This window comes from Neoarius graeffei, chromosome 2, assembly GCF_027579695.1.
Source record: "Neoarius graeffei isolate fNeoGra1 chromosome 2, fNeoGra1.pri, whole genome shotgun sequence".
NCBI lineage: Eukaryota > Metazoa > Chordata > Actinopteri > Siluriformes > Ariidae > Neoarius > Neoarius graeffei.
The window spans coordinates 23947159-24017975 of record NC_083570.1 but is presented as its reverse complement, the minus strand read 5'-3'; the positions used below and the strand labels follow the sequence as shown (position 1 = coordinate 24017975).

At 43.6% G+C, this 70817-nt stretch overlaps 1 protein-coding gene across 1 annotated transcript; it reads left to right on the top strand.

Moving 5' to 3' along the window:
* Nucleotides 1-23281: 23281 nt before the first annotated feature.
* Nucleotides 23282-67651, top strand: LOC132872411 (junctional adhesion molecule-like). Its single transcript, XM_060907211.1, has 7 exons — nt 23282-23357; nt 52051-52350; nt 65889-66203; nt 66309-66461; nt 66555-66626; nt 66793-66860; nt 67483-67651. Exons 1-7 carry the CDS (start codon nt 23309-23311, stop codon nt 67567-67569), a joined length of 1044 nt encoding a protein of 347 aa, XP_060763194.1. The 5' UTR covers nt 23282-23308; the 3' UTR covers nt 67570-67651.
* The last annotated feature ends 3166 nt before the right edge of the window (nt 67652-70817 follow it).

Genomic DNA, 70817 nt, shown 5'->3' with positions numbered 1-70817 from the left:
GAAGCGAGGAGAGAGGAAGGTAAAATAAATGAAATTAAAGTTATCCTTAGATTCCAATCCCCGTGTACTTTAAATCCTTTAAAAGTTAGTGAGGCAGTATACAAGTTAGTAGGTGAAGTACAAACAGTCAAAACTTTAAGAGATGGCAATTTGATGATTGTGTGTAGAGATAGAGACCAGCAGCAGGGGTTAATGAAGTGTAAAACACTATTGGGGAAAGCGATAAAGCCGCAAGTGTGGGAGGAAAAGGGGAAGTGTATGGGTGTGATATCTGGAGTATCTACTGAGTTGACAGAGGAACAGATCCGAGTTAACATGAAAGGGGTTAAAGTAACCAAGGTGAAACGTTGGCCTATTACAAGAGATGGAGTTACAAGTCCTAGTTTGTCAGTTATGATAGCTCTGGACGAAGAGCGATTACCGGAAAGAGTTAAGATTGGGTATGTCAGTTATGCAGTACGAGCATACATTCCTCCACCAACAAGGTGCTTTAAATGCCAAAGGTTTGGGCATATTGCTGCAGCCTGTAGGGCTAAAGCCAGGTGTGCCAAGTGTGGGGGGGAACATGAATATGGCAAGTGTGCTGTAGGAACTAAAATAAAGTGTTGTAACTGTGGAGGGGAGCACAGCGCTGCTTATAAAGGATGTGAGGCCCATAAAAGAGCAGTACGGATTCAAAACATAAGGGTGAAGGAGAAGCTTACCTATGCTGATGCAATCAAAAAGATAGATAGCAAAGTACAATCTGATGCTAAAGCAGTGTCTGTGTCTCAACCTGTGTCTCAACCTGTGTCTCAACCTCCTACTCAAAGAGCTGCACAATCTTTGAATTATAAAGTTTCTGAAGACACCTTGATTGTGGAGAAGAAAAAGTTTGTTGCCTTCATAGTGGAAGTTATCAATTGCTCAGCTCAGACAGATAGCAGAACAGAGAGAATAAAGATTATCACAAGAGCAGCAGAAAAGTACCTGGATATAGGGGAATTATCCGTTGAGTCTGTAAATGCAGTATTAGCAACCAGAGTGTCTGAAAGTCAGCAGTCATGTGGTGGTGTTTTATAATGGTACTGTCCATATTACAGTGGAATGCCAGGAGTTTAATTGCGAATGGGCAAGAATTTAAACATTTTATTGAAGAACAGCAGGTTAAACCTAATATCATTTGTATCCAAGAAACATGGTTAAAGCCATCACTTGACTTTATAATCTATGGATATGTAGCAGTACGCAAAGATAGAAGCCTAGGAACAGGTGGGGGAGTAGCCACATTTATTCAACAGGGACTTAATTACAAAGCACAAAATATAAATGAAGAAATTGAAGTAATATCAGTGGAAGTATGGGTGGGTAGAACTAAGTTTAAAATAATTAACTTCTATAACCCTTGTCAAAAGATTAGAAGAGATTTTTTAGATAGTTTTTGTGTGGAGGGAAATTGTAGAAATATTTTATGTGGAGACTTCAATGCTTATAACACATTATGGGGAAGCAAAAGAACAGATGATACTGGGAGTACTGTTGAGGAGTTTATGGATGACCACAATCTAGTCTGTTTAAATGATGGAACAGGCACTAGGTTTGATCTAGTACATGGAACAGAATCAGCACTTGACCTTACCTTACTTTCAGAATGATTAGCAGGAGTAAGTCAGTGGGAAGTTCTTAACAATAACCCATTAGGAAGTGATCATTACCCAATTTGGACCAAGACACAAGAGCAGAATGTTAATTTGGAAGAAAACTGGTACCCAAGATGGAAAATGAGAGAGGCTAATTGGGGGCTATAGATAGTTTTTACTGACATCACGGCATTCCGGGGAACGCCCCCCAGCCGCCATCTTGGAGGGCAAACAAAACGGACCATCACCACTACTGGCTACATTATCTCGGACGAATTTATGAAGTTATATAGTCAGTTTTCTAAAATAAAGATCAATGTCAGCAAAATCAAGCAAACAGAAGTATATAGATACATATCTATATACGTTGGTATGCAACCAAACTGGCCTTGATTGGGGGAATTGACCCCTACGAAGTGGACAAAGGTGCATTTTCAAGTGACTATGCAGGGCTGCCAAAGCGTGAAACTGCCAAAGCCTGCTCCAAAGCCTGAAACTCACTTCATCAAACTTTAAAGGCTGTCTGATATATACAACTTTATATATTCACAGTGCGCCTTTTGGCGGATGCCGCCTGAATCGCGCAGATCCGATTTTTTTTTTTTAGGGGGGTCGTTGGAGTGTCTGATTATAATTTCAAAGTAAATTCTGCATTAAATTTACTAAATAAGTAAATCCGTTACAGTCCATGAAACAGGAAGTATAAGGATGAGAAAAAAACAGTTTAAATCGGGAAGCTGCGCACATTTGCGCAGTCCTGCACACCGCTCAGGACTACAGAATAGACCTAAAATGTTTTTCAAAAATGACCCTTGCGTGAGTGAAGTGACAAGTTTCAAATAGAAACGTGACAAACGAGCGATATTACGTGTACATTACAATGTAAATTATTATTATTAATTATTATTATTCACATGATGTTTTGGTTTCCAAAAACAAACTTAAACACAATTGATTGTTTATTTAAACAACTTACCACTTATAAAATGATCGGAGCAGACTTTGCTGTGTTTGGAAGGCTGATAATCCTTGCGGTTGATTCTCGCAAGCCATAGATTTCTCCTTTGTATGCTGAGTTTGTTTGTTTGCTCGCCTTCGTGCTCCCGTACAGTGGGAATTCCATAAAAGCTCCGCTTGACTTCATCATCTGACCTATTACGACAGCCGTGAATACAACAAGTTTGCACCATTGCTAGCTTTAAATAAATGTAAATAATATATAAATGAATGTAACTCGCGCGCTACAATGTGTGCTCAGTGACCCGTACAGTAAGCTTGCCCTCCAAGATGGCTGCCACCAGGGAATCCCCGACTCTGTGACGTCATGTGAAAACTATCTATATAGCATGAAGGCAAGTGGCAAACTTATGGAGAATATGTCAAACTTAAGTGATGATGTTGAATTAGTAAATTCCATAATCACAAATATATTATATGAGTCAGCAAAGGAGGTTCTGGGTGAGTCTTCTGGGATAAGGGAAAAAAAATGGTGCCATGGTGGTCAGATGAATGTAAAAAAGCGGTCAAAGCCAGAAATAAAGCATTTAGAATGGTGAAATCTAATCATTCCTTCAACAATTTAATACTATATAAAAAGGCACAGTCTCAAGTTAAAAGAGTAATAAGGGAAACTAAGAGGAATTACTGGAGGAGTTTCTGTAATAATATTGGATCAGAAGTCAAGGTCTCCGAGATATGGGGAATGATCAGAAAGATGGGAGGAATAAGAAGGGATTTCTCTTTACCAGTAATTAAAGATAGTGATGGTGAAGCAGTAAATAATGATGAAAAAGCAGAGATGCTTGCTAGGGCCTTTGTTAAAGTGCATAGCTCTAAAAACTTAACAAATGAAGAGTTATTATGGAGAACAAAAATGATTGAAGATAATGGAAACGTATTAGGAAAGAAAGATATAAGTGAGGGCGCACTTGATGATAATTTTACATTATTTGAACTGAAAAGAGCATTAGTGGGTGTTAAAAATACGTCTCCAGGTAAAGATAGAATTTGTTACAAAATGATTGAACAATTATCTGATGTGGCTAAAAGTGTAATTTTAAAGTTATATAATAAAATTTGGGAGCAAGGTAAGCTGCCCTCTAGCTGGAAACATTCAGTAGTGGTACCTATAGCTAAACCAGGTAAGAATAAAGCAGAGGTCAAAAGCTATAGGCCTATAGCACTAACATCTAATCGTTGTAAGTTAATGGAAAGGATGATAACTAAGAGGTTAGTATATGAGATTGAAAAAAGAAGTCTTTTCTCTCCACATCAAAGTGGGTTAAGAAATGGCCGTACTACTATGGATCCAATAATATGCCTAGAAAATGAAATTAGGAAAGCTCAAGCAAATAAGGAGTCAGTCTTGGCAACATTCTTTGATATTGAAAAAGCATATGATATGCTCTGGAAAGAGGGTCTTTTACTTAAATTGAATAAAATGGGAATAGAAGGCAAAATGTTCAATTGGATTAGAGATTTTTTAAGGAATAGAATCATGGAGGTAAGAGTTGGAGCGAGCCATTCAAAAATCTACGCTATAGAAAATGGTACTGCACAGGGTAGGGTCTGCAGCCCAATTCTATTTAATATAATGATTAATGATGTTTTTAACAATATTGATTCCAGAATCAGTAGAGCACTTTATGCAGATGATGGAGCACTGTGGGTGAGAGGCCGAAATTCTGATAGTCTAAGGAACAGAATGCAAATAGCTATAAACGAGGTTGAATGATGGTCACATGGGTGGGGTTTTCATTTATCTGTTGAAAAGACACAAGTTATATGTTTCTCAAAAAAAAAGGGTTAACCCTACAGTGGACCTCAGGTTGTATGGGCAGCCACTCAAGCAAACGGATAATTTAAGATACCTTGGTGTATGGTTCGATAACAAACTTTCTTTTAAAAATCATATTCAAAAGTGTTAGGACTAGGACTGTTTTGGCCTCTAGAGGCCGCTGTTATTTCCTTTTCATGTCGTGTTTATTTTGGCCTCTAGAGGCCGCCACTGTTCCTGTGTTTTGTGTTTGTGTTAATTGCCTAATTATCTTCACCTGTGTCCTTAATTAGTTTGTCTATTTATACCCCTGAGTTCAGTCCTCTTGTCACGGAGTCTTTGTGCTGTTATGTTTATCTCCAGTTTCCTTTGTACTGTGTTTTTTGATCTTCTTAGCTTTTGTATTTTTGCACTTTGCTTTTCTTTTGGATTTTACTCTTTGGTTTTTTTTTGTCTTTTGTTTTGCCCTGTATATAGTGTATATAGTTTAAATAAACCTTTTGATTCTTTTTCTACTTCCGCCTCACGCCTCTGCATTTGAGTCATCCCCCTGGTGGCCTAGTGGGGGTTTGCTGGATTATCACACCAACGAACCAGGTTCGAATCCCAGCAAAACCCTAACAGAAAGACTCCGTCATGACCGACTCAGCAGAGGCTGCTTCAACTGTCTACCCGGCCAACCTTCAGGGAATTATGGCAGCTTTGACACGCTTCGGAGCGACCATGGACGCTCATGGACGTACGCTCACCAGCCAACGTGAGGCCCTCGCTCGCCACGAGGAACTGCTTCAGCAAATTGGGAAAACCCTGGCACAGCTGACATCTCTGCCTGCATCTCCTGCTCCTGATCCAGCTCCCACTCCTGCTCCAGTGCCTCCTGCAATGCTGCCTTCTTCACCTCGCGAACCCAGCCTTCCTGCACCACAGAGGTATGACGGCAAGCACAGTGAGTGCCGAGAGTTCCTTACTCAGTGTCAACTCACCTTTGAGCTTCAGCCTACCACCTACACTACGGATCGCCGCAAGATTGCCTTTGTGATCACCTTATTAGCTGGTAAGGCGCGAGCCTGGGCTACTGCTATCTGGCAAAGACAGGGACCTGAGTGCTTTGATTTCCAGCTGTTTTCTGAAGAGATGCTTCGGGTCTTCGATCAGGCAGACATCAGTACCGACGCAGCCCGAAAGCTCATGTCCATCCGGCAAGGAGGAAGCGTCGCAGATTACGCCATCTCGTTCCGAACACTCGCAGCAGTAAGTGGATGGAACGAGACTGCCCTGGTGTCAGCCTTCCACCATGGTCTGTCTGACCCCATCAAGGACGGTCTGGCCTCTATTGGATGCCCAAGTGACCTCGAAACCCTCATCTCACATGCTATTCGTCTGGATAACAGGATGAGAGAACGCCACCAAGCCTTGAGCCCCCCCAGCCTCCCTACCTCTACCTGGAGACCGTCTACCTCCTTCAGTGACTGTCCAGAACCCATGCAAGTGGGTCGTACTCGCCTCTCCGCATCTGAGAGGGAGCGCAGAAGGAGGGACAAGTGCTGCATCTACTGTGGCAAGCCTGGTCACTTCCGAGCATCATGTCCCGAACTCTTGGGAAAAGGACCGCCCCGTCCAGCCGAGGGAGGGTTGTGACGGGGCCTACCCTCTCTCCCGGACTCCCTGGCCAAGGAATCTACATCCCGGTCTCCATCTCCTGGGGTGAGTCTGTCCACTCTTGTCAAGCTTTGATAGACTCAGGGGCGGCTGGGAACTTTATGGATATTCACTTCGCCCAAAGCATCAATATTCCGACTGCACCTCTTGAAGTCCCACTGTCTGTGTCTGCCCTCGATGGCCAAGCGTTAGGTGATGGAAGAGTCACCCAAGTTACTTCTCCAGTTTTCCTCCAGTCTCAAGGTCACAAGGAAGAAATATCCCTGCACCTGATTCCTTCACCTGAGTTCCCAGTTATTCTAGGCCTTCCTTGGCTTACTCGCCACAACCCTCGCATAGACTGGGTAACAAGCCAGGTTGTGGAATGGGGCCCTGCATGCCATGCCTCTTGTCTGCTCTCTAGCTCTCCTGTGTCTCCTGCCGAGCCCCCTGATCTCACCGAGTTATCTCAAGTTCCCACAGAGTACTGGGATCTCAAGGAGGTATTCAGCAAGAGCAGGGCCGCCGTTCTTCCTCCGCACCGGGCCTACGACTGTGCCATCGACTTGCTCCCTGGGACTACCCCTCCTCGTGGCAGACTGTTTTCACTCTCTCAGCCAGAACGCAAGGCCATGGAGGAATACCTCAAAGATGCCCTGGTCTCTGGGTTTATTCGACCCTCCACTTCACCTGCTGGAGCCGGCTTCTTCTTTGTCGGCAAGAAGGATGGGGGGCTCCGACCATGTATTGATTACAGGGGCCTGAATAAGATCACTGTGCGCAACCGATATCCCCTTCCGCTGATGTCCACAGCTTTCGACCTGCTCCAAGGCGCCACCGTCTTCACCAAGTTGGACCTACGGAACGCATACCACCTCATCCGTATCCGACAGGGAGACGAGTGGAAGACTGCCTTTAACACCCCGTCTGGGCACTACGAATACCAGGTGATGCCCTTCGGACTCACCAACGCACCAGCTGTTTTTCAGGCCCTAATCAACGACGTCTTAAGGGACATGATTAACCTATACGTTTTTGTCTACCTCGACGACATCCTTATCTTTTCCAAGACCGTGCAGGAGCACCGCCACCATGTCCGCCAGGTTCTCCAGAGGCTGCTACAGAACAATCTGTTCGCCAAGGCCCAGAAATGCGAATTTCATGTTCCCGAGGTCTCCTTTCTGGGATTTATTGTACGGACAGGCCAACTCCAAATGGACCCTGCCAAGACCCTGGCCGTCCGGGATTGGCCTACTCCCAAGTCCGTTAAGGAGGTTCAGCGGTTCTTAGGATTCGCTAACTTCTACCGCAAGTTCATCAGGAACTTCAGTTCTGTGGCAGCACCCATGTCAGACCTCACCAAAGGGACAGGTGGATCTTATGGCTGGTCTCCTCAGGCAGAAAAGGCGTTCAAAGACCTCAAGGACCGCTTCTGCACGGCACCCATTCTGGTTCTCCCGGACACCTCCCAACCATTCATCGTGGAGGTGGACGCCTCGGACAGTGGTGTCGGCGCGGTGCTCTCTCAACGTTCGGAAGGAAAGCTGCACCCCTGCGCTTACTTCTCCCACCGCCTGAGTCCTGCTGAGTCCCGGTACGATGTGGGGGATCGAGAACTGCTAGCGGTCAAACTGGCCCTTGAGGAGTGGAGGCACTGGCTGGAGGGAGCACAACATCCATTCCTGGTTTGGACTGACCACAAGAACCTGGAGTACCTCCAGCAAGCCAAGAGACTGAACCCTCGACAGGCTAGGTGGGCCCTGTTTTTCAGTCGGTTTGACTTCACCCTCTCATACCGCCCCGGCTCCAAGAACACCAAACCTGACGCACTGTCCAGACTGTTCTCTGCCACTAACAGGGAGAATGAAGTCGGGCCTATTATCCCTGTGTCCCGGATTGTGGCCCCTGTCCGCTGGGGTATTGAGGAGGCTGTCCGACGAGCCCAACGCCAGGACCCCGGTCCTGGGACGGGGCCACCAGGCCTCTTGTACGTCCCACATCAAGCCCGGGCCAAGGTTCTCCAGTGGGGTCACTCTTCCCCTCTCACCGCCCACCCGGGAGCTCGGAGGACCCTGGACTTCCTGAAAAGACGCTTCTGGTGGCCTAACATGGAGAAGGAAGTAAGGTCATTTGTCCTGTCCTGTGAGGTTTGCACCAGAACCAAGAACCCACGACAGCGTCCCCAGGGTCTCCTGCATCCTCTGACCATTCCCCGGCGTCCCTGGTCCCACGTGGCAGTCGACTTTATCACGGGTCTCCCTGAGTCACAAGGTAACACGGTCATTTTGGTCTTAGTTGACAGATTCTCCAAGGCCTGCCGCTTCATACCACTGTGCAAACTCCCCTCTGCTCTTGAAACTGCGAAACTTTTGTTTAATCATGTCTTCCGAGTCTTTGGTCTTCCACAGGACATCGTCTCAGACCGAGGGCCCCAGTTCTCCTCCCGAGTGTGGCACGGGTTCTGCAAGGTCATCGGAGCCACTGCCAGCCTCTCCTCTGGGTTTCACCCACAGTCCAATGGTCAGACGGAGAGGCTCAACCAGGACCTGGAAACCACCCTGCGAGGCCTGGCTATGGATAACCCGACATCGTGGAGCACCTGGCTGCCATGGGCGGAGTACGCCCACAACACCCTGCAGTCATCGGCCACCAAGCTGTCGCCATTCCAGTGCCAATTCGGGTTCCAGCCACCTCTGTTCCCGGACCAGGAGGAGGACGCGGGGGTGCCCTCGGTCAACCAATATGTGAGACGGTGTCGCAAGACCTGGAGCAAGGTCAGGAAGACCCTCATACAGACCTCCAGAACCAACCAGACTCAGGCCAACCGCCATAGAAGACCTGCACACGCTTTCCGCCCTGGGCAGCGTGTTTGGCTGTCCACTAAGGACCTTCCACTGCGGGTGGAGAACCGCAAGCTTGCTCCTCGCTACATTGGCCCCTTCAAGGTGGTGCGCAGGGTGAACCCTGTCTCCTACCGGCTCCAGTTGCCCCGGACTCTGAGGATCAACCCCACTTTCCATGTTTCCCTGTTACGGCCCGTACTGACGTCTACGTATGCCCCTGCCCCTAGGAACCCCCCACCCCCCCGCATCTTCCAGGGGCAGACTGTGTTCACTGTGAATCGCCTGCTTGACTCCCGCCGGGTCCGCGGCGGGTTGCAATATCTGGTGGACTGGGAGGGCTATGGTCCTGAGGAGCGCTGCTGGGTTCCTGCTCGGGATGTCCTTGATAAAGAACTATGTCGGGACTTCCATTCGGCCCATCCGGATCGCCCTGGGAACGTCAGGAGACGCTCCTAGAGGGGGGGGTCCTGTTAGGACTAGGACTGTTTTGGCCTCTAGAGGCCGCTGTTATTTCCTTTTCATGTCGTGTTTATTTTGGCCTCTAGAGGCCGCCACTGTTCCTGTGTTTTGTGTTTGTGTTAATTGCCTAATTATCTTCACCTGTGTCCTTAATTAGTTTGTCTATTTATACCCCTGAGTTCAGTCCTCTTGTCACGGAGTCTTTGTGCTGTTATGTTTATCTCCAGTTTCCTTTGTACTGTGTTTTTTGATCTTCTTAGCTTTTGTATTTTTGCACTTTGCTTTTCTTTTGGATTTTACTCTTTGGTTTTTTTTTGTCTTTTGTTTTGCCCTGTATATAGTGTATATAGTTTAAATAAACCTTTTGATTCTTTTTCTACTTCCGCCTCACGCCTCTGCATTTGAGTCATCCCCCTGGTGGCCTAGTGGGGGTTTGCTGGATTATCACACCAACGAACCAGGTTCGAATCCCAGCAAAACCCTAACAAAAAGGTTATAGACAAATGTAAAAAGGGAATTAATATTCTGAAATGCTTAGCAGGGAATGACTGGGGGGCATCAAGCACATCCTTGAAAAGAATTTATAGTGCCCTAATACGACCAATGTTGGATTATGGATGTATAGCATATAGTTCAGCAGCCAAGACTTCCTTGTTAGAGCTAAACAAGATACAAGCCAAAGCCCTCCGTATATGCTGTGGTGCCTTGGACCTCTCCAGTCCCAGCACTTCAGGTGGAAGTAGGGGAGATGCCACTGGACCTCAGGCGATTGAAATTATCAGTATCATATTGGCTAAACCTACAGGGTCATGAAGACAATCACCCAACCAAACAGGTACTAAGGGAATGCTGGGAGTATGGTCGACCCGTACGCAGTTTTGGGTGGGATGGTAATCAGCAGGCAGATCAATTGGGGATCAGTGACATTCCTCTTTGCAAAACAATTACAAGGTCAATCATTCCCCCTTGGTTATTTTATTTCCCTATTGTAAATTTGAAAACTAAGGAGATTGCAAACCAGAATGTACAGCAGTATTTAGAAGTAATGTATGATGACACGACACAGATATATACAGATGCTTCTAAAGACGAAACTGGTAAGACAGGAGCAGCAGTATTCATCCCCAGCTACAATATAAGTATTGGGAAAAGGACGTCAGATCACTTGTCAATTTTTTCAGCAGAAATGATGGCTATTATACTGGCCCTGCAGTGGGTGGGGGAGGTGAAGCCTAGTAAAGCAGTTATTTGCTCAGATTCTATGTCTTCCTTAAATAGTATCCAGAGTGGAAAATCTACATGCCGACAAAATCTCTTAGATGAAATTAACCATCTCGTATTTAAGATAAATCAACATAAAACTTTTATTCAGTTCACATGGGTTCCAGCTCATAAGGGGGATGAGGGTAATGAGAAAGTGGATAAAATGGCCAAAGAGGCCATCAAGGCAAATGAGGTTGAGTTAGAAGTCCCATTAAGCAAGGCAGAAATTAAAGTAATAATTAAAGACAACATCAACAAAATGTGGCAGGAGAGATGGAATACAGAGGAGAAAGGAAGGCATCTATATAATTTACAAAAGACCGCGTCTTTTCGAGTTACTGCTTTTGTGTATGGAAGGCCATTGTGGCCAAAACCAATTATAGTGTTATGTTAACAAGATTACGTGTTACCACGCAATTTAAATGATGAGTTAACATGTCAGTTTGTGCTGGCACACTGTGGAAAACAAACAAACTGGGGCTCCATGAACCTGTGTATTTGCATTCTGTCCTTGTGAGGAAACCTGATTGGACCATGGAGCTTTAGCACCACCTACTGGTGTGGCATTCTTGCTCAAACACACACAGCCAGCAGACTTGGCTTGTAAATTATGCCGCTTTTCCACTACCAACGCGGCTGAGTTGGGCTGAGCTGTGCCGTGCTGAGTTGGGCTGAGTCGAGCTGAGTGGGGCTGTTGGAGTTGCATTTCGACTACAACCGCGCTGAACCGTGCTGGCTGGAAGTGGGTGGACACATTGGGTGGAGTTAGCGAAAGTGGGTGGATGTCACGTGATGTCGTTAGGCGGCGCAAACAGTGACATCAGTGACCTTTTAAGCGGTAGTCTCACGACCCGGATAGTAAACAATAAACATGGAGGACATGGAGTCGTTAGTGTTGCTGGTCTTGGTGCTGTGGCTTGTTGTCACCGATAACGCCAACAGATACTGGCAAGAGCGTATAGATGAGGCGAGGCGCATAAGGCTTCAGAAATTCTCGTAATTCGTAATTCTTCTTCTTCCGGGTTTACGGTCTTTACAGATCCCAGTGTGCTCACGGGGCGTGTGTGGGCATGTGAGGACACTCCTCCTCACCAATCAGTGCACAGGGGAGTGTCTCCTCACGCCCCTAGCCCCAGTCGGCTCGGTTTGGCTCACTTCAGCCCTACTCCAAAACCGTGCGAGTTTTGGGTACTGAGTAAGGCTGAAGCGAGCCCAGTCGCGCCGCTCTGAGGTAGTCGAAACGCGAGCCGTGTCGGGCTGAAGTGAGCTGAAAAAGGGTAGTGGAAAAGGGCCATTACAGGATTTAATCTAAAATATATTCTAAACCATGTTTTTTCTTTAACTTAAAGGCTACGACTAGACCTACATATAATAATTCTAGCATAATTTAAAGTCAAGTATTTTTTGAACATTTAGAAAACCACTCCAGTGCTGCTTTAGCCTTGTGCCTCAGGTTATGGTCCTGGTTTGAATCAACCTTGTGTCTTTAGTCTTATTGTATTCTGTCGTTATTTCACCAGCTGCCTAATGACCCTTATATCCTGTGTGGCATTCTTGTTCATACGCACAGAACCAACAGACCAGGCTTGTAAATTGCAGTTTTGAATGTAGCATAAAATACATTCAGAACAATGTCTTTTCAGAGCATAAATAGGCGACAACTATGTATAATAATTATAGCAGAACTACAAGTCAAGTATAACTGTTCACCCCCTGAAAGTCATGACCATTTTTACAATCACAATAGAAATTCTCATCCCATCTCATTATCTCTAGCTGCTTTATCCTGTTCTACAGGGTCGCAGGCAAGCTGGAGCCTATCCCAGCTGACTACGGGCGAAAGGCGGGGTACACCCTGGACAAGTCACCAGGTCATCACAGGGCTGACACATAGACACAGACAACCATTCACACTCACATTCACACCTACGGTCAATTTAGAGTCACCAATTAGCCTAACCTGCATGTCTTTGGACTGTGGGGGAAACCGGAGCACCCGGAGGAAACCCACGCGGACACGGGGAGAACATGCAAACTCCGCACAGAAAGGCCCTCGCCGGCCACGGGGATTGAACTCAGACCCTCTTGCTGTGAGGCGACAGTGCTAACCACTACACCACCGTGCCGCCCCACAAAAGAAATTGTGTATGGTTAATTACATATTTTCCCTGATGGTATTTTCATGTACATGTATGCTGGAGTATATTTCTAAAGCCTCGTATTTTCTATTGACATTAAAAAAAGGAAAAATAATTTAAAAAAATCAATATACTCTTATGTAACCCCTATGTATTAATATTTGTTAGAGAGCCCATTTGATAACACCCTTACGCCTTATATGAAGCGAAGGCAGCTTTGTGTATCATTCTGCAGGGTTTTTCAAAGTTCAGTGTTCTGCAGCCAAGTTGATTCTATGTTTAAGATCTTCCACACCAAATAAATAAATAAATAAATAAATACACAGTGAATACAGCTTGATTACAGCCACGTCACTGGTTTGGCCTGAACACTCAGAGGTGTGGTTATAACATACAATACGAATGAATGTGAGTGTAGAATACCACATGCTAATGAATCGGGCTGCATAGAGCTTGACACAGACAATGAAATAACCTACACTTTGCACACACTTGACCCAACATCAGAATCCTGAGTGAGCAGGGGCTGCTTCCCTTAAGTTTCGTCCATAAAGCCTTCCACTGCCGAAAATGTAATAGGTTACTGCTGCATTATTTCTAACTTAAAACAAATTCTGCTTGTGTTACGACAGGCATTTCTGTGCTTTGTGAACATGCTAAAATATCAAACTGTGGTAATTATTAGTCATGTAAAACTGTCAACAATGCCTTATAATGGTCAGACACACAAGAGACGAGACACGTTTTTCAAATTTAATCACAATAAATAATTTCCCCCCGGACTATAACTGCTTTCAGGTGCTGTGTGTGTTATGTGCACAAAAAGAAGTGGTTTCAGCCATCCACACTCAAGTAGTCCAGTCACTGCATGGTGTATAGCAGGGGCTAGAGACCAGACTCACTCCAGGTGCTTGATGTTTTGTGTATCAGAGGCTGGAGATGACAGACTCCCTCTGTGATGTTCTGTGTGAGGGCTGAAGGTCCATGGTCTCACTCCAGGTGCTATGATATTGTCTGTAGCAGGAGCTGAGGACCACGGATTCCCTGCAGCTGCTAGTGATGTTGGTTGCTGAAGGAGCTGGGAGCCACTGACCCCCTCTCGGTGGTGAAATGAGAGGTGATGCGAGAAGCTGTCCTTGGTCTTTGGCTGTTTTCACCCTGGCTGGAGATGGAGCAGGCAGTGCTTTAGACTCCACATCCTCATCACTACTGTTCAATCTTGTAATGAAAACAGAAGAGATGTATACCATAGCTTTGGCTGTGTGAATTAAGTGTCATTTTACATAGGATATTCATGACTTTTGTTATGTTGCTGTCATGTCCTACATTTTTGTCACCCCTTTGGAGAGGGATTAAAATGCCTGATACACACCACTGGTTAAAATACATTTGGGATGAATATAAAGTAAATAAAAATAAAAAATGGTATGGGCACATCCTGAGAAGAGATGCAGAGCATGCTGGAAGGAGAATGTCGAGGATGGAGCTGCCAGGCACACGAAAACGAGGAAGGCCAAAGAGAAGATACATGGATGTGGTGAGAGAGGACATGAAAGTGTCAGGTGTGGTAGAGAAGGATGCAGAAGACGGAGCAATGGAGACGAAAGATCCGCTGTGGCGACCCCTAATCGGGAGCAGCCAAAAGAAGAAGAAACGAAGTTAAAAAATTAACTTGCAGTATATCTAATATCTTAAAATCATTTGATCACATTAGATACACTGCTTTCATGTAAGAAATCACTCAACTCTTAATGCAAGACTTAATGCCCCGGGGAAAGTACTGTCTTGGTTATGCTTTTGCTAATTTGTAATTAATTACAGATTAATTCTTAATTAATTAATTATTCATTTAATAACTGAACAAGACATTCAACCCCTACCTTCTAGTTGTTGAGGACACAGGAGCTTTGCAGGAGCAAGGAGCTTGTGGCTGCCATCCAGATGTGACAAGGAATGTGGCCCTTCCACTATATATGTCCGCCGGTGCAGTCTTGAGTACATGGCTCTGCGTGTAGCCCCTTCAGGATTGCTCCTAAGCATACTGTTCTGGACACAACTCCTTTGTTCAAATATGCCTTCTCTCAATATGCACACTCTCAAAAGGCGAAAGGCTCTCTCTGCACAGTCAAATTCCTCTCCACGGAGGACAGTAACTTGATTGCTGGTGAGAGCCCTCTGCCTCACACTCGACCGCAGGCAATGAATTATGTCAGCATTGTCCAAATGTCTGTTTTGTTGAGAAAAAAAACATTGATATACACTCTGTGTGAAAATAAGGAATAAAGTGAATATTAATTAGACTATAACTCCTTGATAGAGATATACCGAAATAGGAATTATACACTGGCGTTATTTCTCATGCACATATATTCTGATGCCAAAACCTAAACATTCTGAATAACATCTAGAGATTTTTCTCTGTATCACCAACATTAGCATAACACAGATTTATAATTCTTTGTTTCAGGTTACAAATGCAGTAAACTAAATAAAATACAGCACAGGATCTAGTACACTGTAGCAGTGAAATGCGATACTCTTCTGGAGTACAATAGCATCCCTAAATGTCATTTTGAACTATTGGCCAAATATTACTGTGAGATCAGCAATGTTAGTACATATGATTCCAATATCACTGTGTATCACCACTTACTTCGCAGAATAAAATGTGGCTTTTGATATCTGGCCATGATGTCTAAGTTTTAACCTGATTGAAACTACAAATGTAAGCATGTTGTGTTTTTTATTGCTTAAGAGAAGTATAGATAGTTTTCACTGACGTCACGGCATTCCGGGGAACGCCCCCCAGCCGCCATCTTGGGGGGCAAACAAAACGGACCATCGCCACTATCGGCTACGTTATCTCGGACGAATTTATTAAGTTATATAGTCAGTTTTCTAAAATAAAGATCAATGTCAGCAAAATCAAACAAACGGAAGTATATGGACACATTGGACAACATCTCACGACAACGGTATGCAGCCAAACTGGCCTTGATTGGGGGAATTGACCCCTACGAAGTGGACAAAGATGCATTTTCAAGTGACTATGCAAGGGCTGCCATCCATATCGTACCCTGATATGTGTGTGTGTATAATATCGAGTTGATTTAAATCGGAATTGATTTAAATCGGAAAGCTGCGCACATTTGTGCGAAGCTGCGCAGCTTTCCGATTCACTGTTTTTTTCTCATCCTTATACTTCCTATTTAAACAACTTACCACTTATAAAATGATCGGAGCAGACTTTGCTGTGTTTGGAAGGCTGATAATCCTTGCGGTTGATTCTTGCAAGCCATAGATTTCTCCTTTGTATGCTGAGTTTCTTTGTTTGCTCGCCTTCGTGCTCCCGTACAGTGGGAATTCCATAAAAGCTCCGCTTGACGTCATCATCTGACCTATTACGACAGCGTGAATACAACAGGTGTGCACCATTGCTAGCTTTAAATAGTAATAATGTAACTATAAATGTAAATAATATATAAATAAATGTAACTCGTGCGTTACAATGTGTGCTCAGTGACCCGTACGGTAAGCTAGCCCCCCAAGATGGCCGCCACCAGGGAATCCCCAACTCTGTGACGTCATGTGAAAACTATCTATTGCCCTCAGAGGACAATATTAATATTATTACATGTGTAAGTTAATTTAATGAAAAAAAAATGTCTCTTATATTGGGTAAATACAACAATCTTTTGGTTTTCCATTTTTCACAAAATTATTAGCTTAGATAGTCTTTATATTTCATTCCTCTGCCTATTCATTACATGGTGCAGTCTTGTGTAGGCGGAGCCAGATCGTGACACCATGTTAGGTTTGTTGCTTTCCAGTCCAGCACTAATGTTAGCTGCGCACAGTAGAAACAGGATTGATGGTAAACCATCAGTAGATTGACATCATCATGAAGAAGAGATCATGAAGAAGTTAGAAAGTTAGAAGTTAGTTTACAAGAAATGTAAAGAGAGGCAGCAGAAAGCTGAAAGGGAGAAAAAGGTCCGACAGTCACTCAGTTTTTTTTTCTGAAGAAAGGTAGACTATACATTTATTCGCTGACCTTCCTTTGGTGGCTATTAACCTCACATACGAATGTTAATGCTAGAGAAGATTATTATTGTGGCTTAACCACTGCTTGGATGATCAAACTAACAACTTAATTTACAATGCAGTGTCGTTTTACTTGAATATTTCATAGGTTATCTTTATTGTCACTGAAAATGAGACCCGTAATGAATGTAACTTTGGTCTGCAAAGAGCTCAGTGAATTTGTAGGTCTACTGTACAGCTAATGCACCAGCTAGGTTTAAAGGAAGCTCTCGACCCCAGAGGGTTAAAATACGATGGAAAAAAACACTTTGTCAGGGTCCAAAACCTGGAGTAGTCTCCCATATAACAATTTTACGTAGTAACTACGTACTTACAACGATGTTACGTAGTGTTTTTACGTAGTTACTACGTAAAATTCTGGAACCAGCAACGTTTTTACTACTTAGTAAAGTTACGTAGAGAAATTACGTACCCACCACCTTCCCACTACCCTATGGGGACTTTCACACTCATATGGGCACATTCTCATCACCTTACATTTTCACATCCTTTCTACTACCTTACAAAACCAGAGTAATATTATGTAGAAAACATGGAAGAAGCAACAATATTTTGCATAGTCGGTGCATTTATTTCAACAAAAAAAAAATAGCTGCATCAGCCAGGCTAGGTCAGAAATGTGAACAAATAAATAAATTTTATATAACTACAACACATGACCTGTTATATAACTACAACACATGACTTGTTATGATTGTCAAGTGTACGAGTACACACAGTTTTATATATATGACAATCATAACAGGTCATGTGCTGTAGTAATATAACAGGTCATGTGTTGTAGTTTCACAGGATGAAATAGAAGATTAATACATGCATTACCTGAATCAAATGTAATCATGAATATGCAAAGGAACTTAAAGGTATTATTCTGCACTTTTATGATGGCCGCTGGTCAGATATTACATTACACTAAAATGACATTAAAATCTACAGAGACTGACTGCAATATTTACACACATGCCAACCATTATTTTTGTTCTGGCTCTAGAAAATATTTAATGGTGAACCAGTATTCAATAATAGAAAAATCTAGTAGTGAAAGAGCTAAAGCCTAGGTCACAACCGGACGTACGATTTTTTGGCTGTGCGATTTTTGGCGTTTCCCAAATCGCTGCGTTTTTTTTGTTCGTGGAGAAAGACGCACGTTGGCCGTAAGTTTGTCTCGCAACCTGAAAAAAACGTAAGCACCCGTAGAGTTTGTTTGACATGACAAAGAACCTCTGCGGCCGGTCTGCGGCTCGAAAATCAGCATGTCACACGCGCGCCCTCCGTGCGTTTCACGCGCGCCTTCTGTGCGTTTCTTGTGTTTTTTGCACATAGACCGGCCGTAGGAGCATGTACGGCCGGTTGTGACTGAGGCATAACAGCTGTCTCTGGTTTCCGAATCAGATGAATGGTGGGTTGGTACAGTAGTTGTCTCCTTAGTTGTTGCAGCCACAGCAGCGCGAGCCTGCAAATGTAATTATAATTAATGATAAATTGGGAAATCCTTGCTCACCATTATATGGTCAGATTAAGTAATGTATGTACACATAAAATATTTGCAAGAGGTAAGTACCTACAGATAATTCTGCACAATTTCATCTAGGCGCATCAGAACCTCTCTCTGATTCTTCTTCTTCTTTTGGCTGCTCCCGATTAGGGGTCGCCACAGCGGATCTTTCGTCTCCATTGCTCCCTGTCTTCCGCATCCTTCTCTACCACACCTGCCACTTTCATGTCCTCTCTCACCACATCCATGTATCTCCTCTTTGGCCTTCCTCGTTTTCGTTTGCCTGGCAGCTCCATCCTCAACATTCTCCTTCCAACATGATCAGCATCTCTTCTCAGGATGTGCCCATACCATCTCAGTCTCATCTCTCTTAGCTTAATTCCCAAGCTCTCCACATGTGCTGTCCCTCTGATGTGCTCGTTCCTTTTCCTGTCCAACCTCGTCACTCCTGTCGCAAACCTGAACATCCTCAACTCTGCCACCTCCAACTTTGCCTCCTGTCTCTTTGTTAAGGGTACGGTCTCTGATCCATACATCACAGCTGGTCTCACTACTGTCTTAATCAGAATCTTTATCTGATAATCTATAAAAACACATAAAAAGGAAATGGTTAGTGTAATGGGCCACGTAAAAACAAGTGAGCATTATGCATTTATGAATTAAAGACATAAATTTAAAAAATGGTTGGATTTTATGATAAAATATCACACATCAACAAGTAATATTATTAGTACTGGATGTCACTACACAGATATTCAGACTGACAGATCACAAATGTAAGTCATTTATTTAAGTAGTGTTTCTATCTTTTCATAAAATGTGTACACTAGCATGTCTCTTTTGTAAGTAAGAATAGAACTCACTGTCTGATCTGGTGTTTTGCCGTGGATCTGCACTCCTCGGCCTGAACAGCTCTTCAAGGTCCTCTGTATCTGAGACAAATTTGCAAAGCAATTAATATCTTGCAGAACAAATGGAATTAATTAAGTTAATGGTAAGATTTTACTGTTTGTTTTTAATGAATGTAATATGCAAACCTTGGAGATAAATGATATTCCCAAGAGATAAAAAGAAATTCCACCCAAGTGAATTTTTCTATAGATTGCATAATAAATGCATGCAACAGTAAAACTAACTGAAATAGTGTGGAACAGCTTTATGAAACATTCCAAATACCCCAATAAGTAGTTGTAGAACTTTGAGCGGGTGGGCGGAGCACAGAAGTACAGCAGGCCAGAACTGAGTTTCCAAAACTCTTTATTTTTGCACTTTTCAGTGACTTTACACTCTCCCAGCCACAAATTTTGTTTTCAATTTTTATTAATGATCTGCCTCAAATATGCTCTGATAGTCAAATTCATTTAAATGCCGATGACACTGTATTGTACTCTTCCGGTGCCAGTATTTCTCAAATTCAGCATTCTCTCCAATCAGACTTCAACAAAGTGCAGCAGTGGTTTCTTTCAAATAAGCTTCTCCTGAATAAGGAAAAATCGTACAGTATGCTTTTTTGTACTCGACCTGGCTCTCTGTCATTGACTAATCAATCAATCACTCTTCTTGATGGAACATTACTTGAAAGAGTGGAGGAGTTTAAATACTTAGGTGTCTGGCTTGACTCTCAGCTATGCTTCAAACCCCATATTAATGCAATCTCCAAAAAAATAACCGGTTGTTTAAAATCTCTTTATCGTTCAGTAGACTGCTTTTCACAAGAAGTACGGAAAAGAATTGTAACCCAGTTAATTCTTCCAATATTTGATTATGCGGATGTTGTCTATGGCAACACCTTTGAAACACATCTTCGCCCTTTCAATGTACTATATAACAGTCTTTGTAGATTTGTACTTAGATGTCCGTATAGGACACATCACTGTGTGATGTATGAAACTTTGGACTGGCCAGCTCCCAAGACCAGAAGGCAGCTCCACTGGTCAACCCTAATTTTCAAATGTATTCACTTAAAGGATCCTCCTTACCTGAAACAGTTATTAACTCCTCTAAGCTCTCATTACAGTTTATGGCACATTGACCATTTGTTTCTAGTTACACCTAGAATTCGCAAAGAAATTGGTCGTCGTGCATTTAAGTTTAAAGCACCATCAGACTGGAACAGTCTTCCTTCAATACTCAGGTCCATTTCTTCCTTTCATATTTTCAGATCATCTCTAATCACTCATTTTCAAACATCCTGCTCCTGTTTCTGAATGTTTTTGTTTGTTTGTTTTTGTCTTTCCTCTCTTTGTTGGATTAGTTGTGCTGATACTGTATGATACCGTATATAAATGACATTATTGTAGTATGCTGGGTGGGGGTAGTGGGGTAGTTTGGAGAGCAATGTTGGTAAGTGTGTTTATGTGTATATGTCTATTGTGTATGTTTAGTGTGTGTATTCAAGTCCTCATCTCATCTCATCTCATCTCATTATCTCTAGCCGCTTTATCCTTCTACAGGGTCGCAGGCAAGCTGGAGCCTATCCCAGCTGACTACGGGCGAAAGGCGGGGTACACCCTGGACAAGTCACCAGGTCATCACAGGGCTGACACATAGACACAGACAACCATTCACACTCACATTCACACCTACAGTCAATTTAGAGTCACCAGTTAACCTAACCTGCATGTCTTTGGACTGTGGGGGAAACCGGAGCACCCGGAGGAAACCCACGCGGACACGGGGAGAACATGCAAACTCCACACAGAAAGGCCCTCGCCGGCCCCGGGGCTCGAACCCAGGACCTTCTTGCTGTGAGGCGACAGCGCTAACCACTACACCACCGTGCCGCCGTATTCAAGTCCTGTTTTTCTTTTTTTGTATTGTCATTAGGACCCCCTTGAAAATGAGATGCCACATCTCAAGGGGTTATCCTCAAAATAAATAAATAAAAAATAATAAAATAAACATGCATGCACGCACACACACAAGTCGTCTGGTTGGGGAGAGAGCTCCCTTCCTCTGCTTGCTCTCTCCTTTTATAGGGCATGGTCACTGGGGAAGACACACAAATGCAGGTTAGCTGACATCAGGTGCAGTGATTCTGCCACCTACCTTCCCTGACTCCGCCCTCCGTTCACAGACCCATGGTTGACCACGCCCCCACTGCCACATACCCCCACCACCCGACTCAGGCCGGGCAGCTGTCCAGCCTGCAGCCAACCCCCCCCTTGACGGGAGAGGAAGTCCGCCATGACCATCTGCGCCCCTGGCCTGTGGACCACCTTGAAGTTAAAGGGCTGGAGTGCCAGATACCAACGGGTGATCTGCGCATTGGCATCCTTCATGCGGTGGAGCCACTGGAGGGGTGCATGGTCGGAACAGAGGGTGAAAGGGTGTCCCAGCAGGTAGTAGCGGAGGGTGAGGACCACCCACTTGATGGCCAGGCACTCCTTCTCTATCATGCTGTAGCGGCCCTCATGCACCGACAGCTTTCTGCTGATGTACAGCACTGGGCGATCCTCCCCCTCCACCTTCTGGGACAGAACAGCCCCCAGCCCTCTGTCCAACATGTCTGACTGCAACATAAAGGGGACAGAAAAGTCAGGGGAGTGTAACAGTGGCCCCCCACACAGTGCAGCCTTTACCTCAGAGAAGCACTAAATTTCTCCCCTTGAAATAGAACGTGGACAATTTAGTTTTTAAATTTCACCAAACATTCATATTAGGATGCATGTTTATCAGTTTATATTGTAACAGTACTAAATAACTGACCAAAGTCATCTTTTGATTGAAATCAGGAGGCAGTTAAACCTTCAGAGCTTTAAACCATAGTTTTAAAAAGTGAATGAAATTCCCCATCAAGGATCCACACTAACATTCAGTAACAGGGTTATCACTGGGAGGCGGGACTCCGACACCACGCGCCCATCATCCCCCACAAACAACATGGCGCATGAGAACAATAGCAAGGGTAACATTCTTACCTTGAAAGATTCTGTCGATCATAGCTCTCCAATTATAACCAAACACTTTCCCTTCGCACCAATAAAAAAAACTGGGAGGCCGGAAGTCGCTCCTTCAACAGGTTTTGAAAGACAGACGTGATCCGGAGCCGCAAAGCATGATGGGATAGAGGTCAGCCAGCATATGCCCTTTTCCTGCCAAGTTAGCAGGGTGATGTGGTGGAGGGGGTCACAGGATGGGGCGGGGATTGGATTTGGAAAGAAAGTGGGGGGATACTGATAATTTCTACAAAAAGCGTCAGCAAGCGGCCCGAAGGCAGCACGCTGGAAAATGAAGCTGTACATGTTCATTCAGTGAATTTGAGCATATTTTGAATAATTTTGCTTGCTTCAAGCTTTCTGTTGTGTTTACTCTTTTATACCCCACCCCCCTCTCCTGGTCGCTGAAGGGGGGGTGGGGGGTTAAACCCCTCCCCCGGATCCACCCCTGGGGGCCACAAACAAACATTCTCAATCACGCATCACAGGAAGAGAAACAGGCTCAAATCACGGGTCACGGAAATAATTTGTTGGCAAGCATGGATCATGTGAAAGTCCTCCCCTTCAGTTAAAGTTTTGCGTGTACCGAACATGATTTTGGATTAAAAAAACCTCACTAATAGTTATATTAGAGGGTTACAGTGCAGATAAACTGATAAGACAAACTGCAAAATCATGAATTTATGAACTTTTATTTCATTGAAATGGCCTCATTCAGCGCTATTTTAAAGTTAAAATACGATCAATTCATCAATAGACCAAGATCACATTGTTAATGTTATTCATAGAGACATACAACAAAATGTACGAAAGCAAATTATTAATGAGAAAATAACTGAATAAGTATCAATACTATATATTAAAGGTAAATTGAATTGTGGAAAGAGTGATGAAGGAGATTTTCAAAAGGAGAAATGACATAGTGGTGGTTGTGGTTTCCTGAAAACCAAACTATATGAAAGAGAGACACTCAGGCAGTGTGACAGAGTGTGTGTTTGACTTTGAGGGACTGGTGTGTGTGCAGAATAATCAGTCATGATGAAGTGCTTGTATCTAGTGTCTGTTCTGTTTCATGTCGCTGCAGGTGAGTGAAGATATTTTCTATTTTCTATGACAGAAAGGAGAGAGAATATTGGCCAGTTCTTAGTTCAGCTGCTTTGTGTTTAGTTAATGTGGTTTCTGTTCAGACTGGGTTTACAGTCGGCCGTAGTTCAGCCCTGTTCCTGAACATCCAAACCCAACACTGCAAAATGTTTATCATTGAGAGTTTTAATTAACACCAGCTTTACGTCCTACAGTGTTATAATATTAATTGGGCCAACAGAGATGAACACAGTAAATGGAAATATTTGACTATGGCTTTATGTAATGTTAGTAAAATGCAGAATTTCAAGACCAGCATGTAGTTCTAGTTAAATTGTTCAAAAACAGCAGTAAATTTTACACACGTTGACCTGTTCAGCTTTTTTCTTCCTGATTTAACTTCAGTCTAAATGTAATCATGAAGACAGGTGGGCAAATGAATAAGGAGGATTCTACAGTCAGATTATTTTACATCTCTATAATACTTACAGTATATGTTTTTACACATTTACTGAATTACAATCTGTCTTATTGAATGCTTCTATAAGAACTCATATGAAGCATGTCACTTCTTGGCTGTAAATAGACTTGTGTGAACTTCACACCTTTTTCTGCTGTATCTCTGTCAGCGACCACCATCTTTACTTCCTGAATTACACCTTATTTATAGGGCTTTTTTAAAATTACTTCCATGCATTTATCAAAACTGTGTTCATGCTTTCAAAACTCACAACAAAATGTCCATCACTGTGTACCACTTTTACTGCCTTGACACAAAAATGATTGAATAACCTCAGTTTTCAAAATTCATAAATTATTTTCTTGCTTGAACACAACCTCCAACAAAGCCCTGTGTGTCTACAGCTTATTATTCAGATGTTTATACTGTTTTCAAAAATGATCAAAACAAGTTTAAACCAATCAATAAAAAAAAATTGTAAAAAAAAAAAAGATTAAATGAAATAGATTCCAAAATTCCAAAACCCCACCAGTAGGTGGAGGGCCTAAGATAACTGGCCTCTAGTTATTATTTTGTGTGGGTGGCTGGATCCCTGCAACCGACATACCATCCAGGGTGTATTTCTGTGTATTTGCATCCAGTGCTTCCAGGATATTCCCCAGATTCACTACTAAAGTAACTAAACTGAAAGCCAAAATTGTGTTTTGTGTACATTTACCTGATGCAGTTGTCCAAAGCAGTAGGATACACCTGAGCAGATGAAGGGGAAGTGTCAGCTTGGTGATGCTGGGTTTTATTTAAGCTTTTCAGGTTTCAACACTTGCTTTTACACACATTTTATACATTTGCGCGTGCACACACATTCTCTCTCTCTCTCACACTCATACTCTCTCACACACACGACACTTAGGGAAGCTCTCTCCTCCTCTCTGCTTCCTCCCTCCATATAAGCCTTCGGGTGCAAGACACATGCATACATGCACCATTGATGACACAGGTGTGATTGTTTTGCCACTCACCTTCCTGGCCTCGCTCTCTATTCACAAACCGGTGCCTGACCATAACCCCGCTGCCTCATATCCCTACCACCCGACTCAGGCTGGGGAGCCATCTAACCTGCAGCAGACTCCCACCTCCACGGGGAAGAGAGTCCACCACCACCATCTGCACCCCTGACCTGTTGACCACCTTGAACTTGAAAGGCAGGAAGGCCAGATTCCAGCAGGTGATCCACACGTTGGCATCCTTCATATGGTGGAGCCACTGGAGTGGGACGTAATCCAAGCAGAGGGTGGTAGTACCGGAGGGTGAGGACCACCCACTTGATGGCCAGACACTCCTTCTCAATGGCGCTGTACTTCATCTCCCACACAGAGAGCTTACGACTTATGTACAGCACTGGGTGCTCCTCCCCCTCCACCATCTGTGACAGAACAGCCCCCAGCTCTCTGTCCGACATGTCTGTCTGCAAAATTAAAGGGAGAGAGAAGTCAGGGGAGTGTAAAAGTGGCTGCCCACACAGTGCATTCTTTACCTTAGTGAATGCCTGTTGGCGCTGCTCCATCCACTGGACCAGATCTGGTGTCCCCTTTTTAGTGAGATCAGTCAGCAGGCCAGAGACATCTGAATAGTTAGGCATAAACCTACAATAGTTGCCAGCCAGCCACAGGAACTCTTTTTTGGCCATGGGCAGGTCCCAATGGCAGTGGCCTTGTCAATTTGGGGATGCACCTGCCCATGACCCAAGTGGAAGCCCAGATATCATACTTCCACCTGCCCAATCGCACTCTTTTTCAGGTTAGCCGTGAGCTGTGCATGCCTCAACCACTCTAGAAAGGTCATGAGGTGTTTTAGGTGCTGCAGCCAGTCATTGCTAGATATAATGATATTGTCTAAATAGGCCATGGCACAGGCTGTAAGGGTTTTGCTGGGATTCGAACCTGGTTCGTTGGTGTGATAATCCAGCAAACCCCCACTAGGCCACCAGGGGGATGACTCAAATGCAGAGGCGTGAGGCGGAAGTAGAAAAAGAATCAAAAGGTTTATTTAAACTATATACACTATATACAGGGCAAAACAAAAGACAAAAAAAAAACAAAGAGTATAATCCAAAAGAAAAGCAAAGTGCAAAAATTCAAAAGCTAAGAAGATCAAAAAACACAGTACAAAGGACACTGGAGATAAACATAACAGCACAAAGACTCCGTGACAAGAGGACTGAACTCAGGGGTATAAATAGACAAACTAATTAAGGACACAGGTGAAGATAATTAGGCAATTAACACAAACACAAAACACAGGAACAGTGGCGGCCTCTAGAGGCCAAAATAAACACGACATGAAAAGGAAATAACAGCGGCCTCTAGAGGCCAAAACAGTCCTAGTCCTAACAGGACCCCCCTCTAGGAGCGTCTCCTGACGTTCCCAGGGCGATCCGGATGGGCCGAATGGAAGTCCCGACATAGTTCTTTATCAAGGACATCCCGAGCAGGAACCCAGCAGCGCTCCTCAGGACCATAGCCCTCCCAGTCCACCAGATATTGCAACCCGCCGCGGACCCGGCGGGAGTCAAGCAGGCGATTCACAGTGAACACAGTCTGCCCCTGGAAGATGCGGGGGGTGGGGGGTTCCTAGGGGCAGGGGCATACGTAGATGTCAGTACGGGCCGTAACAGGGAAACATGGAAAGTGGGGTTGATCCTCAGAGTCCGGGGCAACTGGAGCCGGTAGGAGACAGGGTTCACCCTGCGCACCACCTTGAAGGGGCCAATGTAGCAAGGAGCAAGCTTGCGGTTCTCCACCCGCAGTGGAAGGTCCTTAGTGGACAGCCAAACACGCTGCCCAGGGCGGAAAGCGTGTGCAGGTCTTCTATGGCGGTTGGCCTGAGTCTGGTTGGTTCTGGAGGTCTGTATGAGGGTCTTCCTGACCTTGCTCCAGGTCTTGCGACACCGTCTCACATATTGGTTGACCGAGGGCACCCCCGCGTCCTCCTCCTGGTCCGGGAACAGAGGTGGCTGGAACCCGAATTGGCACTGGAATGGCGACAGCTTGGTGGCCGATGACTGCAGGGTGTTGTGGGCGTACTCCGCCCATGGCAGCCAGGTGCTCCACGATGTCGGGTTATCCATAGCCAGGCCTCGCAGGGTGGTTTCCAGGTCCTGGTTGAGCCTCTCCGTCTGACCATTGGACTGTGGGTGAAACCCAGAGGAGAGGCTGGCAGTGGCTCCGATGACCTTGCAGAACCCGTGCCACACTCGGGAGGAGAACTGGGGCCCTCGGTCTGAGACGATGTCCTGTGGAAGACCAAAGACTCGGAAGACATGATTAAACAAAAGTTTCGCAGTTTCAAGAGCAGAGGGGAGTTTGCACAGTGGTATGAAGCGGCAGGCCTTGGAGAATCTGTCAACTAAGACCAAAATGACCGTGTTACCTTGTGACTCAGGGAGACCCGTGATAAAGTCGACTGCCACGTGGGACCAGGGACGCCGGGGAATGGTCAGAGGATGCAGGAGACCCTGGGGACGCTGTCGTGGGTTCTTGGTTCTGGTGCAAACCTCACAGGACAGGACAAATGACCTTACTTCCTTCTCCATGTTAGGCCACCAGAAGCGTCTTTTCAGGAAGTCCAGGGTCCTCCGAGCTCCCGGGTGGGCGGTGAGAGGGGAAGAGTGACCCCACTGGAGAACCTTGGCCCGGGCTTGATGTGGGACGTACAAGAGGCCTGGTGGCCCCGTCCCAGGACCGGGGTCCTGGCGTTGGGCTCGTCGGACAGCCTCCTCAATACCCCAGCGGACAGGGGCCACAATCCGGGACACAGGGATAATAGGCCCGACTTCATTCTCCCTGTTAGTGGCAGAGAACAGTCTGGACAGTGCGTCAGGTTTGGTGTTCTTGGAGCCGGGGCGGTATGAGAGGGTGAAGTCAAACCGACTGAAAAACAGGGCCCACCTAGCCTGTCGAGGGTTCAGTCTCTTGGCTTGCTGGAGGTACTCCAGGTTCTTGTGGTCAGTCCAAACCAGGAATGGATGTTGTGCTCCCTCCAGCCAGTGCCTCCACTCCTCAAGGGCCAGTTTGACCGCTAGCAGTTCTCGATCCCCCACATCGTACCGGGACTCAGCAGGACTCAGGCGGTGGGAGAAGTAAGCGCAGGGGTGCAGCTTTCCTTCCGAACGTTGAGAGAGCACCGCGCCGACACCACTGTCCGAGGCGTCCACCTCCACGATGAATGGTTGGGAGGTGTCCGGGAGAACCAGAATGGGTGCCGTGCAGAAGCGGTCCTTGAGGTCTTTGAACGCCTTTTCTGCCTGAGGAGACCAGCCATAAGATCCACCTGTCCCTTTGGTGAGGTCTGACATGGGTGCTGCCACAGAACTGAAGTTCCTGATGAACTTGCGGTAGAAGTTAGCGAATCCTAAGAACCGCTGAACCTCCTTAACGGACTTGGGAGTAGGCCAATCCCGGACGGCCAGGGTCTTGGCAGGGTCCATTTGGAGTTGGCCTGTCCGTACAATAAATCCCAGAAAGGAGACCTCGGGAACATGAAATTCGCATTTCTGGGCCTTGGCGAACAGATTGTTCTGTAGCAGCCTCTGGAGAACCTGGCGGACATGGTGGCGGTGCTCCTGCACGGTCTTGGAAAAGATAAGGATGTCGTCGAGGTAGACAAAAACGTATAGGTTAATCATGTCCCTTAAGACGTCGTTGATTAGGGCCTGAAAAACAGCTGGTGCGTTGGTGAGTCCGAAGGGCATCACCTGGTATTCGTAGTGCCCAGACGGGGTGTTAAAGGCAGTCTTCCACTCGTCTCCCTGTCGGATACGGATGAGGTGGTAGGCGTTCCGTAGGTCCAACTTGGTGAAGACGGTGGCGCCTTGGAGCAGGTCGAAAGCTGTGGACATCAGCGGAAGGGGATATCGGTTGCGCACAGTGATCTTATTCAGGCCCCTGTAATCAATACATGGTCGGAGCCCCCCATCCTTCTTGCCGACAAAGAAGAAGCCGGCTCCAGCAGGTGAAGTGGAGGGTCGAATAAACCCAGAGACCAGGGCATCTTTGAGGTATTCCTCCATGGCCTTGTGTTCTGGCTGAGAGAGTGAAAACAGTCTGCCACGAGGAGGGGTAGTCCCAGGGAGCAAGTCGATGGCACAGTCGTAGGCCCGGTGCGGAGGAAGAACGGCGGCCCTGCTCTTGCTGAATACCTCCTTGAGATCCCAGTACTCTGTGGGAACTTGAGATAACTCGGTGAGATCAGGGGGCTCGGCAGGAGACACAGGAGAGCTAGAGAGCAGACAAGAGGCATGGCATGCAGGGCCCCATTCCACAACCTGGCTTGTTACCCAGTCTATGCGAGGGTTGTGGCGAGTAAGCCAAGGAAGGCCTAGAATAACTGGGAACTCAGGTGAAGGAATCAGGTGCAGGGATATTTCTTCCTTGTGACCTTGAGACTGGAGGAAAACTGGAGAAGTAACTTGGGTGACTCTTCCATCACCTAACGCTTGGCCATCGAGGGCAGACACAGACAGTGGGACTTCAAGAGGTGCAGTCGGAATATTGATGCTTTGGGCGAAGTGAATATCCATAAAGTTCCCAGCCGCCCCTGAGTCTATCAAAGCTTGACAAGAGTGGACAGACTCACCCCAGGAGATGGAGACCGGGATGTAGATTCCTTGGCCAGGGAGTCCGGGAGAGAGGGTAGGCCCCGTCACAACCCTCCCTCGGCTGGACGGGGCGGTCCTTTTCCCAAGAGTTCGGGACATGATGCTCGGAAGTGACCAGGCTTGCCACAGTAGATGCAGCACTTGTCCCTCCTTCTGCGCTCCCTCTCAGATGCGGAGAGGTGAGTACGACCCACTTGCATGGGTTCTGGACAGTCACTGAAGGAGGTAGACGGTCTCCAGGTAGAGGTAGGGAGGCTGGGGGGGCTCAAGGCTTGGTGGCGTTCTCTCATCCTGTTGTCCAGACGAATAGCATGTGAGATGAGGGTTTCGAGGTCACTTGGGCATCCAATAGAGGCCAGACCGTCCTTGATGGGGTCAGACAGACCATGGTGGAAGGCTGACACCAGGGCAGTCTCGTTCCATCCACTTACTGCTGCGAGTGTTCGGAACGAGATGGCGTAATCTGCGACGCTTCCTCCTTGCCGGATGGACATGAGCTTTCGGGCTGCGTCGGTACTGATGTCTGCCTGATCGAAGACCCGAAGCATCTCTTCAGAAAACAGCTGGAAATCAAAGCACTCAGGTCCCTGTCTTTGCCAGATAGCAGTAGCCCAGGCTCGCGCCTTACCAGCTAATAAGGTGATCACAAAGGCAATCTTGCGGCGATCCGTAGTGTAGGTGGTAGGCTGAAGCTCAAAGGTGAGTTGACACTGGGTAAGGAACTCTCGGCACTCACTGTGCTTGCCGTCATACCTCTGTGGTGCAGGAAGGCTGGGTTCGCGAGGTGAAGAAGGCAGCATTGCAGGAGGCACTGGAGCAGGAGTGGGAGCTGGATCAGGAGCAGGAACTGGATCAGGAGCAGGAGATGCAGGCAGAGATGTCAGCTGTGCCAGGGTTTTCCCAATTTGCTGAAGCAGTTCCTCGTGGCGAGCGAGGGCCTCACGTTGGCTGGTGAGCGTACGTCCATGAGCGTCCATGGTCGCTCCGAAGCGTGTCAAAGCTGCCATAATTCCCTGAAGGTTGGCCGGGTAGACAGTTGAAGCAGCCTCTGCTGAGTCGGTCATGACGGAGTCTTTCTGTTAGGGTTTTGCTGGGATTCGAACCTGGTTCGTTGGTGTGATAATCCAGCAAACCCCCACTAGGCCACCAGGGGGATGACTCAAATGCAGAGGCGTGAGGCGGAAGTAGAAAAAGAATCAAAAGGTTTATTTAAACTATATACACTATATACAGGGCAAAACAAAAGACAAAAAAAACCCAAAGAGTATAATCCAAAAGAAAAGCAAAGTGCAAAAATTCAAAAGCTAAGAAGATCAAAAAACACAGTACAAAGGAAACTGGAGATAAACATAACAGCACAAAGACTCCGTGACAAGAGGACTGAACTCAGGGGTATAAATAGACAAACTAATTAAGGACACAGGTGAAGATAATTAGGCAATTAACACAAACACAAAACACAGGAACAGTGGCGGCCTCTAGAGGCCAAAATAAACACGACATGAAAAGGAAATAACAGCGGTCTCTAGAGGCCAAAACAGTCCTAGTCCTAACACAGGCAGTATGAGGACAGAGGATTTTGTCCATTTGCCACTCTGGCCCAATCGAGGGTGGTATCTGGCGCATCGGGGATCCAAACCACTGCCCCCATCTCCATTGCATGGACTGATCCTGGAAATGCCCAGGTTCCCCGCAGTGCCAGCACACTAGCCCAGGCTTCACTTCTGCACTGACGGTTCAGGGATCACTCACCTGGGAGGGGGAAAACACAGAAACACAAGGAGAGGGAGGGAGGGGGACACCATGAGTGCCTACCAATGTGAGCAGGTTCTGGAATGCCTGATGATCCTGCTGCTTGTCCTGCAGCAGGGCTTCAAAGCATTGCTCCTGTACTTGGCGGAGGGTGAGCAGTACTTGGTGCTGGTTTTGCTGGGCAGTGGCGAAAGCATGGACAAGGTCCTTGAAGGGTGAGGATTCCATACAGGTGGTTCCCTTCAGTATTCCCGGGTTTTGGCACCAGTGTGACAGTCTCTGGTGTGGGGCGGAGCACTGGGACAGGCAGGTTAATAGCAGGACAATTTTTTTTTTCAGCTGTCAACACATGCTTTTACACATGCGCACATACATACAAACAAAGTACTCAGGGAAGCTTTTTCCTCTTCTCAACTTCCTCCCTCCATCTCAGCCCTTGGTTGTCACTGCAGGATACACACACACGCACACCTGATTACACAGGTGTGATCATTTGGCCACTCACCTTCCCTCACCTTACTCTCCATTCAGAAACCAGCGCTTGACCACACCCCTGCTGCTACAATGACTTTCTATTGTATTATGTATTTAAAGGACATCTTTCACACTTGGTGATATGTGATGTGTCCTGTGCAGTGGCGGAACAACTGCACACAAGGCCCTGGGGCAAAACATCAATCAGGGCCCCCATGGCGAAATTGCAAACAAACAAATTAGAAGGCTTGCAGCATATAGGCCGACTCAGGCTATATCAAACAAAAAGCAGTTTTTCAGAACGTAGCCTTTGGATCTAGCCATGGCGAAATTGCAAACAAACAGAAGGCCTCAGGCATATAATCAGGCTATAGTAGAACAGAACTTGCTCAAAGTTTTTTTTATTATTATTATTATTATTATTTTATTATTATTTTTTTTAATAGGCCTACATAACCTGTATTTTCCATTCATTTTTTTATTATGTTCCAAATAGACACTAAACAACAACAAAAATCCAGCAATCATGAATGATACACCCTCATTGTCTAAGCACGTCTTCGACTACAAAGCCGACACGGAATCCTGCGTCCGTCATTAAAAAGGCATTCGACGCGCCTTGCGCTCCGCAAAGTCGTCGACTATTTGAGGGATGTTAAGCGCTCTTGCTCGCTCATTCTCAATTGATAAAATGGCCAATCCACAGAGTCTCTCTTGACCCGTTGCACTCCTGAGATCATTTTTATCAATTTTAATTTGGAGAAAGAGCACTCTGCTGTTGCAACTGAGACGGGGAGAGTGAGAAAAAGCAAGAAGGCCGTGCACACCTCACTAAATGTAGAAGTTACTGCTGGATGATCTACTACCAGCAACCTAGCCAGGCTAAGCACAGATGTGTGTCTCGCTATCTGCTCCTTGAAACAAGCCCTAAATGACACTAGTTGACCAGGAAAGCTGGAGTCAATATCCCAACTATAGTGATCACACAGTCGACGGGCCACTTCGTATAGCTCCTCGTCCTTGGCATGCTGGAGCGTATTTGGATGAATAGCCTCAAACAAATGAGCAGTCCGATTTAAACTGACAAACCTTTGTGACAGCTGCTGAATGATTACATCAAGGCATGCATAGAACACATTCACCTGAAAATAATGTTCTGCATCGGAAAGCCGACTGTCTTCGCTAAGGTGATCAAAGTGGCGCTTCACTTTTTTCAACCTGGTGGCTACAAATTGCGTTTGACTGCCCCATTTCACAGTCAATGCCAGAGTGGAAGCCTTTGCCTCATCAAACTGCTCCCTGTACTCCTGTAGAGTTCGTACAGCATTCTGCAATAATGCAGGCGCTTTGAGGTGATCAATGGTCTTCTCCTGCAGTAACTTTGAGATGCCATTAGTGCACTCCAAAATCTTTGTCTGAAGGCTGATTAAAAATATGAACTGAAATTTAGTAATGGCCTTTTTAAGTGCATCTGCCTCATCTCGTTCATTCGTTTTCTCGCTTGTAAGTGAGAGCTTTAATGACGTCTCCATATCTGTACTTTAACGCAACAAGCGCATCGTAGCGGGAGGACCAGCAGGTTGGGCAGAGGTGTTTCAAGGGCTCTGGGCTCAATAATGCCGCTTTTCCACTACAAACGCGGCTGAGCAGTGCCGTGCTGAGTCGAGCTGAGTCAAGCTGAATGGGGCTGTTGGAGTTGCATTTCGACTACAACCGCGCTGAACCGTGCTGGCTGGAAGTGGGTGGACACATTGGGTGGAGTTAGCGAAAGTGGGTAGACGTCACGTGATGTCGTTAAGCAGCGCAAACAGTGACATCAGTGACAGTGGCGGAACAAGTCAGAGCCGGGCCGGGGGCGGGCCAAATGACCGGGCCCTTTATTAAAGCTTATCATAACATCATTTTAGGCTACAAAATGTCCGCAACTGCGGTGTTTACCAATTTCAACACTACCGGGTGCAACTATGTTATTTAGTACATCAAGTCCTTCAAACGAACATGTAACTCAGAAACAAAAAACATTAGGATACTGTACATGGCTCATAATAAAACATCAATAGCCTATACTGCGCACATTATTTGAAGGGCATACGAATGAGCGCTCAGAGGTTGCAACGGTGACAGGAAGAGTCAGAAATAAAAGGAGGGCGGTGCAAACCTCACTGAATGCACTGTGTTTACCAATTTCAACACTACGGGGTGCAACTATGTTATTTTGTACATTAAGTCCTTCAAACGAACATGTAACTCAGAAACAAAAAAACATTAGGCTACATACTGTACATGGCTCATAATAAAACATCAATAGCCTACTGCGCGCATTATTTGAAGGGCATACGACGAGCCTTGCGCTCCGCGAACTCGTCCACGATGCTCTGTATGTCACTGATTCAGTGATCTTTTAAGCGGTAGTCTCACGACCCGAATAGTAAACAATAAACATGGAGGACATGGAGTCGTTAGTGTTGCTGGTCTTGGTGCTGTGGCTTGTTGTCACCGACAACGCCAACAGATACTGGCAAGAGCGTATAGATGAGGCGAGGCGCATAAGGCTTCAGAAATTCTCGTAATTCGTAATTATTCTTCTTCCGGGTTTGCGGTGTTTATAGATCCCAGCGCGCTCGCGGGGCGTGTGTGGGCATGTGAGGACACGCCTCCTCACCAATCAGTGCACAGGGGAGTGTCTGCTCACGCCCCCAGGCTCACTCGGCACGGTTTGGCTCGCTTCAGCCCCACTCCAAAACGGTGCGAGTTTTAGGGGCTAAGCAGGGCTGAAACGAGCTGAGTCGTGCTGGTTTTTGGTAGTCGAAACGCGAGCCGTGTCGGGCTGAAGTGAGCTGAAGCGAGCTGAAGTGAGCTGAAAAAGGTTAGTGGAAAAGGGCCATATGTCGCCAAGTAATGCCCATCTCTTAACACTGTTGGCAACCACATCATAAAACTGTCTAATCTCTGGGATAGTTTTGACAGAATCATTCAGTACCAAATTCAGACAATGAGCCGCACAGTGCACGTACAAAGCAAGGGGCTCCCGCTCTGCTATTCTCGCTTGAACACCAGAATAAATTCCGCTCATGTTCGCTGTGCCGTCATAACCCTGTCCACAGCATCTGGAGAGATCTGAGCCATTCCCTTCAATGCAGCTAATAATTCGGCCCTCCAGTTCAGAAGCGGATGCGTTCACAGTTATCTCGAATCCAAGAAAAGCCTCAACTATCCTGATTTCACAGGGGGTTTTTTTATTTTATTTTTTTAACCATGATGAGAGTGTGTCGCAAAAATGAGAGATATATAGGTCAACCAGTCTGTAATCATGTGAAAACTTGTAGGTTTCAAGGAATTTCCAATGAAATCGCATAAGGCACATTTATTGGGAGGGCCTGAATGTCAAAGGGTGGGGCCCTGTATGGCTAGGGGGAGGGCCCAAGGCCCAGGGGCAATGGCCCCACCCACCCCTCTTTAGCTCTGCCCCTGGTCCTGTGTCTGTGTGTCTGTATGTATAGCAAATGTACATAGTTTTGATAATTTCTGAGAATTTCTATAGTTTCTGGTTTTTGTATTTACAGTGGTGCTTGAAAGTTTGTGAACCCTTTAGAATTTTCTATATTTCTGCATGAATATGACCTAAAACATCATTGGATTTTCACACAAGTCCTAAAAGTAGATAAAGAGAACCCAGTTAAACAAATGAGATAAAAATATTATACTTGGTCATTTATTTATTGAGGAAAATGATCCAATATTACATATCTGTGAGTGGCAAAAGTATGTGAACCTTTGCGTTCAGTATCTGGTGTGACCCCCTTGTGCAGCAATAACTGCAACTAAACATTTGTGGTAACTGTTGATCAGTCCTGCACACCGGCTTGGAGGAATTTTAGCCCGTTCCTCCGTACAGAACAGCTTCAACTCTGGGATGTTGGTGGGTTTCCTCACATGAACTGCTCACTTCAGGTCCTTCCACAACATTTCGATTGGATTAAGGTCAGGACTTTGACTTGGCCATTCCAAAACATTAACTTTATTCTTCTTTAACCATTCTTTGGTAGAACGACTTGTATGCTTAGGGTTGCTGTCTTGCTGCATGATCCACCTTCTCTTGAGATTTAGTTCATGGACAGATGTCCTGATATTTTCCTTTAGAATTTGCTGGTATAATTCAGAATTCCTTGTTCCAACAATGATGGCAAACCATCCTGGCCCAGATGCAGCAAAACAGGCCCAAACCATGATACTACCACCACCATGCTTCACAGAAGGGATAAGGTTCTTATGTTGGAATGCAGTGTTTTCCTTTCTCCAAATACAACTGTGGCAGCGGGGGCGTGGTCAAGCGCCGGTCTGTGACAGGAGGGCGGAGCCAGGGAAGGTGAGTGGCAGAATCACTACACCTGACGGTAATTAACCTGTGTTTGTGTGTCTTCCCAGTAACTGCGCCCTATTTAAGGAGGCAGAGGGAGAGCAGAGGAGAGGCTCTTCCCCGGATGAGAACACAGTGTGTGTGTGTGTTTCTCTCCAGTGTTTATTGTTAAACTGAAAAGTGTGGCAATAAAGCCTTCTAGTCACCTTAATCTCTGTCCTGCCGTCCTCTGTGCTCCACCCACACCTAAGGGACATTCTACAATAACGCTTCTCATTGAAACCAAAAAGTTCTATTTTGATCTCATTTGTCCACAAAACATTTTCCAATACCCTTCTGGCTTGTCCACATGATCTTTAGCAAACTGCAGATGAGCAGCAATGTTCTTTTTGGAGAGCAGTGGCTTTCTCCTTACAACCCTGCCATGCACACCATTGTTGTTCAGTGTTCTCCTGATGGTGGACTCATGAACATTGGCTAATGTTAATGTGAGAGAGGTCTTCAGTTGCTTAGAAGTTACCTTGGGGTCCTTTGTGACCTCGCCGACTATTACACACCTTGCTCATGGAGTGATCTTTGTTGGTCGACCACTCCTGGGGAGGGTAACAATGGTCTTGAATTTCCTCCATTTGTACACAATCTGTCTGACTGTGGATTGGTGGAGTCCAGACTCTTTAGAGATGGTTTTGTAACCTTTTCCAGCCTGATGAGCATCAACAACGCTTTTTCTGAGGTCCTCAGAAATCTCCTTTGTTCGTATCATGATACACTTCCACAAACATGTGTTGTGAATATCAGACTTTGATAGATCCCTGTTCTTTAAATAAAACAGGGTACCCACTCACACCTGATTGTCATCCCATTGATTGAAAACACCTGACTCTAATTTCACCTTCAAATTAACTGCTAATCCTAGAGGTTCACATACTTTTGCCACTCACAGATATGTAATATTGGATCATTTTCCTCAATAAGTAAATGACCAAGTATAATATTTTTGTCTCATTTGTTTAACTGGGTTCTCTGTATCTACTTATAGGACTTGTGTGAAAATATGATGATGTTTTAGGTCATATTTATGCAGGAATATAGGAAATTCTAAAGGGTTCACAAACTTTCAAGCACCACTGTACTCCCTGCAAAAAGTCATTGGTTGCAAGTGATAAAGGGTTCTTGTTGAGAGAGAGGACCTTTGCTTGTGTTCTGGTAGAATGAGTTGGTTTTGAGGCATGTATGAAGTGTTTCTCGAATTATTGTACATTTTACAGAACTCTTACAGTCACTATGTTATTGAATTTATCTTCAAGAATGCGTATTAGTGTAAGAGAAGTTATTTTCCTGTATCTTGTATGTCACTTCTTCATTCTCTTCTGGACTGTAAACAGACTTGTGTGAATTTCACACCTTTTTCTGTTGTTCTTCTGTCAGTGACCACCATCTTCACTTCCTGCATTACGCCTGAGTGACAATTTTTTATATTTACTGAAATGTATAACTCAATGTGTTCACATTTTCAAAACTCTTCACACAAATTGCACAACAGTAGTCTATATGGACTGAACTGTGGATAATTTTTCACTGCTATCACACAAAACGGATTGAAGAACCGCAGGTTTCAAAATTCTTTTTGTTTCACTCAAACTCAACCTTCAGCAGAACTGTGTATCTCCAGATAATTTTATGTTTACATCCTGTTTTCAAAACTGATCAATACAACTTTAAAACCAGTGTTACTTATATTAATAATAATAATGGGGCGGCACGGTGGTGTAGTGGTTAGCGCTGTCGTCTCACAGTAAGAAGGTCCGGGTTCAAGCCCCGTGGCTGGCGAGGGCCTTTCTGTGCGGAGTTTGCATGTTCTCCCCGTGTCCGCGTGGGTTTCCTCCGGGTGCTCCGGTTTCCCGCACAATCCAAAGACATGCAGGTTAGGTTAACTGGTGACTCTAAATTGACCGTAGGTGTGAATGCGAGTGTGAATGGTTGTCTGTGTCTATATGTCAGCCCTGTGATGACCTGGCGACTTGTCCAGGGTGTACCCCGCCTTTCGCCCGTAGTCAGCTGGGATAGGCTCCAGCTTGCCTGCGACCCTGTAGAACAGGATAAAGCGGCTAGAGATGAGATGAGAATCATAAAAATAATAATAATAAGAAGAAGAATTGGATAAATAGATAGAGCAGAATTAATTTTACAATGACCTGAAACATTAAAACCAAACTCTTTCAAATATACAGTGAGAGAAAATCTACATAACACACTTGACATAATAATCTAAAGGAAGTCAACATGGAAAGCATCATAACACATTATAGAATGATGCTTTATGGGGAATCATTTAATTTTGTCCTTTTATTAATGAGTTAGGTGACACGGTGGTGCAGTGGTTAGCACTGTTGCCTCACAGCAAGAAGGGTCTGGGTTTGAGCCCAGTGGCTGATGGGGGCCTTTCTGTGTGGACTTTGTACTTGTATTTGCATGGGGGTCCTCTGGTTTCCACCACAGTCCAAAGACATGCAGTTCAGTTAATGGACTACTCGAAATTGCTGATAGGTGTGAATGGTTTTTTGTCTGGGGAAGCTGTTACAGGCTTAGGAAACCTTGTATCTTTATTTGACAAATAAGCATGAAGTTCTTTATTTAGCTGTAACCACTCAGCAAGAACTAGCCCTGTGCAGGGACCTATTTAATGGCATTCAAACATTGGTCATTGGATTATTCTTCCTGGCTGTAAATGACAATAAACCTATTCCTCTGGGGCCAACTGTGTCTCTGTGAGGATCTGTCTCTCTCTCATATATATATATATATATATATATATATATATATATATATATATATATATATATATATATATACTGTGCATGCCACAACATATGTTAACTGACACTGAGAAAGAGTAGCTGTTCAGTTCTTATGCTGCCCTTGACACAGTCATGTAGTCACTCTGGAAGGCTGAATGTCTCACAGTGGCTCGAACATGAGAACACACAACTGTGGCATCATTCGTGAAATGTATTTACCCCTCAAAGAGTATCTTCATGCCACCATGTAATATCCTCTCTCTTTCTCATAGATAGATAGATAGATAGATAGATAGATAGATAGATAGATAGATAGATAGATAGATAGATAGATAGATAATGTGTGTGTGTGTGTGTGTGTGTGTGTGTGTGTGTGTGTGTGTGTGTGTGTGTATAAAATGTTACCAACTGTCAATAAATAATGAAATAAGACCGTATATCATTGAGCATGGAATATTACACAGTATACCCATTGCATGGCACAATGTTGGTTCAATGATGCTGTGAGAAAGTGGAAGTTGCTATTCTCCCATCAGTCCCCATGCTGCCCTGGCCACAGTCATGTGGTTATTGTGACATGCTGAGTGTCTCACAGTGGGTCTGAAGTACTGTGAGAATGCTCGATATGTACCTGTATGCAAGTATGGTTTTATGAACATTCAGATAACTGCCAGAGGATACCTTCTTGTAAAGTCAAGACAAGTCAACTTTAGTCAATTTTTTAGTCAACAAGTCAATTTTTTTACAATGGACATTGTTGCAAAGCAACTTTACAGAACATTAAAGACTTTAAACATGTGCTATTTTTATCCCTAATAAATTTATTTATCTATCCCTGATGAGCAAACCTATGGCAATGGGGGCAAGGGAAACACTCCCTCAGATGGCATGAAGAAGAAACCTCGAGAGGAATCAGACTCAAAAGGGAACCCGTCCTCATTGGGTGATAACAGATAGCGTAATTATTAATAACTTGCTTTTATAACTGTGCCCTATATCATCACAAAGTACAACTGTGTAACCAGGAAATTCAATATAGTTTAAGCATGAACTCAGTTTTGTTGAAATTATCAACTGTTCATTGATGGAGACTTGAGTGCAAAACTGTTCATGACAACTGCAGTCCTAAAGTTATAATGGCAATTGTAGTCCTCAGCCATCATAGCAAAACTGTAATTGTTCAGAGCCATCTTCCAAGTGCAACTTTCAACTGTCCATATGGGGCCATCCTCCACAGGAGCAATGTGATGAGACATGAGGCAGACGTAGGGCATCAGGATGGATCAGGCAGGTCTGAAAAGCAGAAGAGGCCAGCATCACTGGTGTCTCAGTATTGACATGTAACTCAGCATAGAGAGATAGACAGAGGGAGAGATGGGGGGGGGGGACAGGTTGTAAGGTATGCCCAGTGTTACCTCACAGTTAAGAACAGTATACATTTTGCACTAAGTGCAAGCAGGGACTCTGGCAAGACTAACTATGACAGCATAACTAAAAGGGGAGAGCCAGAAGGTAATACAGACATGAGGGAGCCCTGGGAAATAAAGCAATCAGCCACTCCACCGTCAACAAACCCGAGTGAACATGCGTGTGTGTGTATGGGGGGGGCTGGCGACAGCATCCATACATCCCAGTTTCCTGAAACACTCTATGCCTAAGGACCCTCCAGATCTACTCATTTACCAAATTTTTATATATATATATATATATATATATATATATATATATATATATATATATATATATATATATATCAGTGGCGTCTGGTAGGCTTTCAAACAGGGGAGGCTGGTCGGTTACGATATTTCCAGATTTTAAAAGAAAAAAGAAAAAACACATCAATTTTGCCCATACTCTCGCCTCTGATCTGGCTGATTGTTGGCAGGGTCACAAACTGTGAAATAACAGGTTCTTTTGGCCCATTAGCCTACTGTCCAATATACATGATGGTGGTGTTGGGGGGGGGGGGAGTATATTTTAACATTTTATATTTTAAAATTGTGGCATGTTGTTTAAAAATTGATCATTATTGAAAGCAGCTCTTTGTCAGGAACCTCAGCAGTACCAGCAGAGTGTTCTGGAATAGGCACAAGCACTGACCTTGGGGAGCCAAACATAGAGCTGGGTGCCACACATTTCATTCAGTGACACTTTCCCTATATTTTACTTATTTTGACTGAGAAATGTATTATTGACAATTTTGTTAACCCTTCACTTTTAATCCAGGTCTGTAGTGTGAAATGTTCTCGGCTGTGTTTTTGTTTAAAAATGTTTTCCAAATTGTAGCTGTGTTTAATTCATATCCAGAGAAATATATATTCCAATATAATATACTCAGCATAAACATATTAAATAGATTCTATATTTTTGGTCCATCTATGACATATTACTAAAGTAGCCTATTTACTGTTGTTGATGTGGGTCACTTGCTGTTAGCCAATTCACTTTCTCATACCAGGAGAGCTGAAAGGAACGAGTATTATTCCCTACCTTTTTCACCAAGTCAATTTGAGGCGTTGGTCTACCCTGCTCTTTAATTTTAATTTTTTCCTCGAAAGGAAGACTGGCAAATGGCTTCGACAAAATTAAATCAACAATGCTTGGCATCCGTGCGCAGCTTTCTTGCTAGCTGACTAGCCTCCTCAAGTTCAGTCACTCAAATAAACGAAATTTCTGGAACTAAGATTGCAAACTTGACAACACTATATTTACACTTCTAATTTACAATGAAAATATATACAAACTAAAAAAGCTGGTAGAAACCATATGTAATGAATGAAATCGAAATGTAAGCTGAGCTCTTACAATACACCACACCACTTGCGAATCCGCATGGGACTGAACTGAAATTCACCGCTGCCTGTCTATATTTGAAACGAGCTGTCAATCAAAGAAAATATCCGTCCGCTTTCACCAATCACCAGTCTCCTTGCGGAAACTGCCATGTCCCTCCCACTGTGAGGCTGGGAGTCCGTAGGCGGGCATTTTCTCAGTATTTGTCCAATAACCGTCTTGCATTTTGATATTGAAAGCGCATAGCTCCCAAATGCCATTGAAGTCCACTGAGGCTGGGCTGCATTGCGCTGTCACGAGGGGGAAAACTCACACACACATTAGGCGAACTGGGGAAAGTTATAATGGAATGATTTCGCAGTGTAGTTGGGTTGAGCACATATATTTCTATGATTCTGGATCTGAAATAGCAATGTTATAAGGTCGGCTATAACATAAGCCTAGCGCAATTCATCCTACACGATGTTCCTCATTTTTAGAGGAGGCTGAGCCTCCCTCGTTGTCTTACAGCAATCGCCCGTGATATATTTCTCAGCCTATACTTAAAGACTGAGACTGTGTCTGATTCCCGAACACTACTTGGAAGGCTATTCCATAATTGTGGAGCTTTGTAAGAAAAGTCTCTGCCCTCTGATGTAGCCTTCACTATATGACGTACCAACAGATAGCCCACACCTTTTGATCTAAGCAGGCGTGGCAGGTTATATAGGACCAGAAGTTTCCTCAAGTACTGTGGCCAAAACTATTCAGTGTTTTCAAGGTCAAGAGTAGTACTTTATAATCAATACGAAATTTGACTGGGAGCCAATGCAAAGTGGATAAGATAGGGGTGATGTGGTCATGTCTTCTAGTTCTAGTAAGGACTCTTGCTACTGTATTTTGAACTAACTAAAGCTTGTTTATGCATTTATTGGAACATCCAGACAGTAAGGCATTCTAAAAGTAACAAAAGCATGAACTAGTTTTTCTGCATCATGTAGTGATATAATATTTCTTATCTTAGCAATATTTCTGAGATGAAAGAAAGCTATCATCATAATGTTATTGATATGAGTTTCAAACAAAAGACTGGAGTCAATGATCACACTTAGGTCTTTTACTGCTGCACATGAAGAAACAGGAAGGCCACCCAGAGTTACTACGTCATCAAAAAACCTACTTCTAGCTAAGTACAAGTACTTCTGTCTTGTCAGAGTTAAATAGAAGGAAGTTAATGAGCATCCAGTGACTGATGTACTTTACACATTCCCCAGTTTTATGACGCTGGTGTCTCTCATCTGGCTTTGCAGAAATGTACAACTGTGTGTCATTAGCATAACAGTGGAAGCTCATCCCATGCTTACAAATAATATTACCCAGAGGTAGCATATATAAAGAAAAAAGCAGTGGGCCTAATGCAGAACCTTGTGGAACACCAAACTTTACCTTAGTATGCATAGAAAAATCACCATTTACATCAACAAACTGATAGCGATCAGTTACATAAGACCTGAGCCAGGAGAGGGCTGTTCCCTTGATTCCCACAACATTTTCTTGTCTATCAAGGAGAATGGAATGATCAATGGTGTCAAAGGGTGCACTAAGGTCAAACAATACAAGCAGGGAGACACAGCCTTGATCAGATGCCAACAGTAGGTCATTTACTTCTTTAACCAGTGCTGTATCTGTGCGATGATGAGGTCGAAATCCTGACTGATACATTTCATGGATGTTATTCCTATGTAGACTTGAGCATCACTGTTGTGCCACAGCTTTTTCTAGGATCTTGGAGATAAAGGGGAGGTTTGATATTGGCCTATCATTGGACAGCTGACAGGGGGCAAAGTCAGGATTTTTACTTAGGGGTTTGATAACCGCTCATTTAAAGGATTTGGGTACATAGCCAATTCTAAGGGAATAACTGATTATTTTTAGAAGAGGTTCAATTGCTTCATGTATCATCTGTTTGAAGAGTCTTGAAAGTGGGGCGGCACGGTGGTGTAGTGGTTAGCACTGTCGCCTCATAGCAAGAAGGTCCTGGGTTCGAGCCCCGGGGCCGGCGAGGGCCTTTCTGTGTGGAGTTTGCATGTTCTCCCTGTGTCCGCGTGGGTTTCCTCCGGGTGCTCCGGTTTCCCCCACAGTCAAAAGACATGCAGGTTAGGTTAATTGGTGACTCTAAATTGACCGTAGGTGTGAGTGTGAATGGTTGTCTGTGTCTATATGTCAGCCCTGTGATGACCTGGCGACTTGTCCAGGGTGTACCCCGCCTTTCGCCCGTAGTCAGCTGGGATAGGCTCCAGCTTGCCTGCGACCCTGTAGAAGGATAAAGCGGCTACAGATAATGAGATGAGATGAGATTAACTTCAGTCTAAATGTCCTGATGAAGAGAGGTGGGCGAATGAATAAGGAGGATTCTAGTTAGATTATTTTACTTACCCTGTATGTTTTTCCATATTTGCTGAATTACATCTCTCATCATCTCTGTCTTCTTGAATGCTTCTATAAGAACTCGTATGAAGCATGTCACTTTTTGGCTGTAAATAGACTTGTGCGAATTTCACAGCTTTTTCTGCTGTATCTCTGTCAGTGACCACCATCTTCACTTCCTGCATTACACCTTATTTATAGGGTTTTTTTTATTACTTACATTCATTTGTCAAGACTGTGTTCATATTTTCAAACCTCACAACAGGGGTCCATTTGGACTGAATGTCCATCACTGTGTATTACTTTTTATTGCTTTGACATGAAAACGATTGAAGAACCTCAGCTTTCAAAATTCATGAATTCTTTTGTTGCACAAACACAACCTCCAACAAAGCTCTGTCTACAGCTTATTTTTCACATGCTGACACACTGTTTACAAAATTGATCAAAACAATTCTAACCAAACAATAAAAAAAAAAAGAACTATCAAAATTTTGGGAAAAAATGGATTAATTTGATTCCTAAATCCTAAAACCACACGAGTAGGTGGAGGGCCAAAGATAACGAGCCTCCATTCATTATTTTATGTGTTTTTGCATGTGTGTGTGTGTGTGTGTTTCCCTGCAACCTTCTCGCATGCCATCCATGGTGTATTTCTGTATATTTTACATCCAGTGTTTCCAGGATATTCCCCAGATCCATGAGTAAAGTAACTAAACTAAAAGCCAAAATTGTGTTTTGTGTATATTTACCTGATGCAGTTATCCAAAGCAGCAGGATACAACTCAGCAGATGAAGGGTTAATGTCAGCTTGGTGATGGTGGGTTTTAAAATCGCACCCTTCTGGGCTCAGTGTGCCTTAACCACTGATCTACCACTTCCACTGTGCATTTCCTGTTCATGTGTGAACAATATACTCGTCTGAATCAACTCAGTGCAGGACTTTTTACTGTATTATACAGCTAAAGGATATCTTTAGCATTTGTTGATATGTGTGTGTGTCTGTATGTATCACAAATGTACATACTTTTGATTTTTTTTTTGGAATTTCAGTCGTTTCTTTTTCGTTTTTCGTACTTTGGATTTACTCCCTGCAAAAAGTCATTGTTTGCAAGTGATCAAGCGTTCTTGTTGGGAGAGAGGGCCTTTGCTTGTGTTCTGGTAGAGTGAGCTGGTTTTGAAGTATGTATGAAGTGTTTCTATAGTACATTTTTGACAGCTCTCTCAATCTTATTGAGTGTATCTTCATGAACACATCTTAGTGTAAGAAGTTATTTTCCTATAGCTTGTATGTCACGTCATTCTTTTCTGGTCTGTAAATAGACTTGTGTGAATTTCACACCTTTTTCTGCTGTTCTTCTGTCAGTGACCATCATTTTCACCTCCTGCATTACACCTGACTTACAGCTTCTCACACACACATAGAGGCACCGTGGGGAGTGTGTGTGTGTGTGTGTGTGTGTGTGTGTGTGTGTGTGTGTGTGTGTGTGTGTGTTAGGACGATTCCAAGGGCCCGGCGTTGACAGAGGGCCCTTAGAGGGCAATATTAATATTATTACCATGTGTAAGTTAATTTAATTAAATATTTTGAATAATTTTGTCTCTTATATTGAGTAAATACAACAACCTTTTGGTTTGGTTTTCCATTTTCCGCCAAATTATAGAATAGATGGTACAGTCTTGTGTAGGCAGAACCAGAGTGTGACACCACGTTAGGTTTGTTGCTTTCCAATCCAGCACTAACATGAGCTGTGCACAGCAGAAACAGGATTGATGGTGAACCGCCAGTAGACTGACACCATCATGAAGAAGTCGGGTTACAAGAAATGTAGAGAGAGGCAGCAGAAAGCTGAGAGAGAGAAAAAGGGCCAACAATTAGTCACCCAGTTTTTTCTGAAGAAAGGTAGCCCATACATTTATTCACTGATCTTCCTTTGGTGGCTATGAACCTAACATGCTTATTAACCTAACATGTGGCTTCACCACTGCTTGGATGATCAAGCTAACAGCTTAATTTACAATGCAGTGTCGTTTTACTTAAATATTTCATAGGTTACCTTTATTGCCACTGAAAATGAGACAAATCTAACGTTGGTCTGCAAAGAGCTCAGTGAATTTGTAGGTCCACTCTACAGCTAGTACGCCAGCTAGGTTAAGATGCATGCTAATAACTAGCTTGTTCACTAATGAGTTCTGCCCTCAGCATGCACAGATGCAGCCTCAGGATTAAGTCACCCTGCCCCAACCCCTCCTCCCAGTTGAAACAGGAGGAGGTGAGCAGTATTTTGTTGATAATCTATTTACAGTGCAATCTGTGAATAAAGGGCTTTGGGGTTAAGGCTCATGCAGACCAATTTTTAGTATTTATGCTGCATTAACCATGTGAGCAGTTAGCTATAGCAAGCAAGTACAATTTTAGCTGACAATGTTCATATAGACATTCCAAAAATGAAATGGATAAAAACTGGCTAAAAAGGTTGTTAGATTGTAAAGGGGATAATGCCATTGCCACTTTTAAGGTCCCCGTTTTCAGATATCTGTTTCCCTTTATGATCAACTAATGTTACTAACCAAGCATGCAGCTCATTCCATCCAAATGTTAGTCATACATAGACATAGTTCTCACAACACACTGTTTTAGCACGATTATATGACGATTCTGAATTATGTACCTTATGGTTAAGGTTACGGATACTTTAGAGCCAGGGCCCTCTTCAAGTCATGATGCAGCCAGAGAGGAAGCCAGATATATTCAAATAGAAGAAGAGGCTAAGGATGACAGTGCAAGTAGTGACAGCAGCACAGATGACGAGGAGGAAGCAGTGAAGAGCAAGGAACAATGTGAGATTGAGATGAGGGACATTTCAGGCACTGAGTCACATACACTGCTTTCAGAACCAGATGATCTGCTGTCAGTTGACCCAGGCTTGTGGCCAGCAAAGTTAAGCGTCAGTGACAGGGCAATTATTGTTAGAAAGTTGGCAACAAGGGAAGACAAAGAAATGTCCAAAGATTCAGAGGGAAAGCCATTTCCAGACTACTTGAGGCATCGCATGGCAGAGAAAAGGTAAAAAGGGACTGGTTAGTTCATAGTGACAGTGCAAATGTTCATTTTTGCATTCCTTGTGTTCGTTTTTCACATGGATTAAAAAGGCCTTCTCGGAGCACTCTGAATAGTGACCACAGGTACAAGATGTGTGACGTTAAGTGGCGCCACATGTACGATAAACTTCCAAATCATAAAAATAACAAGGCACTCAGGGACTGCTATTTGAAATGTTAAAACCTGCAGTGTTCTGTTATGGCTCAAAGTGGCACTGACTGTCAGCTGCAATGACGGATGCAGTCAGAGATCGAAAGAAATAAAGCTCTCTTGCTGAGACTACTTCATGTTACTCTGCACTTGGCATCAAGAAAGTTACCTTTCAGAGGCAAAAGAAAAGACTTGGGTGATGTTCACAGTGGGACTTTCTTGGGCACACTAGAACACTTGTCCCACTATGACCCACTTTTGAAAGACCACCTAGAAAAAGTGAGGACTTCAAAAAAAGAAAGCAGACTAACTCATTATTTGAGCTTGGACATCCAAAATGAGTTAATTGAATTGTGTGGGGAAAGGAGTCCTTAAAACGATTCTTAGGGAAAGGGAGGATGCCGTCTATTATGGCATTATTTGTGATGCCACACCAGATATTTCCCATACTGAGAAAAATATGTTGTGCTCATACAATATGTCCATTTTAATAAAGAAGATTCATTGAGTTAAAATATTTCTACAGAAAAACAGGAAGTGAAAAAGCAGGCATGATGGTGTGCGTGCTTGAGGACCTAGGGATAGACATCAATAACTGCAGGGGACAAGGGTATGATAGTGGTGCAAATATGTCAGGGAAAGTCAAGGGAGTACAAGTGCAAATATTAAAAATAATCTGGCCACATTTTCACCTTGTGCCTCCCACACATTAAATCTTGTTGGTGTGCATACTGCAGGGTCAAGTGTTGAAGTGTCACCATTTTTTGGCTTCATTAATCGCCTTTACACATTTGTAAGTGCCAGTCCAGATCGATGGGCTATATACAAAGATACTACAGGCTGCTCTCTGCATAGCCTATCTGGCACTCACTGGAATGCGCAGATTGATGGCGTTAAACCTGTAGCAAAACACTTATGCCCAGGTCAGAAGGCAGAAAGATGCATGCAGGCGTTTTGTGTCAAATCCTTCCATTGTGGTCAGACGTATTGCAAGACGCAGAGTTTTTAAGCTGAATCAACCAGTCGGAAGCAGATGTAGCTACACACAGTTTGATGCAGCACACAGAAAACCTTTAAAAATAAAAGGCCATAAGACTGCTTGCATGTTGTTGTAAACTATTTGCAGGTGCAGTTTGTGTCTACCTGCGATGTATCGCAGCCATCTCTAAAGACTTGTCTTCCCCTGCGTCAGCCTGCGTCTAGCTGCCACTAGCTGCTTTAACCTGCGATTGGTCGCTCAAGCATTGCACGACGGCCTGTCTCTACATGCGTCAACCTGCTAGTTGCACTGATTGAAAGCAAATCACAGCTAAAAAGCGAACAGATCATGATCCACTTGCCTCTACTAAAGACCTTCTGCAACACTCTGCCATTATCTGCTTCATCGTGCATCGATTTTTTTTTATCGCAGGTAGATAAAAGTAGTTGAAAACTAGTTGCAGCCTGCCGTCTGACCTGGGCATTACCTGATGTCATGGAGGCTCTTGTTTCCATACTCAGCTCATGCAGTCTCACAAGTGAGGCTCGAGCTGAAGCTGTTGGTCTGAAGAAGTACTTTGTCGTTTGTTGCCATTGTACTTCTCACCATTTGGATGAAAGTATTGCAGTGTACTGATGACTGAAATGTGATACTCAAGTCAGGGAAAATATCACTTGAGGTGGAGGCAGTTAATGTAAATGCACTCAAATATGAGATGCAGGCTCTTAGAAATGGATGGGATTCTTTCCTCTCTGAGTTATAATTGATTGCTCATCAAACGGGGGTTCCACCTCAATTTAGAAAAGAACTCAGCTGTTAGAAGAAGAGGAAGAGGTTCCATGATGAGACCTCAGAAGAAACAGGTCAGGAAGACAGTGCAGAAACAACATTTCAAAACACTGTTTTTTTTTGACTGCCATGGACCAGATAATAAGTGACTTGGATACTCTGTTCCAAACCATAGCAAATATTACATTCACATTATCTCTAGCCGCTTTATCCTTCTACAGGGTCGCAGGCAAGCTGGAGCCTATCCCAGCTGACTACGGGCGAAAGGCGGGGTACACCCTGGACAAGTCGCCAGGTCATCACAGGGCTGACACATAGACACAGACAACCATTCACACTCACATTCACACCTACGGTCAATTTAGAGTCACCAGTTAACCTAACCTGCATGTCTTTGGACTGTGGGGGAAACCGGAGCACCCGGAGGAAACCCACGCGGACACGGGGAGAACATGCAAACTCCGCACAGAAAGGCCCTCGCCGACCCCGGGGCTCGAACCCAGGACCTTCTCATAGCAAATATTATTGAAGAATTTGCAGCCATACTAAAAGTTGGGCAGTTAAGTGACAGTACTATTGCTTCTGTGTGTCAGCCACTGATAATTAAGTACACAATTGACCTCACACCTCAGTCTGAGAGTGAAATCAGGCATCTTAATTCAATATTTTCTGCCACTTTCCCCTCTGACTGCACCTGCCTTGCTCTCCTAAATGCAATTTACAAACTGCAAATCCAGAGCATTTTTGGAGACATTTGCATTGCCCTTAGGATATTTTTGCACACTCCCAGTTACTGTTGCTGATGGGGAAAGGGTATTTAGTAAGCTGAAACTGATCAAGAGCTATCTGAAATCAACAATGGCTCAGGAGAAGATTTGATCAACGATTTTTCTACCAAGAAGGTTCAGCATTTGTCTTTTAGCATTTTAATTACTGGTGATGCCCTGCGATGACCTGGTGACTTGTCCAGGGTGTACCCCACCTCTTGCCCATAGTCAGCTGGGGTAGGCTCCAGCTTGTCTTCGACCCTGTACAGGATAAGCGGTTATGGATAATGGATGGATGGATGCTTGGTGAGAAACAATCTCTGTATATAAAATAGAACCATGTTGAAATTAAGAATACCTTAACAGGCATGTGAAAGAAATCCACTTTTTCTGTTTTTGATATGTGCATTTGCAGGGAGCATGGTATGACCAATTTTTTGATGTAAAATTCATTATTGTATTCAAAAATGTTCTGCTCTGTTGCATAACAAAGCTCATATGTAAGTGACTTTAAAACTGTATGTAGAGTATGTACAGTGGTTATCTAGCTCATTTGGGGCTGTTGAACATTAAATATTTGAGGTTGAGAAATTTATTCTCTACCATTTGAACTCTTTGTATGTTTCGATGTTTTGCCATTGTTCACATTTATATTTGCTGTTATTAAATAAAGGCTTGAATAAGTTGATGAATGTAGAGTTTTTCTCACTGCACTGCTGAATTGTATTGACTCTGTTTTCTATTAAATTGGCACAGCCAAAAAAAGACAGAAAGAAAGAAAGAACATTCCGTGGATTTCTTGCAGCGCACCAAGTAATTTTCTATCAATTAAATAGTTATTCATCAACCTAGAAATTTAACTGCATATAATGAGTCAGTACATGACGGAGACATAAGGATGAATTTGGAAGTCTGTTTGCGACAGCCAGGCCAGTCTATATTAAGTTTATACTTATCTACTAGTTTATCTACAAGCTACAGCCTGGGTCTCTAACTAAATACTGTCACCTGTGGGGTGGGTGGGTGTTATATTATATTCTTTCATAGGGCCCAAAACTTCTAGCGCCGCCCCTAGCGGAGTGTATGTTGCATGTTTGTGTGGGTTGAATGGTGTCGAGAGGGTATGTATGAACGGCATGCTCCCAATTGTTTTCATGGCTGTTGTCTAACTTTCTATTAATTTTAGATTTTCTAAAATTAATCTTCTAATAGCACTGTAAAATCTCTGTATTGGCTTGGGGCAGGGGGGCTCTTAGTTTTCTTTGGGTTTGTTTTGAGCATTGCTCTTTGAGTTGTGATTTGATTGTTTGTGTGGTTACCACAAAGATCTGAAGACAGTTTATGATTGGGGAAATTTTTCTTGGTTTTCTATCTGGTAGGATGAAAACTGCGTACAGGCCTTTGTTGCACTGCTGCCTTCCAAGACCTATTTGTTAGCGCCCTCATACTGGAGTCCGTGTGCTCTCTTAACTTGTTTTTACCTTTTATGGCTACAGTGAAATCAATAAATTATTAAATCAATAAATTATTTTCTCAAATACATTTGAGGAAGCCTGCAGCTCTCTCATTCATTTGATTGAATGGCCTGAATTGGGATGACAATTCATTGTATTGTTTTGAAGTGGGGCTATTCTGAGATTTTGGATAAAACCTCAGGGAGGTCGAGTCACTGGTGGTAGCCACAGAATTGCAATAATAATAATAATCTCATCTCATCTCTAGCCGCTTTATCCTTCTACAGGGTCGCAGGCAAGCTGGAGCCTATCCCAGCTGACTACGGGCGAAAGGCGGGGTACACCCTGGACAAGTCGCCAGGTCATCACAGGGCTGACACATAGACACAGACAACCATTCACACTCACATTCACACCTACGGTCAATTTAGAGTCACCAGTTAACCTAACCTGCATGTCTTTGGACTGTGGGGGAAACCGGAGCACCCGGAGGAAACCCACGCGGACACGGGGAGAACATGCAAACTCCGCACAGAAAGGCCCTCGCCGACCCCGGGGCTCGAACCCAGGACCTTCTTGCTGTGAGGCGACAGCGCTAACCACTACACCACCGTGCCGCCCAATAATAATAATAATAATAAAAAATATTTAATCACAACTGATTTCCACAGCCTGACCCAGGTGTTCTTGTTTGAAATGCTGTACTTCATACTGTATTCAGTAGATTCTGAGTTTTTGTCTCTTTTGTTTCTGTAGGCTGTGCTCTCTCTGGTAATTTCACAGAAATCACACAACACAAAGGTGGTTCAGTGCTGTTACCCTGCTCCTGCTCTGACAACACCAAACCTCAGAAATTCACCTGGGAGATCTATAGAACAGGAAATCTGACAGAAGTGTTAAATGATGAGCACTACCGTGGCAGATTTCAGCTGTTTAATAACACTTCTCCTGCTAATCTGTCTCTGCTCCTATCTGACCTGAGAGAAGAGGATGAAGGAGACTACAGGTGCAGAACTGGATTGCAGGAATACAGGGAACACAGGCTTTATGTTAAAGGTAAAGCATTTAAATACACAATAAAAGTTGATCTTCACTGTGAAAGCAGGCTTGATTTGTCTTTAAATGAATTACAGTTACAGATGTAACAAAAATGTGGGGGAGTCACGTGATCAGCTGGACAAGATGGCAGCTTCGGTCGAATCCGCTCAACCCGGCGTTGCCATTTTTACTTTTATTTCCCGTTGTGATAACTAATTATTTTTCTTATTTGATGGTACTACTGATTGTAAATACGCCATGTCCGATTCGAGCAAGAAATCTGAGGCAGACCTTGCTGTAAAGACAAGAGGGATAACAACAAGAGAAACAAATCCGCTCCTCGCACCCTAATCTTTAATCCGCTCCGCTACACAACGCGCCAGCTGATTCCTCGCACCGCCAAGAAATCCCCGCTCATAGTGAATGGACGGACGGGTCGCTTTTCACCTGACTACAGCGGCTTCACCATCAAGCGGCGCTCAGCTTTCTCCCAAGCTATGAATATGGCCCGAGCAAAAGGAGCGGAGTTCTTCCTGCTCTACCCCGCCATGCTGAAAGGCAAAGCTGCCGGCAAAGCGGAGGTTTTCCAGCGCCCGGATAAGGCCGAGGATTTCATTAGATCCCTCCCGGCATCGCGAGCTCCACCTGCGGCCGGGAATGACGACTCGGTGCCCGAACAATCGGGCGAAGCTGTCGGCGAACTCCGGCTCTTTGAAACTGAATTATTCTACACCAGGGATGGGCAACTTGCATGATAAAGAGGGCCACAATTTTTCATCACCACCATCAGAGGGCCACATGACCTTCAACTAATCAGATATGAGAGAAGTTACAAAATAATTTTAAATAAGAACAAAATATTTGTATATTCTTATGTCTGTATGTTTATTGAACCAACATACATTTATTTAATATTTTCCACACTGAAATGCATTTTTAACATAATGCTCGTCTTGTTAAACGACAAACACAAGTTTGTTTTAAAAGAAACAAAGTGCAAAGGGCTCACATTCAATGAGGCACAAAACTAAAAAAACAGCGGCCCAACATTAAGTGCAACTTAATGAGATACTTGTGGTTTTGCCTGCTGGCGCACAATAGACTGGATATCAATGCCAATCTTTGTGCATCCAATCCGCATCAAATGAAAAAGAGTATCATCCGTGAATCTGTTCCTCTCTTTTGACTCAATGTGCTTCATTGTTGAAAAGCTGCTCTCACAAATGTAAGTGCTCCCAAACACGCTGGCCATTGACAGAGCAAAATCTCTAAGGAGTGGAAAACGTGCCTCTGGTAGCAGTCTCCAAAATGAAATTCCCCTCTCGTTGCGCTTTGCTTGAAAATACGGATCTGACTGCAACTCGCAGAGTTCGAGCTGCAGTTCTGATGGTTGCTCGCTGACAGCAGCAGAGACGGGGTCCGTGAATAGCGTAATTCGTGGTTTCATCACATGAAGATCTTGGAAACGATTGTTAAACTGCTCCTGCAATTTTTCAATGTCGGCCCTATACTTCTGAAGCAGTTTCTCGCACCTGGGGTTATCTTTTCGCATCTCCTCACAAGCGGGAAAGTGTGCCAAATTTGGACGATGGGAAGAAAATCCTTCTATGAACAGGTCGAGTTTACGCTGGAATGCGGTTATGTGTGCATACAGATCGCAAACAGTTTGGTCTCTCCCCTGCAAGTGTGTGTTAAGGTGGTTGAGATGTGAGGTGATGTCTGTCAGAAAGGCCATGTCGCAAATAAACTGTGTGTCTTTGAGTTTTCTGCAGTAGGTGCTTGTATCACCACTAATACTGTTCTCCAAGAACACTGGTAGTTCAGAGCGCAGCGCAAAAAAACGCTCCAGACACTTCCCTCAACTCGTCCATCTGATCTCAGCGTGCATTTGTAAATCCCCATACGCGGCGTCCACTTCATCCAAAAAGGCAATGAACCTCCTGTGACAAAGGGACCTGTTCCCCCCTCTGATGAGATTTGTTACTTTGGTTCACTAAATCCATAACGTGGCTAAAGTTCAGTGTCTTCGCGCAGAAGGCTTCCTGGAGAGATAAAATGCATGGCATGTTAAAAAAATATTTTTGTCCTGCCATGTCAAACTCAGGCCTACAGCTCACAGTTAATATGAGGCTACTCACCTGGAGGAGCCCTGCAAAACCTCTGTTGCCCCTTTTCCACCAAAGCAGTTCCAGGGCTGGTTCGGAGCCAGTGCTTAGTTTGGAACCGGGTTTTCTGTTTCCACTGACAACGAACTGGCTCTGGGGCCAGAAAAACCGGTTCCAGGCTAGCACCAACTCTCTGCTGGGCTAGAGGAAACAGCCGCTTACGTCAGCGGGGGGCGGAGTTGTTAAGACCGCGAAAGATCGCCATTTTTAAGCGGCGAGAAGCAGCAGCTGTACAAATGCGAAGTCATCCATTATTGTTATTGTGGTTGTTGCTGCTGCTGCTTCTTCCGTGTTGTTTTTGCTTCGATATTCGCGCCAAGGTTTATGCAAACGTAGAGACGTAACTGACGTATACAGCGACGTAATGAGGTGCTTCCTTTAGCACCGCGAGCTAAAGGAAGCGCCCTCTATCGGTCAACAGTGTGATTACAACTGTAAAAAAAAAAAAGGCAGCGGTTAATTTTTTTTTCCTGATAATTAATAAATGATCTACGGGCCGCCAGTTGCCCATCTCTGTTCTACACGGTGCCCAGATTACACTGTTGAACATCAGCCGGAGTCTCACAGCACTGGTTTGTTAATTTAATGTGTTTGATAGGGTTTTTTTCTTTGTTCTTCTGATTATGATTAGAGAGAAGTGGCTGACTTTAGCCTGGCCTGCATTAGCAGTTATTTTACAATCCTTTTGGTCCAGAATTATTTTTATTTTTTTCGCAGTCCAAATCCTGCGCTCTGATTGGCTGGTTACAGTCTTCTGGCGACTCGCTCGTTCACAACAACAACAAACATAGCAGCATTTTTGTCAACATTTATTTTCGCATTTCTCAGGAGAATAGCATTAATTTTACAGCATGGATAGCGATAACGACAGTGTTCACAGCGAAAGCGAGTTTTACTGCCCTGAGGAAGAAGAAATAAAATAAAACATTTCAGGAGAAAGCTAAAAACCTAACTTGCTAACGCCGAGCAAAAACATGGCTGAATCCTGAATGACTCCTATTTGTATAAATAGGGGACTACATAGGCGGCAAAATGTAGTTGTTTTCCTGCCATGGAAGTGCACTTGTAAACCGAAGAGAAAGCAATTTGCATTACAGCCGTGAATGAGGATTCAAAATGGCAGCTCGGTTCGGTTTGTTCATTTTGTGTTCATATCGGCGAGTCGGTTTGCCACAGTTGCTGGCACTATATTTTATCATTAGGTACATGGTGGATTACTTTCCGACCGCCACGCAATAATGGGTGATTTTGGTTTAGAATTGTGACGGGTTAAATACACCACATAAGAGGACCAGTGTCCTTACTTTTATGCGTCGCTGGAAAATTGACCTGGCTCTTCTACAGGAGACGCACCTGTTAAGCAGAGACTCGGGTCGCATGGCGAACAGGTTTTACCACACAGTTGCTTCCTCTTCAGCTGAATCAAAAAATAAAGGAGTGGCTGTCGTATGTAAATGTAATCTCAAAATTAAGGTGCTGGATATATGGGCGGACACTGCAGGAAGGATAGTAATGGCCAAGGTGGAACTGTATGGGAGGAAGGTAGCTATTATCTCTGCTTATACTCCAAACAAATTTGATAAGATTTTCTGTGACACGCTTACAAAGAGAATGCAATAATTACAGTATCTGAATATTCTTTCATCGTGGGGGCCGACATGAATGCAGTGTGGCATACAGACGCTCGATCTAGCATGAGTACCTTCAGGGATCAGGAGCTAGCAACTGCAGCTCTACGATCCCGGGCGGAGACTCTCGGTTTAATAGACATGTGAAAAGACTAGTAGTGAAGGACTACTCCTCTTTTTCGGCCAGACAGAAATCTCATCTCATTATCTCTAGCCGCTTTATCCTTCTACAGGGTCGCAGGCAAGCTGGAGCCTATCCCAGCTGACTACGGGCGAAAGGCGGGGTACACCCTGGACAAGTCGCCAGGTCATCACAGGGCTGACACATAGACAACCATTCACACTCGCATTCACACCTACGGTCAATTTAGAGTCACCAGTTAACCTAACCTGCATGTCTTTGGACTGTGGGGGAAACCGGAGCACCCGGAGGAAACCCACGCGGACACGGGGAGAACATGCAAACTCTGCACAGAAAGGCCCTCGCCGGCCCCGGGGCTCGAACCCAGGACCTTCTTGCTGTGAGGCGACAGCGCTAACCTCTACACCACCGTGCCACCCCAGACAGAAATCATTCTCAACTTTTTCAGAAAATTCATGATGCCGTTTTGCTGCCTATTGCTTTGTCAGACCATAATGGGGTATTTTGTTGTGGAACTTTGGGCTGCTTATCCAAGCGTGCTACTAGATGATGTTTCAATACCACCTTGTTAAAAAACAATGATTATGAATGCCAGTGTCTGCACCAATTAGAGGATTTTTTTTTTTTTTTTTTGAGTTTAATTTGGGCTCGGTTGTAGGGCTGGGTATCACCAGATACCTCACAATACAATACTATGGCAATATTTTGCCCACGATAACGATAATATCACGGTACAGCGATTCTGCGATAATCGATATATTGCACGAAATTTCAACCACATCGCGATATCTGTGTCACTGAAGAAAATCAGAATTTATTGACCACTGTAAAATTACATTTCACATACATAACTACACACTCTTGCCAGACATATTTGTCTCTATTCCACTGCTGGCAAAACCAAGAGTTGCTTCACTACAACATACAGAAAATTCCCATTTCTGTGCTAGTATTATCAACTTTTTTGTAAGCATGGACACATCAGTGCTGCTTAACAAGCAGAATCAAATTGTTTTATGAAAACTTAAAACTTGCACTGCAGACTGCACATACATTTCAGTGCTAACACTAATATCAATTTGTTCTTTGTAAACTTGAGAACCTGAGAACATTTAACTTGTGCTTATTTTGCAGGAACAACACACTGTCTGAAACACATTGAAAAGTGCAGTGGGCATCTTAGTCTCCCTGAGCACAATTATGAAACAAAGTGCAGTGTGGGTCAGTGTCCACACACTGAAACTGAACTGAAACCTCAGTGAATCATGTTTCTTCTGAACTTAGAGTAAATACTCAAAATGCAGTGTCTCTCACACACACTAAAATTGAAAATGCAAAATAAAGTGCAGCTTCTTGCCTTTGGCCTTTAATGACAAAATTAAGTTCACAGTTACAGTAAGTCACACATCACTGAAGTAGACGGGAGGACTTTGGCGGTGTCCAGTGTAGTTTGCTTCGGGTCGGGTTTCGGTGGCTCCGGCTGAGCTAATATGTCGGGGTGGTGTCATGCTAAGTAAGTTCGCAAGTTTGTTGTGTTACCTGAATATCTAATTGGAGCGAAACAGGTTTTGCAGAGTGCGTACTCTTTGTCCGGCTCACTGTTTTTTCTCCTTTCCTTTGGAATCCAAAGTGCCTCCAAACATCTGCCTTAAAGTTCGGCGGCGTCTCTAGGTTTACGTTAACAGCCATGCTTGCTTGTTTTTTTTTTCCTCACTGCAACCGCCGGGGAAAAAAGAGAAGATGAAGAGTGCCTTGCAGTGAGGGAGCGGCACAGCGACACCTCGCGGAGCGGAGGTGCGGAAGTCGTACTGGATTTACAACCCGTCTGAAACATGATTTATTATTTGAAAAAATATCGATATTCAAATTTTGAGTATCGATATTGAATCGGAAGACAAAGTATCGCGATATATCGCCGTATCGATATTTTTGCACACCCCTACTCGGTTGATGACCCCAGCAATGGTACGCGCTTCGCCTCAAATTTGCGTAAGGCTAGAACAGCGAAATTACAAACTCTGGAAGCTGACTTGGCCAGAATAGATTTGACCTTACAAAGTAACAACTCCCAACAGATTGAATTACAACGTGACATCATTAAAAAATAAATGAATAATATTTTAAAGCAACAGTCAGAATTCCTAATACATAGGTCTAAGCAGCGTTACTATTTTCAGGGGTCTAGACCCAGTCACCTTCTAGCCTCCAAAATCAGGACAAATGAATACTTTGACATCCCTTCTATCAGGTCCGCGGCGGGCAAAATTGTAACTGAACTAAAGCAGGTGAATGAGACCTTTCACATGTTTTACTCTAATTTATACCAATCAGAGATACAGTTAGATAGACATAGGTGTCACAATTTCCTTGATCAGCTAGATCTACCACAGATGGCAGCAACTGATTCTTTGCAACTTAACGCACCCATATCGCTGGAAGAGTTTAAGTCAGCGGCTCTCGACATGCAAAGTAACAAATCACCAGGGTTTGATGGAACACCACCCGAAGTAGACGTGGAATTCTGGGACAAGCTAGGCCCACTACTTCTAGACATGATAATGACATCTATAGACAAGGCAGTTTTTCAAGAGACGTCAATATAGCCCTGATATCTTTACTCTTAAAGAAAGACAAGGATCCTGTAGACTGCAGTAGTTCTAGACCACTCTGTTGATCTTGCTGCAGATCTTAAAATATATGCAAATGTCCTGGCTCAACGCATTCAGAATCGCATGCTGACATTAGTCAGCTGCGATCAAACTGGATTTATAAAGTCTAGGCTAGCTGCGGACGATGTCAGACGACTCCTCCATATCGTCGCTGTCAGTTCAAAACCTGCTATGTGACAATTTGGGTCAAATTGGGTTCTCTTTTGCAATTTACGTTAATATAATGCTGCAATTAGCTATTTTGATGGATATTTAACTGACCAAGCTAATAATAGAACAAGTAAACTTTTACTGGCTTCTCAGCTTATTTCAGAGTTTTATTCAGTTTTTTACGTCTCCTGGAAAAAAGCAAAAATGTCACATAGCAGGTTTTGACCTGACAGCGATGATGTAATGCTGCAGGAGACAAAACAGCCCCAGCTGCAGTTCTATCCCTTGACACTATGAAAGCCTTTGACGGGCTGGAGTGGTCCTTTCTGTGGGTGGTTCTAGAAAAAATGGGTTTTGGTGGAAACTTTATTCATATGATTAAGGTTCTGTCCTTAAATCCCTCAGCCCTGGTACTCACTGGCCAACTAGCCTCTGCACTCTTTCCAGTCACTAGATCATCCCGACAGGGCTGTCCCCTGAGTCCAGCACTTTTTGCACTTTCTTTTGAGCCACTTGCTCAGCTGATTCGTCAGTCTTCCAATGTGCATCCTGTTTCAGTTCGCGACACTCATCACCACTTGTCTTGATATGCCGATGACGTTTTGGTCTTTATGGAGAATCCACTACAATCTATACCTAACTTGCTATCCATTTGTGAAGAATTTAGTTGTCTCTCTGGTTTTAAGATCAACTGGACCAAGTCCTCATTACTTCCTCTTAATGATTCGGCTAGGAGGTTGCAATTTGCAGCTGGTATTCCAGTTGTCCAGGACTTTAAATATCTCGGGATACAAATCTTCCCATCCTTGAATCACCTTGTAACGCATAACTACTCAGACACAATGAATAAAATTAAAGCAGACTTGGACAGGTGGATTAGTCTCCCCAACTCTCTCTGAGCTCATATCTCTGTAGTCAAAATTAATATTTTGCTCCGAATAAATTTTATCAGTTCAATGATCCCCCTCTCCCCTCCTGTCAATTATTGGAACAAATTACATTCTAGTATTTCACGGTTTATCTGGAACAGGAAGCGTCCGTACCTCAAACTGTCAACTATACGAAGAGGAGTGGCCAGTGGTGGCTTCTCGGTACCTAACTAAGTTTTATTTCTGGTCATTCGTGCTTAGGTCATTCCTTGTATGGTGTGACTCTAATGCATCAGTTTCCTGGCGTAGGCGAGAGGAAAATTGTGTGAGACCCTGGAACTTGCAGGAGGTTCTCTTTGCTAATATATCCAGTAAGCAATGTCGGTTGCATTTTGGCTCAATAGTTTCACAACTTATTCAGACATGGCGTGCGGCTGAACTTCAATGCAAGATCTCCTGCAAGTGGCATACACTTACACCGATCTTTACCAACCGAGGCCTTTTGATTGGAGGAAGACCTATTTCATGTTCTGCCTGGAGTAATAGTCATATTCCCACTTTAGACGATGTTTATGGTGACTATAGGTGGAATTGGGATTAATTAAATTATAAATTATGTAATAATTGATAATTGAATTAATCAATTTATAATTAAAGATCAATCTCATAAAATCTTAAATTATTAATCTTAATATTCACCGTGAATGGTTACATTCAAGATTAATGTTAGCTCTGCATTAGATGGGAAACCCAGTTGTATACAAAAGCTAAATTTGAAGGAAAAAGGAGTTCTAAATAGTTGACCTTGTGAATAAACAACAGGAACAAGTAAAATGTAATTCAATTTGATTAGCTTTTATTTGTCTACTACTCACTAATAAGAATCTCACAAAATACATTCAATGTCGGGCAAAGGTAATAACAAGGCACAACAATGGAACAATTACACCTGGGCCATAGGTTTGGGGCAGGAGAGAGGGGGAGAGAGAGAGAAAGAGAGAGATAGGAAAAGAGAATCCCGTGTGTGTGTGTGTGTGTGTGTGTGTGTGTGTGTGTGTGTGTGAGACTAGGGAAAGCCGATGCATGCGTGTGTGTAGGTGTGTGTGTGTGTATCTGTGGGCAGATGCTAACGACTAGCCACTCTAGCAATGCTTAAGCAAAATGGCGGTCAATGCCTAGATGTCGTAAACTAGGTGACGTATCACAGGTAGCTCAATGAGGGAGGTACCAAAATGGCGTCGGGGAATATGGCGCCTGCAGGCCTAGTCGAGAACACAAGCCTACCAGCTAGCGTATCACCCTGAAGTAGCTAGCAATGAATTGCTAATGAGAATCTGGCCACGTTACAGCTGGATCCAAACACTGTGCTTAACAACAATTTCCAACAGACTATCTAGGCAAAGAACTCAACGCGAGGGAGAAAGACAGAGAGAGGGGAAGAGTAATAGGTGTTGGATGGAGAGGACTAGGCCTTGTAGCGGTCCAGCCTCGGGGCTTAAAATAACAAACTTGTCGCTGCGCTGCTAATCAGATAGGGAAGCTAGCAATGGAGTTAAGGAAAGACATAAACATGCAAGATACCCTGTTTAACAAGTTCAAAGAAAAACAGAACCAAAACAAACAATAAAAGACACCTTCCGTGTCTGAGCGGGTATGCTAAACAGCTCAAAGCTTAAACATGACCCTAACAACCATCTGAATAAGCTACAAATTACTAAAATTTGCCCAAGTGCCTACTCAATGCGATGGAAGTTCGTTCTCCGATGTCCGCGCTGAGGGTCGCGGTCCGAGGAGAGGAGGTTAGCGGCGAGTTGCGTCCAACCGCGGCTAAACGAAGCAGGGAGATGGAGGCCTAGCTGGTCCACGGTGCTTTGGGAGAAACCTCCGGTGATGCGTCGATGAGAAAAAGGCTGAGAGGAGCGAAGCTGTCTGCAAATGCCTCTTAGCGTGGAAAACTACTTAACTGTAGTTAAACTTTGCAAAGGTTTAGAATCAAAACCACTATATCACTGAAACCTAGCGGGTCGTTCAAAAGTTCAGCCAAAACTAATTTGAACAGGCTGTTCTCAGACAATAGCGGTTAGTCTCAACACTGTAGCGAGCGTGCCTACAGTGACTCTGGGCTGCGTACCTTTCAAGATATTAGAGACTGGTATAATGTGCCTGTATGCTCGTTCTTTTTCTATCTGCAGCTTAGATAATCTCTCCTGGCACATGGTGCCCCAGGGCAACAATCTTTACCAGTCCACCCACTATACAAGTTACTCATCACACAAACTAAAAATAGAGGTACGCTCTCTGCATTATATCACTTCTTCCTGGAGGCCTCTTTTATAATGAATTACCACTTGACAGAATGTGGAGGCGTGACTGCCCCAATCTTGATTCTGATTTTGAATGGTCACAGGTCTGGGCCAATATTAGGGAGGCTTCCCGCAACCCAGACCACCAGCAGATCCACTTGAACTATATACACAGAACGTATTTAACCCCTCGCAAGCTCCATTGTATGAAGTTGATAACTGATCCCTTGTGTAGCCTATGTTCTATGAAAGCCTCTGGCACTTTTTTGCATATGATGTGGAATTGCCCTCCTGTCTCACAGTTCTGGTCTAAAATGGCAGCTGAGTTATCTGACATGGTATCAGTGACCATACCAGTGACTATACTTGTCCTTCTGCTAAACGATCTGTCAGAGATGAATATTACAAATCTTAAAAAGCGTGTTGTTCTAGCCGGCCTGACAGCTGCCAAGAAGTTGATTGCGTTGCGATGGAAACCTCCCCATTCTCTCACCATCAGACACTGGGCCCATACTTTTCTGGATGTAATTTATTTAGAACTGTCAACTGCTAGAGTTAATGGCGCTAGTGAGGCTACCATAAACAATTGGCACGCAGTAGCTGAGTCGCTGAAAGAACTTAAAGGATTAACACTTCCCTTACTTGATGCTTTTTGTGAGACTCGTAATCTCCTTGTTTTTCCCGTGTGTGTGTGTGTGTGTGTTAGAGATATAAAATCTATAGGATGCCAGTAGACTCGAGTGAGCGTACCTAATGAGTGTAGTGCTGGGGTGGGAGGGGGTGCTGCCCCCCCCACTCATGTCCTTTTGGTTTCGTTTGTTTGCATCTTATTTACATACAAAGTTATTGTTTATTATTATTATTATTATTATTATTATTATTATTATTATCACTAGTAATTATTTGTTACTGTCAATTCTTGTACTGTCTTTATTGTCCAATTAACGAGTTGTTTTCGGTTGTAACTCGTGTTCTTGTTCAAATAAACATTTGGTCACAAAAAAGATGTAACAAAAATGTCTCCGTTTACCATCACAAAAGGGGAAATAATCTCATGTGACGCATCAGTATCAAGTAATAAATGGCAATAAATAGTGATGATGGATATCAGACTGAGCTGAACTTTGGAATGCTATCAGATTGGATTTGACACATTGCTCAGTCTAATCTATTTTATTTGTAACACTGTAGTGCTTATAGAGCGACATGACACCTGACAAAAGCCAAAATAAACATTAAAAAAGGCTTTAGTAGTTGTCACTGTCCACCATAACCTCATTTAATGTCTACAGAAATCTGTCACTAGACTCGGTGTGATAGTAACTTAACATTAATAAACACAGTCTGTACATCAGCTGATACTTTAGAAAGTCTTTTTAAACACGTCTTTAGGTTCAGTTAATTTGTAATGAAGGGTTTATGTAGGTGTCATGTAGCCCTAAGACGATGTCCCTTCAGTAACCTTGCCTTTATAAGATGAGGTGCATGCCATAAACACAGATGATAATAACTATTTTATTGTTTGTATGCCAGGTGAAGCATCTTAAAGGTGCTGACTGCAAAGTCATCTGAAATTTTCAAAATTTGTTATTGTGCATGGCATTTTGCTATGTCTCGCAAGAACAATATGATGCAGATGAGATGTGATCGTTTTGATGTGCTTTTCTCCATTTTGGGTCCGTGTTCCTACCTTTTGAGGTAAGCAGTATGTCCCTAAGGAAGTAGGCGAACGCGAGTAGCTTTAACTAATTAGCATAACTATGGAATGGCCCTGCGTCACACCAAGATGGCGATGCACAGAAAACATCATGCCAATTAAAAATTTATATTTTATCAGCAGTTCGAAAAGCTGAAAGATGCAGGCATCACAGATCCATTTAATTTACCCACAAATGTATTTATTTATTCTGCTCACTGTACTCTCTCTCGTGGGTGTGCTCTTGCTGTCTGTGTGTGTGTGTGTGTGTGTGTGTGTGTCTGCGCACATGCACAGCTCCAGATGGTTTAAATGCAAAGGAGGAATTTCGCTGTGCTTAAGTTTACACGTGACAAAAATTTAAAGCTTCTTAATTTTCCTACAAATCTATTTATTCCACTTGAAATGTGTTCAGCAAACTAGCTACCGGATTTGGGACACTACAACATCCTGAACTATTCAGTATTTGGGATTTCTAAATACACCAGAGATGCTAAAGGTTTACAAAAGTACAGATGCCTACCAATATGTTGAGGCAGGATTCGTGCCAGAATGTTATGGGAAATTCTCGAGAAAGAAAAATACCTTATTGTGACAAAGGTAAGCTCAGTTGTACACTTGTAATAGTAATAAACAAGCCAGGGTATAGATCTAAGATATTTTATGGTGTTTAGCCTCGTCTACGTTATCAGGACATAACAAACATGCTGCTCGTCTCGCCAAGCATTAAGTCTAATAAAATATATCGTGTCCAAAGCCCACATCCAGATATACGTTTTAACGTTGCACAGAGCTTTCACACTAATCTGACATAAAATGTTCTCCACACACACACGGGAATGTTTTTATCATCCCGTCTTTCTGTTTAACTGCAGCTTGCCATTTTTCTCGGCTTTCTGGGTTCGCTTGGAAGTGGTGAAAAGCTAAACCAGGCTTATCTCCATGTCTGTTATCCAAAAGCACGACAGGTCTCTGGCATTGTTCTTTTAGATGAAACTTCGGCAAGTTTATCTGTAGATGTACTGAATTGGGCTTACAATCACTTGTGTGCACTTGTGCCGGTCGTTGTCCAACACAAAGCTTGGCCAGATAAACAAATCCACAATTAAGATGATGTCATATGAAAGGTCCTGATAACACCATACTCACTACTGTAGAGTCGAACCCATGCATTCTAAGGCTAAGATAGCCAAGCGCTAGCTAGAATGATTTAGTTCTCTGTCCAGAAAAGTGACGTCATCTAACCTTGCTCTGTCTTGCAGTTGCACTCACAAGGCAGGCTTTCCTTTTCTTTTCCACTGGCTTTTAGTTCGTGGGAGAGCAAAGTCCACCATGTTTGCCCACGCTGACTTGTTTTGGTTAAAAGTAGGTCAAACACAGCCCACGGTGGTCACGTGATATTGTTGCTGGCTTGCTTTGTCCATTTTTGGAATCGTAAAATGCAGGACGCATTTTATCTCGACAAAACAGTGACACATAGGGTGCACAGTGTGTGCAGCATCACAACATCTCAAAACTCCAGCAGCTGTAGGCACAGAACATTTTACCCAGAATTCAACTTTGCAGTCAGAACCTTTAATTGGGATTATTATTTCCCGTTGGAAGAGCATCACTTGTTGAACTCAATTTGAAGTCAGTAGTGGTTCAGTATTGGGTATCAGACTCCTGAAATTGGATTCATATCGAGAATTTAAACAGGTGATTGGCTCATGGTGGTGATGGTTTATTTCGAACATGTAAACAAACAATGAATAAATAAGCAGAAAACAAGAAAAGCAAAACAGCATTTGCACAAGTTATGATTAATCCCCTTCATCCTTATACCTTGTGAAAATCAAATTTTTGTACATCTTTTTAAAATGTTGTGATTTATAAGCAGGGAACATTAATAATTGCTGTGCTTCTGTTATTAACTGTAAATGTGATGTTTACAGGCTGTGAGCTGGTGAAGGCAGGGTTAGAGGCGGTGACTGGGTTCACAGGAGAGTCTGTAGTTCTGCCCTGCGTCTGCACTGACCTACAGGACAAACCAAAATCTGTAAAATGGGCGTTTAGAAGAGAATCTGGAACAAATTATCAGGAAATTTACCCTGAACAGACTGGACATCACAGGAACAGAGTCAAACTGGTCAGTAAAATCCCTTCAAGAAACCTCTCTCTACTCATACCAGACCTGACTGAAGAGGATCAGGGAGAGTACAGCTGTTCTGCACAGGCTGATTTCAAATATTTCAGATTATCTGTTAAAGGTACATTTGTTCATTAATGACTGTGAGCATGCTTTGCTCCAGTGTCATGGGCCATATTACTCACAGTGATATTAAAACTAATTCCTGTTTGTTCGTTCTTTTCAGTCAGAAGAAGAGAAACTTCAACACACTCAAGGAAAACAGACACAACACCTCCATCAGAACAGAATCAGAGTAAAACAACAAACTCTCCACCTGCAGCCTCTTCAACAACACTGGAACAAGATAAACAGCAAACACACAGCAGCCTCCCTATAGGTGCCAAAACTTTTCATTTTATTCAACAATGAAAAGGTAAAAAAAAAACCTCATCCCTATTACGTTTATTAACTTTGTTGTGTTTTATGACAGTTTTTGGCATTCTGGCGGTTTTATTGTTGGTGATACCTGGTGTAGTGACATTTATTTGTTGGACACATAGAGGTACACACACACACACACACACACACACACACACACACACACACACACACACACACACACACTTTGAGTTTCATTAACTGAAAACCTTTCAAACCAGAAGCTATCAAACCAGCAGCACTTCTGTAAGTCACTCTGGATAAGGAAACTAAAGGTCTTTTCTCTTTAGGAGGAAGACGTGGAGAGAACAGGATGACTGAAGAACGTCCAGACTGGAAGAGAAAGCAGAAGGATCAGGTTAGTGTACATGCAGGCGTCAGCTCAGCTGCATTTTTATTATTATGTGGCACTGTGCCAAAACCCCAATAATCTAGAGATCTTTTTTTTTAATTTTTGAAAGAATCTGGATCATCTCTGGAGATATTTTTTACCATGCCGTGATGAGAGAAACCCAACATGGATTTATCATATATGGGTCATAGTTTGAAATATCCAGGCAAAACCATCTCTGGATTCTGGGATATTTTGCGCAGTGTGGCATCTTTAAATCTTTGAAAAGGAAGGGAGATGATTGAAAAGGAACAAAAAAATTTCATCACATTCTCATTGTCCATCAGAGTCCTACTGTATTCTTAATTTGATCTCAATTCAGTTCTGCATGGTTACAACAATAACAGTTATAGCAGATTTGTTTCTCACTTTAGTTGGATTTAGTTGTATTTGTGAGACACTGCAGGTGACACACATGAACCACACATGCTCTCATTGAATAGTGAGTTATAGGAAAGTATCTCCTGCTGCCCTTAACTCTCACCTGCTCAGATGGATAAATATAAGTTGGGTTTTTGAGGTCAACAGTAAAAGCAAAAGAAATAACTGTTTTTTTTATGTCAAATTTTCATGCTCTGTCTTTCCACAGACTGGACCAGATGATACTTACTCCACTGTAACCTACATTAACACCTGGAGCAGCGCGGGTTCAGATCAACGCTGGAGAGAAAACTGAATACGCCAGCATTATAACAAACTAATCCACAGTAAATATCGATCCATTCTCAGATATTGTAGAATAATGCTGAAAACATATATTAAATACACACAAGGTTCAAGCACCAGCTTCACAATATTGGCTTTTTTGTGATTATTATTTTGCTGTTAGAAATCATATTCACGGACATGCCTGTGTGAGATTTGGGGGATGGGGGCGGGGTTTCCAGAGTATTGCGTTACCTTTACTTATGTTAGCTAAGTGTATTCTTTGTTTGCAACCATGTGACCAAAACTGCTTGCGTCATTAACCACCGCCATTTTGGAGGATCTACAATATACACATCTATACACAGTGGTAAGACATACAGTGGAAAGAGTGCAGACTGGAGGGTAAAGAGGAGTTACATTTCGAAGCGTGTAGTCTCATCTCATCTCATTATCTCTAGCCGCTTTATCCTGTTCTACAGGGTCGCAGGCAAGCTGGAGCCTATCCCAGCTGACTACAGGTGAAACGCAGGGTACACCCTGGACAAGTCGCCAGGTCATCACAGGGCTGACACATAGACACAGACAACCATTCACACTCACATTCACACCTATGCTCAATTTAGAGTCGCCAGTTAACCGAACCTGCATGTCTTTGGACTGTGGGGGAAACCGGAGCACCCGGAGGAAACCCACGCGGACACGGGGAGAACATGCAAACTTCGCACAGAAAGGCCCTCGCCGGCCACGGGGCTCGAACCCAGAACCTTCTTGCTGTGAGGCGACAGCGCTAACCACTACACCACCGTGCTGCCCAAGCGTGTAGTCATTTCTCAAATCTATTTTAAAAACAATTTTGACTGCTTCAAAAGAGAGGTATCGAACACACTATATAACAGATTTAGTTATAAAAGAGCACTCACCAGGCGAGGAGGCTGCATACTGCAAAAACTGATGTCTTAGCATGTGAAAATATCTTGAAAATAGTTGAAATGATCTAGCATTTCCTATTAGAAGAATACAAGACACCAATTCTGGGATTATTAAACCTAGTTCTAGATTGCAATCAACTTATTCTAAGATGTCTTATCAAGTAAAAATATCTGTCCATGCAGCAAGATAATTTCACTAGTATGAAGTAATTTGCTCCTCAGATTCAGTTTTCAATTTTTTGCAGTGCAGTATCTGAGGTAGTGGATTAACATGAATCTTGTTCGATTGACTCTGTGATCGTTTGGGAAGATTGTTCAATAATTTTGCGTTTCTTTCTGCACTCTGTAAGCCTAGCATTTCAAGCTACTGCTTTAGGACCATCTTTGATTTTGTTGTGGCTCATATTTTGTGTTGGAGCCCAGTCTGGATCTGTAAAATTGGAGAGATCAGCTGGTTTCCCTAATGGAAAGAAAAAGTAAAATAAAAGCAGCGTCATCAAAAATATAGCTCTTTTTAAAATGAAATAATCGTAGAAGCCTTTGATTGTCGGCTCACACGCTCAATGATCACGGCTTTGTCACGTTTGATAGCAGCAAGTTTCTGCACGACCAGGCTATTAAACGATCCAATATTTCTTATATATTGTGATCTTTTATTAATAACTAGTTCGTAGCACTTACCATTGATAAAATGTTCACTGCAGACTCGTGGCTTTTGCTTTCTCATCACTTAGATCAGCCCAGTTTATGTTGGACAGCCACTGATGTCTACGCTCCGTGGAGAACTCTCCTGTTTTTTTTTTTTCCTGGATTATTTATAATTGCTGGAATTCTAAAGAATTTACAAGTCCTCTTGTCTCGAATAGAGTTGTGTCCGCATCCAATTACAGCACAAAGAGTAGGCATAGTGAAGAAACAAAAGGAATTCTTGAGCATAACAACCTCTCAAGCATATCTTCTATCGTAAATGTGCACCACATGAGTTTGTGTATATCCTCCAACATGGCCCACTTCCGGTTCAAAGCCTCATGCATAATTAGCTATGACGTCACATGCAAACGAAGAATTGTTCTGCATTGTCTCTGTCTGTTAATCATTTAGAAATTGCTGATGGACAATCTTGCAAGTTATGATTTGAGTGTACATGTCATTTTAGATCTTTTGTGTCCCATTCGTATAGCAGGTTAAGAAATGAAAGTTCTAGAAGCATAATCCTGTTTTGTGTAAGAAGACTCCTATACATGTTCTGGTTTGTGACTTTCATGGAAAGTTTGACGTCTCCTGACTTCAAATCAATCAAATTTCATGAATTCTTCTTTCAGTCTTAAACTCCAGCAAAACTTTGTGTCTCTCCAACTTATTTTTCCCATCTGCAAAATATTTTCAAAACTATTGAGTACAGGTTCAAAATGAAACAAAATGATATTTTTGAAAGTGTGAATCAGTGTGTAAAGACCTACCTGTTCACCGAGGACTTAAATTAGCAAATCAATTGTCTTTTTCATGAGGAACGAACCTCTCAACACTGCGTTTAATCTGATGAGACCCTTAGTCCCTGTCCTAGTGAAATAACATGAGGATGTGTTTTTGAGAGACTTCTGTAAGCACTTCTGTCGGTCATTTACATTTATGGCCAAATGGCATTCATGTAAATGTTCGTGTGAAACTTTTTTTAGTCTTTTTTTTTTTCAGTGTGCTTGATCGATACCTTACATGCATATGTGTGTCGATGTACAGTATGTGTAGCGAATATATTTATACTTTTTGTCACATTCTTGGAATTAACATGGTTTCATGATATGTTTTTGAACATTCCCTCTGAAATGTGTGTATTTTTGTTTTAGTGGACTATATTCCAGTGTTTCTACAAACCCCAATTCCAAAAAAGTTGGGATGCTGTGTGAAACCTCAATAAAAAGAGAATGTGATGACTTGCAAGTCATGGAAACCCTCGATGTCATTGAAAATAGTACGACATCATAAATGTTGAAATTGAGAATTTTTATTGTTTTTTGAAAAGTATCTGCTCATTTTGAATTTGATGCCAACAACACATTTCAAAAAAATTGGGACAGAGGCACGGTTACCACTGTATTGTATCACCTCTACTTTTAATAACATGTTTGGGAATTGAGGAGACCAATTGCTGTAGTTTTGAAAGTGAAATTTTGTCCCATTGGTGCCTGATATATAATTTCAGTTGTTCAGCGGTTGCTCAACTGGCATGGATTGAAGGCAGGCCAGTTTAGCGCTCAGACTTTTTTTTTTTTTTTACTATGGAGCCATGCAGTTGTAATACCTGCAGAATGCGTTTTGGCATTGTCTTGCTGAAACAAGCAAGGCCTTC

Coding starts and splice junctions, on each gene's coding strand:
- LOC132872411 (XM_060907211.1), top strand. CDS start 23,309: ATGATGAAGTGCTTGTATCTAGTGTCTGTTCTGTTTCATGTCGCTGCA. Junction 66,204..66,308: donor TTTCAGATTATCTGTTAAAG/GTACATTTGTTC, acceptor CGTTCTTTTCAG/TCAGAAGAAGAGAAACTTCA. Junction 66,861..67,482: donor AGAGAAAGCAGAAGGATCAG/GTTAGTGTACAT, acceptor GTCTTTCCACAG/ACTGGACCAGATGATACTTA.